We start from the raw sequence: 72,089 nt of genomic DNA on the forward strand, positions 1-72,089 counted from the left end.
CGGCCGGGCTTTCTTCTTAAACAATTTAATTTCCAAATTATCTAAAATATCGGTATCGAAACTACCATTTTGGGGCCATTTTAAAACACCGTCTTTCCTAGTGTAGTGGATCCACACTTCGTTATATGCAATGGGGCCTACACCATGTTTTACATAGAGCTCATAAGTTGGAGTTCCAACCGGAGGAACCGGACATGATTCCTCTAGCTGGAAATCTTTTCCACAACCCAAACAGAATAATCTACCAAATATTCCAGAACCAGGCATCTTCGCTCACTAGTCTAGATCCAAACGTCAAAGGATTATCGATTACGATAGTCTCGTGAATATACGAGTCCTCTGGCTTTGGCGTTTGCAAACTCCAAATTACCAATTCAAACGATCCCGAAGGATACCAAAACAAATGGGAGACGCTCCACTTATACTTAACTGAATATTGCTGATCGATGGCGTCACCAGAAGACTCTCTCGATTGTTTCGCTCTCTCAAAACTCGTCAAGGGTCCAAAACAGGTCGATTAATCAGGGCAGCAGTCCTTCGTAGCCGTCGGGACGCGGAGAACCTCGCAGAAAAGACTTTCGGACCACGTCGACATGCAGGGGTCGATGAAGTGGCGGCCTTCCTCCGGAATTTCCACACGAAGCTCCTCACGAACCTCTGGCTTGGACTGGTACCGCTGAAATCGTCCCGAGTTGGGCGCCAAACTGAAGTACTGGGTATTTTAGACCCAGCGGTGCAGGGGCACACACCCTATGACTTCTGGGTTCACCCTGTTCCAGACCTACAGAAACACAGAGTCTTCTGGGTGAAGTCAAAGATTCATTTATTGGCTGCAGACCAATTACAGGTATCCTAGAAGTACAACAGCGTGTATGTTCTCAGGAGACTGCTGAAAATCATAGGAATGGACTTCATCTTAAATACCCTTTTTCTTGCCTCAAGCATACATTCCTAGGTTTATGATATGGCCATTACAAGTATACATTACAAACGAAAAAGCAGAGTCATGATGACCATCCCACATTCCAGTTCGGCCAGCCCACAATGATTTACACAGTAAGGTTCAGATCCCACATCGGATGTCAATAGACCCCCCCAATAAACATGAGCATCTCCGGTTTTGGGAAACAAGTCATAAAGCAGGAACAAGCAGGTGTGAAAGAGATTAGCCGGAGGTTTGTGTAGAATGAAAGGGTTTTATGAAGGGTCAAGCCCTGATGCTAATCACAGGTGGACGGAGGAAGGGGAGCTCGTGAGACCGGTTTGACCTGGGGCAGCAGAGCCAGCTGCCCAGGTCACAGAGAAGTCAGAGGAGAAGCCCATGTACTGTGAGGCCCGTATTTACTCTATTATAGCCTATGTGAGGGCAATGACAAGATGGCCACTGCTTCCAAAATGGAACCCGCGTAGTGAAGCAGAATAACGTGTACACAGTGCATTCATAGCTAGAACGATATATAAAGCACTCGTACATGCCGCATTTACCATTTGCGGTTTGCTAATACCAAGATAGACAGGGGTAGGGCCCTGTTCCCTACGCGGTCACAAAGATTAAAGTACGACACTTCAGTTGATTTAGAGCTTGGATGCAGGTATAGTCAAACCACTCTCTACATTGCCTATTTGTTTCCCTAAAAGGTGCAGTTAGAATTCCATCAATAATAGTATTAATTTTGATAAAATTAGCTATCAACCCATTGGAGCTAACAACATCGTTAAAGCAATAAAAAATCTCCACACCACAATTTAGAACAATTTCATGCAAAAAGTTTTGGGCTTCCACTCCCTCCCATTTAGTACTGGCCCGTTAGGTCTAAATAGGGCAATATTAGTTATGGTACTTGGATGGACTATGCCTTTTGTTCCCCAGAAGGGAACTATCATTATAATACAGTTGTGATCGCTCAGTGCTAGCTGGACAACCCGTGGAGAAGAACACATATAGCTAGCACTAGATGAAAATAACATATGATCGATGAGAGATGCAGCATGCCTACCTATAAAAGTTGGTGTTAAGTCACCATTATTATCACGAGCACACAGTAACAATTCTAAATCATACTTGGCAATCATGGAGTCAGGGCTCCTCAATAATCAGTGTGTGGGACATTAATATAATCATTACCCTTTTCATTCTTAACCCCACATACTTGAGTAGCCGACAAAGGGCATATTTGAATATTAAAATCCCCGACCCAAATAAGTATGATGTTGTTATTAATAGCACTTAAAAATGTATCAAGCCCTTGGTCCAGCTCTAGTACAATACTACTGCGGGTTCAGTCAAACCCATTATTATAATAATTAACCACAACCACATCTCTGGCCTTTTTACAATGTAACCACACGATTTGAGACTGCACTCCTATTTTGACAACCCTCTTTACAATTACCGGTAATTTGTTTGAGACAAGGATCAGGACCCCCCTTTCACTCTTCCAGCAGGAGATGATACTGCCTGTAACCAGTGTGAGGAGAATCGTTAAAAAATATAGATAGGGTCAATGCACCAGGTTTCTTGTAAGTAAATCATGTCTAGTTCATTGATAAAATCTTGCCATTCCAAAGAATCCTGTTTACGTATTAGACCAGCAATATTCCAAGTTGCAATTTTATATCCATTTTCTACTTCAATCCCTGAGTTAACAGTAGAGGACTCACACTCACTTTCCTTATTCTCATTTTGGTTAAAAATAGCTACGGGGTTGCTCCCGATATTTGCAGGGGTGCACTCGATATTTGTGGAGTCAGTTCCCGAATCTTTATCAGGAGAGTCAATGGCGTCTAGATACACTCCACCATGGTCAACTTTCCCATCTTTAGCTGTAAATATCTTAGCACTGAGGGGCTAGTTGACTACATGTTAATCATTATCTTGCAGGGTACTCAGGGCTTGATATCTGTTAGAGACCGGCAATACATATTGAGGATGGATTTAGAAGTCTGGGGTCATACGTAGATGACCAGACCCATACTCCTTGTATTGGGTCAACCTTAGATGCCTAAAGAAGAAACCAAGAGGTTGAGATGACATATTCTGGTCGAACTGAATCGGTGGGATTGCTCTATCTAGGGTATTCATTGCTTGGATTTCTAAAATTAATAATTATAAAGCCTCCTTTGAGATTCTTCTGTAAGGGGCCAATCCAGCTGACTCTTCGTGTTAATAGTATATGGTCAGCTCCTGCCACCAGGTACCCACAATTCCTATCTAGCTAATGTGCCACTCTATTCTTTAGAGTGTCATGGGTTTCCTTCTAGCCTGGCTGCAAGGGGGGGGACATTAACTAGGACTGCCCCATAAGGCAGCATTCTGGTGGCAAATTAATAGAAACATCAACTCCTGCCTCGGATGCAACATTATTTCTCATCTGGGTATATTTTACAGGGGGTTGGTCCAGATCAGGTCTGTTCCTTTGAGCTTGCTGGTCTTGATTTGTCGGGGCATTCTGTCTTACAGTAATATTTGCCTACTCAGTTCCCCCGTATTTATGCCCTACAATTAGTGGATCTTTGGAACCCCCTGCAAGTTCTCTACTTGTCACCTTGTTTATTACCTTGTCTGAGGGAACAGTTACTTGTGACAATGGCTTGAGTGCTCCCCCCTTATGACATCCTTCTTCTTCTTCTCGAGGTTAGTACTGATGTTCCTAAGTGAGCCACTAATCTTGGCCATTTCACAGGAGACTTTATCAAGTTTTTTTACGGATCGGATTTAGCAAATCCTCTATTTTAGATACTACAGCGGCTACTATTTGTGCTGTTTGCATAATTAAGGAGGTGTCTGGATCAGTCATGCTCTTACTGGCTGGGTCTAAGGGCCTCTGAATGGGTTCTTTTTTGCCTTTATTGCCTCCCGCCATTACATGATTCTTCTTGCACCCTCTCTTCCTCTTTGGGGGTCGGTGGTTCATCAGATGTACGAGTCAGTTTGTGTAATGGGCTCTAGCTCTGTTGCACTTTGGGAGACCCCAGAAGCAACATGGATCTCTATAAGATTTACTTCCTCCAATTGCCGTTCCCTTCTGGTACTAGCCCGCTAACATCACCTATTTGCCCTCCAATCAAAACACCTGGTCCCAATGACATCAAATTACAGAGAAAGACGAGGTCCTACTGTTTACTCGTCATGCTACATTTATTTTGAGAATCATTGATAATTTGAGACTGAAATTCTACGAAATAAGACCACCACCTAGTCCTGCTCAATTTGAGGCATTAAATACTTAGGAATAAGGGTGGGCGTAATGTGCGTTAGGGACCTACGCGGAGAGGCACGGAGATGAAACCAATCTCCGCACTCTCCGCATAGTTCCCTTACGCACATCCCGCCTCCCACCCCCCTCCTGTCGAGGAATGCTCATGCGCGGGCTCCTGCGCATGCGCAGTTCCCAGAAGAAGATGCGCTGGAGAAGGATCAAAGCCCGGGTACGCCGCCGATAAGGTAAGGTTACTCTAAACAATTGTTTTTCTAATGTATTTAAGGTAGGCGGGAGGCAGGCGGACACTTCCGTTATATCCGGAGTGTGCGGAGATTCGCTCTTTTTCTCCGCCTATTATTGCGGAAGGTGGAAGGGCAAATCTCCACACATTCCGTGGACGGAACGGAGTTGTCCGCCCACCCTTACTTAGGAACACATAGCTCACCAGAAAGAGAAAAAAATATATCAGGGAAGATATAGAAGAATCATAGATTAGTATGCATAAGCTAGGTGGCATGCACAGCAGAAAGTATAGTGAGCAGATGCTATACAGGGAACAAGAATGTATCCTTTGATACCTGTCGAAGGAGAGATTAGAGGAAAACAAAAAGAGAAAGAAAGAGTGATGCTGTATCAGAAGGAGAAAGTAGTGACGTAGATGATGATCTTTAAATTACTTGTTGATGAATCATCCACCACCATACAATGAATCTCAGAGTGAGAGGTTGACAAACAGAAATATACTTGAAATTCCAAATGTCCCTGTAATACTTGAAATACCAAAAGAGACTGCAATTGTTTCTCCTGTAAGGGGGGATGGGGGGTGATAGAAATAACAGCTTCATTGCACCCATATGATTTGAAGGCACCAGCTCCTTTAACCATTCCTCTCTTGCATGAGTTCCTGACCCCCTGTTAAACTAATAAACAAATGAAAATGCCCTTTGATCAAAATCTTTAACTTCGATTGTTACCCGATTGTTGTTTAAGCACCCTGTGCTTTAAACAAATGCAGCTTTTTTACAAAATCTTTTCAGTGTTGGGCTGCTACTGCCGACATGTCTGAAAATATAGGACAATGAGGTATGTCTGCTGTTGAAAACTGTTTCTTCTCAATGGTCTTGGCTATATGTACTCTTTAACATGATAGTCAGCTAAATTCACCGATTTGGAATTGGTTGTGCCGTATCCAATGAGCCTGTGTAATGGTCTAACCGTCTGAGTGTTGCGGCAGAACATGAGTCTTAATAAAAGAGTCCATGCATTGAAGGAACTGAGAGTCCTCAGAACAATCCGGAACTCCAACTATCCAAAGATTAGAGCACCGTGAGTGCTTTTCTAACTTTTCAATGTTAAATTCCAACGACGATTTTTGCTTTTTGAACTGGCTGACTTCCTCCTGCTTTGAGCTGACTTGATCCTCTAATTGGGATTCTCTGGATTCGGATTCCTGAAGCCTTTCTAGAATGTGCAATATAGCTTCTTCAATTTTGTATATACTTTGATGAAACGTTGTGATTTCTTAGCCTGAGAAGCTTTGAAGTCTCTGATTTCATCCAAGATGTTCTGATAAACAAGCATTGTTCTGATATCACACTGTGCTGAGACCCTTACATCCTCCTAGGCATTTTGGTGATACGCCTCCTTAGACTGAGATGGTACTACAGTCTGGAGCTGCCATTGCAAATTTACCTCAGAGCTAGGATCCAAGCTTAAAGACTGGGGTTCCTGATAATCTATGACCTTCGACTGGAATGACTACGAGGATGAGGCTACTGCTAGGGCCTTGGAACTGCTGGTGCACGAATATCAGAGGGCTGAGATGAACACGCAGGGCCCGATTCACAGAACTAACTTAAGACAAAATCCTAAACTTACTACCATTTTCGTATTCACAGAAGGCACTTACTCATTTTGGTATTCACAGAAGACACTTACTCACTTCGGTATTCACAGAAGTTAGGAGTCCTAAGTTTAGGACTCCTAAATGCCTTCTGTGAATACCGAAAGTCTTACAATTAGGATTTTTCTCAGTTTAGGAGTCCTAAAGTTAGGACTCCTAACTTTACTACTACTAAACTCAGAAAAATCCTAATTTTAAGGCTTTCGGTATTCACAGAAGGCATTTAGGAGTCCTAAAGTTAGGAGTCCTAAGTTTACTACTACTAAATTGAGAAAAATCCTAATTTTAAGACTTTCGGTATTCAGAGAAGGCATTTAGGAGTCCTAAAGTTAGGAGTCCTAACTATACTACTACTAAACTGAGAAAAATCCTAATTTTAAGACTTTCGGTATTCACAGAAGGCATTTAGGAGTCCTAAACTTAGGACTCCTAACTTCTGTGAATAGCGAAATGAGTAAGTGCCTTCTGTGAATACCAAAATGAGTAAGTGCCTTCTGTGAATACCAAAATGGTAGAAAGTTTAGGATTTTGTCTTAAGTTAGTTCTGTGAATCGGGCCCTAAGTGATCTGATGATGCAACTTTTCCTTTTACAAACAAAGGATACTCTTTTGTTGTAATTTGCTTCATATTAGCATCTTTAGTGCCAACCATCAGTGTATAATTTTTATTGTTGTTCTCATTATTCTTATTCACCTTGTTGCTCTCGTTCTCATGTTTTCAGCTTGCAGGCCTGTGTGGGAGTTTGAGACTGGCACAACACCTTCTGCTCACAGCTCCTGTGGGACATCTACAGCCCCCAATTCTCCTTCCTCATAGGCAGTAATCAGATCTTCTTCTGAACTTAGTGGCTTGCTGCCATCACTGACCCCTGACCAAACTGCAATCTGCTCTCACAGGTGTAGATTTCACTTGTGCAGCACGTTTTTTGTTCTCAGGGCCAACAGTGAGGCAGAGTATAAACTTTCAATAGGATTGGCAGCTTTAAGGTGTTTCCCCATGTTTATGACAGCCTTCACTCTCTTTCCTCAGTTGAATTGTCATAGCAAGCGTCTCCAGGATACTAAAGTTAGTTGAGGAGGACTTGGGCCTGATATTTGGGGAAAACCTGCCCAGTAACCTACAAACAGGTGGATTGCAAGTGCCTAATAGAACAGTCAAAGCACTTACCCTCAACGTGAAGCCTGGCAGCTTTCCCAGTGCAAAATGAACTATTGATGGAAAGAATGCAGAACAATGTCATACATTCACCCCAGTACAGAGATCTGGGCCTAAATCCATCGTTTTTTGCTCACTATGCCATACCAGTTTGGACCCAGCCATATGCAAATCAGTTTTGACCCTGTGCCCAATGGGAACAGTCTTGCCCGAACTGCCAAGCTAGGTCCTCCCTGGACTGGAAACAAGCATCCTAGGACCGGTTTCGGGGTTTCACCCCTCTTCAGCCAGGTCAGCTTGATTCCAGTGGCATGGAGAGCACGGGACTGACGTCTGAGCATACCCGTCCCACTCGGGGTGACAAATGCAAAAAGAACTATTGAAGGACAGAATGCAGAACAATGTCATACATTCACCCCAATACAGAGATCTGGGCCTAAATCCATCGTTTTTTTGCTCACCATGCCATTCCAGTTTGGACCCAACCATATGCAAATCAGTCTTGATCCTGTGCCCAATGGGAACAGTCCAGCCCGAACTGCCAAGCCAGGTCCTCCCTGGACTGGAAACAAGCATCCTAGGACCGGTAACAGGGTTTCACCCCTCTTCAGCCAGGATAGCTTGATTCCAGTGGCATGGAGAGCACGGGACTCACGTCTGAGCATACCCGTCCCACTCGGGGTGACAAATGCAAAAGAACTATTGATGGACAGAATGCAGAACAATGTCATACATTCACCCCAGTACAGAGATCTGAGCCTAAATCCATCGTTTTTTTGCTCACCATGCCATTCCAGTTTGGACCCAGCCATATGCAAATCAGTCTTGACCCTGTGCCCAATGGGAACAGTCCAACCCGAACTGCCAAGCCAGGTCCTCCCTGGACTGGAAACAAGCATCCAAGGACTGGTTTCGGGGTTTTCACCCCTCTTCAGCCAGGATAGCTTGATTCCAGTGGCATGGAGAGCCCGGGACTCACGTCTGAGCATACTCGTCCCACTCGGGGTGACAAATGTAAAAAGAACTATTGATGGAAAGAATGCAGAACAATGTCATACATTCACCCCAGTACAGAGATCTGGGCCTAAATCCATCGTTTTTTGCTCACTATGCCATACCAGTTTGGACCCAGCCATATGCAAATCAGTTTTGACCCTGTGCCCAATGGGAACAGTCCTGCCCGAACTGCCAAGCTAGGTCCTCCCTGGACTGGAAACAAGCATCCTAGGACCGGTTTCGGGGTTTCACCCCTCTTCAGCCAGGTCAGCTTGATTCCAGTGGCATGGAGAGCACGGGACTCACGTCTGAGCATACCCGTCCCACTCGGGGTGACAAATGCAAAAAGAACTATTGAAGGACAGAATGCAGAACAATGTCATACATTCACCCCAATACAGAGATCTGGGCCTAAATCCATCGTTTTTTTGCTCACCATGCCATTCCAGTTTGGACCCAACCATATGCAAATCAGTCTTGATCCTGTGCCCAATGGGAACAGTCCAGCCCGAACTGCCAAGCCAGGTCCTCCCTGGACTGGAAACAAGCATCCTAGGACCGGTAACAGGGTTTCACCCCTCTTCAGCCAGGATAGCTTGATTCCAGTGGCATGGAGAGCACGGGACTCACGTCTGAGCATACCCGTCCCACTCGGGGTGACAAATGCAAAAGAACTATTGATGGACAGAATGCAGAACAATGTCATACATTCACCCCAGTACAGAGATCTGAGCCTAAATCCATCGTTTTTTTGCTCACCATGCCATTCCAGTTTGGACCCAGCCATATGCAAATCAGTCTTGACCCTGTGCCCAATGGGAACAGTCCAACCCGAACTGCCAAGCCAGGTCCTCCCTGGACTGGAAACAAGCATCCAAGGACTGGTTTCGGGGTTTTCACCCCTCTTCAGCCAGGATAGCTTGATTCCAGTGGCATGGAGAGCCCGGGACTCACGTCTGAGCATACTCGTCCCACTCGGGGTGACAAATGTAAAAAGAACTATTGATGGAAAGAATGCAGAACAATGTCATACATTCACCCCAGTACAGAGATCTGGGCCTAACTCCATCGTTTTTTGCTCACTATGCCATACCAGTTTGGACCCAGCCATATGCAAATCAGTTTTGACCCTGTGCCCAATGGGAACAGTCCTGCCCGAACTGCCAAGCTAGGTCCTCCCTGGACTGGAAACAAGCATCCTAGGACCGGTTTCGGGGTTTCACCCCTCTTCAGCCAGGTCAGCTTGATTCCAGTGGCATGGAGAGCACGGGACTCACGTCTGAGCATACCCGTCCCACTCGGGGTGACAAATGCAAAAAGAACTATTGAAGGACAGAATGCAGAACAATGTCATACATTCACCCCAATACAGAGATCTGGGCCTAAATCCATCGTTTTTTTGCTCACCATGCCATTCCAGTTTGGACCCAACCATATGCAAATCAGTCTTGATCCTGTGCCCAATGGGAACAGTCCAGCCCGAACTGCCAAGCCAGGTCCTCCTTGGACTGGAAACAAGCATCCTAGGACCGGTAACAGGGTTTCACCCCTCTTCAGCCAGGATAGCTTGATTCCAGTGGCATGGAGAGCACGGGACTCACGTCTGAGCATACCCGTCCCACTCGGGGTGACAAATGCAAAAGAACTATTGATGGACAGAATGCAGAACAATGTCATACATTCACCCCAGTATAGAGATCTGAGCCTAAATCCATCGTTTTTTTGCTCACCATGCCATTCCAGTTTGGACCCAGCCATATGCAAATCAGTCTTGACCCCGTGCCCAATGGGAACAGTCCAACCCGAACTGCCAAGCCAGGTCCTCCCTGGACTGGAAACAAGCATCCAAGGACTGGTTTCGGGGTTTTCACCCCTCTTCAGCCAGGATAGCTTGATTCCAGTGGCATGGAGAGCCCGGGACTCACGTCTGAGCAAACTCGTCCCACTCGGGGTGACAAATGTAAAAAGAACTATTGATGGACAGAATGCAGAACAATGTTATACATTCACCCCATGTTTTGATTTGTTTTGTTTTGTTCTGCATTCCGTCCATCAATTGTGTGTCTTTTGCTTTCTCGCCCTAAGTGCGCCAGGTATGCCCAGACGTGGGTCCTGGGCTCACTGTGCCACTGGAATCAAGCTATCCTGGCTGAAGAGGGGTGAAACCCCGAAACCGGTCCTAGGATTCTTGTTTCCGGTCCTAAGTGGACCTGGCTTGGCATGTCGGGCTGGACTGTTCCCATGAGGCACAGGGTGAAGACGATTTGCATATGGCCAACTCTAAACTGGGGTGGCATGGTGAGCAAAAGAATGATGGATTTAACCCAGATCTCTTGACTGGGGGTGAATGTTTTGATTTGTTCTGCATTCCGTCCATCAATTGTGTGTCTTTTGCTTTCCCAGTGCTCCAGACTCCTTGCGGGATCCATGCTGAGCGATACTGCTATGCTGCGAGAAGTTGTACCCTTATAAAGATCTTTGCTGCTGTCTGCAGGCCACTTCACGCCACAGAGCAGTGCTTCATTTGCTCTGCATCAGCCGATTTACATAGTTTTTTGTTCAGCCGTGCAGTCAACAGCTCTTTGCTGCTGCAGTGCCCATCACACAGTATTTCAGCATTTGGAAGTGGGTGCGATGAGGGGGGAGCAATGGATCATGTGGGATCTGTATGCCTTGCCAGATGATTTTAACCCAATTGTGAATTGGTCCTACAGACACCTACAAGATTCAAATAACTGGCATCTCCATTCCTCAGTCTTCCAGAATATTTCTTATAAGTGGGGTCCATTCACAATAGATCTCTTTGTATCAGGTTTGAACATTCCTCTCCTATTTGTTAGAGTTGGATACCCAATCTGCAAGCTATGGTCGCTGATCATTTTCTCAATCATTGGTCCCAATCTATCAATTATGTCTTTCCTCCCTTTATCATGATCTCCTGAGTGCTTGCACAGGTTGGCCAAAAGAGAGCCCCAATAGTGCTTTGAACTCAATTCTAGCAAACTCAGTTTTGGTTCCCTACCATTCTTGAACTGTCTTCTGATTTCCCCATTCCAAGTCCATCTTTTCCCAGTTTACTTCTCAGTTCACAAGGACACCTTCACAAAATGAGTCTAGATACGTCCCTATTTCTAGTTGCTGGCCCAGAGCACCAGGAACAACTAAGGCCTATCAAACAGCCCGCCCGGTATGGTGTAGCTGATGTGTGGATAGGGGTTCTGATATCTTTTCAGTAACTGTAGTCATCATAGTGATTATTCTTTGGCCTCCTTAGCTTCTCAAGAGAAAAGTTATTGAACCGAAAACACAAATTGATCAACTATTTCTGCAGGACATTTAGGTGTTGATGGAAAATCCATCAGAGAACATCCTCTCGTTTACCATAATTTAAAGGCTGTAAGATTTGCTAATCTTCCTACACAGATATATAATTAAATGTGGGATGTGGACATGGTAATGAGTTTGTTAGTTTTTTGGCTGTATAAAGTGACATTATATTTGAAATTCTTGTCTTAAAAACGTAACTGTTCTACTATGTTTGATATTGTTCAGTATAATATCTTCTGGTGTTTGTTCTACTGTTCATAAAAGAATTAAAACTAATCTTATGGCTCTCCAATATCCATATTTTCCTCTCCAATCGAAATTCTGCTTGAAAGTATATACTCAAATGACAAGTGATCTGAAAACGCCCTTGTCAATACAGTTCCTAATTTCTTTCAGGAGACCACGTAATCCAATGACTTCTCTACCTTTAGCTCATTGGGTCGGAGGTTTTTTTCTACAGCAGACTAGAACTTTTAGGCTGGAACTAGCCTAGACAACATTTGAAGATGTGCAGATTGGTCTGTTTCTACATTTAGAACGTTTTATTATAAAACTGTTCCTCATTTTGCTAATTCTGTGGTCCCAATACTTCAAGCAAGCATTATAGGAGATTCTGTTCTTGTAATAAAATGTAGGCTTTCTTGGTTCTTTGTGTAAGGAAAGTCTTGATTTTATTAAAGACATTGAGGTGAGTATTTACCAGCTACTGTTGTTCACTATTAATATACTTAATTTCTTCTTATCTCTAGCATGATCAAGAACAACTTCTACATCTATCTAATCACATCCAAGAGGGATATAGATTCTGCTTGGATTATTCAGCAGCCACCTTCCTTTTGGGAACTGCAAGTGTATTGTCCATGTGTTAGCTTCTATCAATTCACACCAGCAATGCCCTGTTTTATTAGATCATTCTTGATAATGTATTACTTTGTTGTGATTCTTCAGTATTATACCATTTATCGTTCCTATTTTTCATTATGCTTGAAATCCTACTCGCACAACAAGGAGGACTTATTGCTCTCAGAACTTTACTGTATGCCTATAAGTTATGCTTCATTGTGACTTTACATATTCTTCTTTCACGCTGAATCATGGGATTTGTAGTTTGTTATATATTGCCCGCTATGTTTATAAAGCAGGAACAGAAAGCATAATGCTTGCCTTAGTCTTCTTAATATAATTACGACTCTCCATTGAAAAAAAGACAATGATATCAACATTGTATCCCTCTGTGGACTAAGGGGGCTGTGATTATAACTTTGCTGCATAATAATTATAAGACGGGTGCTTATTTTATTCTATGGGTGGCCACTGTGCTAACTCTGTTTATTGTGGCCGTTCTTGTTTACCATAGAAGCAGGCTCGTTCTTTTTTATGCAAGTGTAATCTCAAGTAAATCTCAAATATTGGGTCATGCGCATTTCATATAGAAAATGTCACATGAACAACCATCCAATACAAGCTCCTCACACACACCTACAAAGCCCTCCACAACGCCGGACTGGCATACCTGAACCACCACCTCTCATTCCACGTACCCACCGGACACCTCCTCTCCACCGAAATGGCCATTGCCATCGTCCCTCGGATCTGCAAGACCAGGACAGGAGGAAGGTCCTTCGCCCACCTCACCGCCAAAACCTGGAACACCCTGCCCCTGCACCACAGTCTATCCCCGTCACTGACCCTATTCAGGAAGGATCTCAAGACCTGGCTCTTCGACTGAACCTCAACACCCATCAGTACCTGCACCTCCTTCCCCCCCCCCCCCCCAGTGCCCTGACACCCTCACAGGTGAGTAGTCACGCTTAACAAACACTGATTGATTGATTGAATACATTGAGTAAGTGACTTTTATACCCAACGGCATAATTTGCATACAGGTTCCTTGATGATACCTGTCAGTTACATTGAGCTGGGATACCTGGAGTACGATGTATAAGCAGAAACAACCTAATACATCCAACAAGCATCTTACATGACTTTTGTACTTTAGGGCATACAAGTACAATTTTCACAAAGACAACCACCTAAGCATAACTACGTATGAAAAAATGTTACACAATCCCGCTCAACTCTAAAGAGATTGATATTGCATTAAGAACAACATGAAATTATCATTCTGCTGTGTGGTGTCCAAGTCATCCCTAATCACTACCAGCAAGCATTCATATCCAGTGCTACCATGTTGACTGAAGTAAAAGACAGGAAAGACCTACATGTAGTACCAATTAAAGTTCCAATTTTAGGAGAAACACAAACCAAAATGCAGGCTGTCTAGCTTCTCTGGTGCCTCAGACTATTGTTTATGTTGGTGTCACCACACCTACACAAGCACAGCGACATAAAAATAAAAGCAAAAACAGGCTGCGACATGTAGGTTTGTCCAAGCTGAATGACCCAACCCTCAACCTTATCAACAGCTAGGCAGATACCACGCAAGCATGGGCGTCCGCAGGGAGGGGCAAGGAGGGGCGCTTGCCCCCTCCTGGATCACCCGGCCCACGCTGTAAAGAACCGCGCATAAGGTCAATGACAGCCCCCCACAGTGTTGCCTGTCTGCAGCAGGCCCTGTTTGATGAGCAGGAAAACGGCTGCTGTTCGGCCTGATCAACAGAGAAGGTCCGGGCCTGCCTGCACCCCCAGCTCAAAGTAAGTCATAAACTCTCCTGTTTTCTGTCTCTGTCTAGCTCCTCACTTGCTGAAAACTGTGACTCGTCTGCAAGAACTGCCTCTTACCCTCTCTTTCCTCTCATTTGCTTCATTCGCTCCCCTGTGAAATCGATCTAAAAAGGAAGCAATGTTTGTTTTTGGGACTGTCTTTTTCTGACATTTTCTAATCCAAAGTGCAGCATCGGAATGGACATTAGCACGATCTATGTGCACCCACTACAGCAGACACTTCTTATTTATAAAAATACCTGCCCGCTGGACACCTATATAGGGATTCCGCTTTGAGAAGGTACTCTCAGAGCAGAGGTGTGCTATGTATGTGGCAGTCACACCTGCTTCATAGAATACTCTCTACAGCACTCTCTCCCGTACACCATACGATATGTAAATATTTTGCTTTAATGGCACTTAGGTGAATCTTTTTGATCTATGTGGGTGTTTTAACCGGAGTCCTTGGAACAAGCAGCGCTTGCATTGTAAAAGGACGGAGTCCGGCTCTGAATGTGCCTCGGTCCCACACAGAGCAGCACCACAGTGGCCAGGTGCACTTGGGGACGTGAAGGCTTCGGAGCCAATACACCTAGACATCCCCATAGTCACGGGAGGCTGGAGACCTAGCACCCTGGCTTTCACCCTTACCCCCTGGTGGTCGGGGCTACAGTAATGCGTATTTTAAGCCGTGGCACGGACGGGCCTTCGAGGCTGGGGCGTGGTGCACTGAGGGGGTGGGCACCTGACCTCGGCTCTCGTCCGTTGGGGCTGTGTGTGAGGGCCAGATCCAAGAGAGGGAAGGAGCGCCCAGGAAGGGGCCTACTCAGAGCTCCAGCCAGCTAATGCCCTGGTACTGAGAGGGGACAGACACCTGTGTGAGGAACGCTTCCACCTCAGGGGGTAGGAGGCCTGGAAAGTGTGGGCTCTGAGCTCCTACCACAGTCCTGAACCAGAGGGTCTGGAGGGGGTGGGGGTTGAGTAAGGGGAGACAGAAGCCCGTGGCACCCCCTGTAGATGGTGCAGTGTGTGTGACAGGCATTCCAACCTCAGAGGACAGGAGGCCAGGATGAGGCCTGCTCAGAGCAGCTTCAGCAACAAACAGACCTGGACAGGAGGGGGTGACGGGGATAGGGGGCACCTGCCCCTAGCACCCTTAGGAGATGATGCGTGTGAGACCTGGACCAACTTGAGAACAGGAAAAGCAAGGAAAGGGCCAACCAAAAGTACTAACTATAGCGCTGTGCACAAACAGGGCCTTGCAACCAAAGGTGTGTGGGAGAAAAGTTCACCCCGTAGTATGGAGCAGTCGCCGGCCACTTAAGGGCACAGGGCCAGCCCCTGCTCCACCTGACTCCAACAGTGCCCCGTGGAGGGAAAAAAAATATACCACACTGTCTGGGGAAGTTTGAACGCATTTGAGTATGTCAGGACATTATACTTGATAGGCCGCCACCACTATCACGTCCTGGTAGGATCCATCCATGCCACCTGCCTGCCTCCCTCTAAGCTCCCATCCACCTGTCTGCCTCTACCCTCCCATCCACCTGCCTCCTCTAAGCTCCCATCCACCTGCCTCTGTAACCTACTATCCACCTGCCTTTCTCCCATCCACCTGCCTGCGTCTAAGCTCCCATCCTGCTGCCTCCTCTAAGCTCCCACCACCTACCTCTAACCTGCTATCCACCTGCCTGTCTCCCATTCACCTGCCTCTTCTAACCTCCCACCCACTTGCCTGCCTTTAACCTACTATCCACCTGCCTGCAAACTCCCATCCACCTGCCTTTCTCCCATCCACCCTTTTACTATTTCCACACCACTCTCGACTCTGATGACCAACCCGCTGTTATTTTGTTTTTATTTATTTTATTTATTTAAATGTGCGCTGCATACACACGACTGTGCATGGACTGTTTGTTAGGTGCGATGCTCTATTGCCTCAGCCTCTTTGTATAAGTTTATTGTTATTTTAAAGGGAATTTATTGAGCGCACGTACACCCAAGGTCTCTTGGCGCCGAATTGGAAACTACCCAGAAGCAGTCTCTGTGGCTCTTTGCACACACCCGGATAGACATGAGTGCACATGGTGTACATATTACACAGAATATCTATAGATGAAGAATACTTGTGGAGCTCAGCAGTGCCATCGAAGTCGCCTGTCTGTCACGTGGACAGGAATGACATAGGAAGTGCAGCGAGCTTGGAAAATAGCAAGGGTGCATTCAGAGCTACATGGCTCCTCCTGCGCCCCAGTGTTTCTTGTGCCCCACCTGGCACACATCATGTCAGAGGATGGTGATGACTTTAACATTTCCCCCCCCCACCCCCTGGAAAAATTTCTGCGGACGCCCATGCACGCAAGTGCCCCACACAACAGAAGGTGATGTCAGGGTCATGGGGGCCATTGAAGAGCATGGCGTGGCCGGGGAGCTCCCTGTTTCTGTAATTTAAAGGAGATGTTGTAGTTAATTATTTGTAGCAGGAAGCCTTTGCAGTATGGGAATTTTTATGGGAAATGACTCACCTTCCATGCTCCTGGGAAGTACTGTTGTCGTTTTATTGTACTGGCATAGCAACCTGTTTGCTTTATTTAATAATGAAATATATCATGTCTATTGCAGACCCTTTCGTTGTGTGAATGAGCAGCAATAGCCTATAAAAAGAACAGATACTTTGAAAACTGGTATTGCTGTAATGGGCCGGTTTATTATAGAATTGCTTTGCTGCTTTTTTTTTCACCCAAATGCCGTATCAATTTTCAGTTAATGCTCATTGGGCCTGATCGAAATCGATCATTTGCGTTGCAGTTTTTCAGATGACCGTTTTTACAGAGCTCGGAGATCAGAAAAGCTAATTCCCGAAATAATGTTTTATGTGAGAGGTTCCCAGTGCTAACACACACAAACACGTGCTGCCCTTGCTCTGTGCAGTCACTGCAGGCATTAGAGTTGTGGGAGGGGCGGAGCAGTAACCGATTATGTTACTAAGAGCCACATAGCAATTTGCATCTCAAAGGTATAATGGGTAATTACAGGATTGTGCTCTCCCTTTGTGCGTCAGCCATACCGGTTACATGATGAACACAATGGAAAGACACCTAGCCTTTTCCACGTGCATTTAAATAGAAAGTACACCTGCAGTAGGAAGGCTGCATGAGAGGCTAATGTTTCTGCGCGAGGACATGAAATGGCCCTCATGGCGAGCCTCGTTGCTATTCAGTAGAATTCCTGGGTTGTTAACATTATAAATTATCGTGAGTCACAGTCTTAACCCCTTTACTGCTAGGCCTCCCCCTCCCATGCTAAGCCTTTTTTTGGCTATTTGGGGAAGTTCACGCTTAGGCCCCCCGTACCTTTTTGTCCACATCTGGTATCCACGCCAAATTTGCACCCTTTTCTTCCAATATCAGGAGGAGTCTAAAGGTACCTAGAATTTGAAGATTCCCCTAGACGGGGCCAAGAAATTGGCCAAAATACAGCTAATTTGGTTTTTTTCAGAAAAATGTGAAAAAAGTGCTATAGAAGAAAGCGTCTGTTTTTTACCCTGCAAAAGGTATCAACAAAGGGTTTGTGGTGCTAAAATCACCAGCTTCCCAGCTTTCAGGAACAGGCAGACTTTTGTCAGAACCAAAATATTCTACACAGTTTTTACATTTTACTGGGACATAGCATATTTTTCCTAATTTTTGTGCTTTCAACCTCCTTCCAGTTAGTGATTGAAATGGGTGTAAAAGCAATAATGGATCCTGGAAAACTATATATTTCTGAAAAGTAGACAAAATTATAAATTCAGCAAGAGGTAATTTGTGTAGATCCTTCAAGGTTTTTTTAATAGAAACTAACAGTTGAAAATAAAAAAATATTGAATTGAGTTGGAAGAAACAGCCATTTGTGCCAATGTTTTCATCTGTAACTTCCTTCCTCTATGTATGGCAGATTTTTTAAAGCTAGATACCATTACGTTTGCTGGACCCTTCTGGCTGCGGGAATATTATATAGGACTTGTAGGTTCACCAAGACCCGAGGAACCCAGAACCCATAACTGAGCTGCATCCTCCTTTGGTTTATTGATCGTTTACCGGCTATATAGCAATTATTTTAGCAAAATATAAAGAGGGAAAAATAGGCATCAAGGACACCTATTTTTGTCAAAATGAGAACAAAATATAGAGTTTAGAAGCAGTGGTTATTTTCACATCTCCGAAAATGTGGGTACCCATACAAGCATGTAAATTAGAGGAAATTTTTCAAAATGGCTTCTTGTTACACATTGCCCTAAATTTGGAAGGCATAAATGCAAAGAAAGTCAATTGCCAATAACACTTGTTCTACTATCCTGTGTTCCCCAAAGTCTCCTGATAAAAATTGTACCTCATTTTTGTGGGTATGCCAAAAACACAACATGGACACATCACATGTTTCCTATGAAAACTGACCCTTTTTTACAATGTGCCCAGCTGTAGATTTTAGATCCTAGCTCAGATGGCACCTAGGGAAACCTAGCAAACCTATACATTTTTTAAAACTAAACACCTAGGGGAATCTAGGATGGGGTGACGTGTGTGGCTCTCATTAGGCTCTGTAACTTAGAATCCCTTGCAAACCTCAAACGTTGTCAAAAAACAAATTTTCCTCACATTTCTGTGATGGAAAGTTCTGGAATCTGTGGGAAGCCGCTAACTTCCACCCACCCAGCATTCCCCCAAATCTCCAGAGAAAAATGGTACCTCACTTGTGTGTGTAGGCCTAGTGCTCTAGACAGGAAACAGCCCAAAACTTAACGTGGACACATCACATTTTTCCACAGAAAACTGACCCTTTTTTTGCAATGTTCCTAGTTGCAGATTTGGGGCCCTAGGTCAGCCGGCACCTAGGGAAACATAGCAAACCTATACATTTTTGAAAACTAGACACTCCTGGAAATCCAGGATGGGGTGACCTGTGTGGCTCTCACTAGGTTCTCTTACCCAGAATCCTTTGCAAACCTCAAACTTTGTCAAAAATAAAAAAAAACAACATTTTTCTCACATTTCTGTGATGGAAAGTTCTGGAATCTGCGGGAGCCACAAACTTCCACCCACCCAGCATTCCCCAAAGTCTCCTTATAAAAATAGTACCTCACTTGTGTGGGTAGGCCTAGTACTTGCGACAGGAAACAGCCCAAACTCAACTAGGACACATCACATTTTTCCAGTGAAAACTGACCCTTTTTTCCTATTGTGCCTAGCTGTTGATTTTGGACCTTAGCTCTGCCAGTGCTGGAGCGGGTAAAATATTTTGTTTTAATATACCCAATCCATTTATATAAGTCCCTATTAAAATAATTAAATGATTAACTTTAATGATTAACTGTGTACTGTGATGAACTAATCAACCTTATTAATCAAGAGAATATACGTGGGAATGCACCAGCATGGCTAAAATAATAAGTGAACTAAGTTTGTATGCATATTAAAACGATAAATGTTGCTTAGGCATGTGTTAATGTGAATTGCGCTTAAATAAACCTGCATTTATGGCTTTAAATGTTGCTTATGGCTAGATAAATACATACACATAAGGGTATTAGTAAGGGAATAACACTGTTTAATTAATTTCTATGTATTAATTACGTTTCTTGTGTTTCTTTATTAAAGTGGACCATTTTTGGCCTACTAAAAGATGGCTGCCGACTGAATCCTTACTAAAGTACATGACTTCATTATTTGAGAAATGGAGAAAAGGCCTGACCTGATTTCTTCGTGTCCTCACCCTGAACCTATGAACCAGGACCATGAAGAATACTCTGGGCGAGATGCCAATGTCCCTGAACACGGATGAAATGTTGCCATCTGAGAACCAAAAGCCACCTATTGACAATAGACTGTTACTTTCCTGACCTGGGAACAGCCTTTCCTATGCGCTTAGTTTATACATCATCCGTGTGTGAATTTCTTCAAATGTTTCTTAAAATTTGAGACGAGGCTGAATTCAGCCAACCAGCGGCCTGGAAATAAAGAAAATTATACTGTAATATGTAAATTTTAGTATAAATATTAGTAGTCCAGAGAGGGAAATTAGGTTACCACCCAAAGAGCTTGAGACGCACCCTGATCGACGCTACTCTATGCGGCACTCCATGCTGACAGCAGAGGACGGGACGGTAGAACTTTGATGAATTTCTGAAGACCAGTTTCTGACTTAGAGCACGACAATTAGCCAGAATAGGTCATTATGACAAAAGATAATTTTGCATTGTTAGGATTTAACCTGCAAATTTAATTAGATAAAGAAAAATCATTGTTTGAAGAACTGTGTCGGGTGGTTATTTCCTTGTAATGTCTTATTGATTTAAAGAGAGTTAAAGTGTTTTACATCAAATTCTAACAACTAAATGATCCGATTGACCTCCGGATGGAGGAAATGTTAGGGTTAATTAAAGATGTGGTTTCCTCTATCCAAGTAAAGACACTGCAGTTAGGGATAATTTGAAAAATCCCTCTGGTAGGCATGGATAGCTTGATGTGAATGAATGTTGGTGTTATGGGCCCCACCAGCGTGTGATGTGTGTATGTGCGTGTGACTGTGAAATCATCCTGTCCGTGGAAGTAAGGGGAGATTTTGTGTTCTGAATTGCACCAGTATTTCTGGTAGCAAGAGACGGTTTTTATTGATTAGGATTGATGATTTGCGTATATATATATAGCCACTAGTATTTCTGATAGTTAGAGAAGGTTTTATGTTTGGTTTGATGATTTTGGCATGTATATAGCTTATCGATTATTGATTGGTATTGATATATGTACTAACATTATATGTTGAAGTCGTATTGAGTTTATGTTGTCTGTACGGCTTCCGGGAGGTAGGAAGTTGGGAATTGATGACAGTTCCGTAGTAGAGCAGAGGTAAGTGCTGCTCTCGGGTAAGACGGAATTGTGGTTGCCCGTAGGTACACGGGAGAAACGTGTGACAATTGAAGTTGCACAGCACATTGTCTGGGTTCGACTAGGTAGCATCGCCGTGTGTTGCCATTAGTGATGTTTTCTGTGTGAGAAAAGCGTGAATGATAGTGAAGGGTTACCTGTGAAATTTTGGTCTTAGGTACCAGGAAACCAATTGGCATACCGATAACGCTTATCACTGAAAAGGTAGCAGGTATTCTCTGAACTTGTTAGAAGGACAGAGTAGAGGTAAGTGCTGCTTTGTTAACGTGTGTTATAATTCTGTAGTAGGACAGACTGCTCGCTGTTCTCGGGAAAGACAGGATTCTGTATGAATGAACTATATATATTTTTCTTGCGTGAAAGTGTGTGAATGAAATAGCATTCGGGTTAATTGCGGAACTCTGGTTTTATTTCTCAGGAGCATTGCGTTTCCAACTATGTGCCTTAATTCCGGAGAGAACAGTTAATTGAAGCTTGATAGAAGTGTGAAGTAGAGGAACGTGCTATTTTGCCAACGGACGTAATAATTCTGTAGTAGAGCAGAGGTAAGCGCTGCTCTCGGGAAAACAGGATTCTCGTGGGAAAGGTCTTTTTGCTATTCTGTGGTTAGCGGAGCAGACAATGGAGATGTTTGTACGTTGTAACTAACAAGTACTGTAAATTTGAAACAAAGTCTATCGCGTAGTTTTGTAAAGGAGGGGTAGACTGAGGACAGGAGTCAGGATCAGAAGTTGCTGCAGCGACTGTTGACGTCAGGAGGACCGCGCTGTGATTGGACAGCTAGTCAGTGACGTAGACGCTCCAGGATTGATGCGTTAGTGTGAGTCGCGCAGGGATTGGAAATTGTGACAGCGACGTAGACGTTCCAGGATTGGTGCGTGAGTAAGAGTCGCGCTATTATTGGATTAGAGATCGTACAGTGGTAGGAAAGACCGAAGAATTTACTAAAGACAGGAAAATGTATTATCATTCACCCGAGAAAAAGAAAAAGTCAGTGTTTAGTAAGATGAGAAACTGGTTTATAAAGGACAAGGAGATTGTGACTAGGGAAGGACAGTTACTCCCGCCAGCAAAGACCCCCGCATCCTTCATGGTTGCGAAATACGGGTATCATACCTGTATCTGGTTAGACAATTGGGCAAAGTATACAAAGGAAGATGGAGTTCTAGCATTTCCAGGGGATGGGTCATTTAATTTGGCAATATTAAGGAACTTGCGGGAGAGGATGATGAATTTAGATCCACGACCTAGGCCTACACAGTTTGAGGCATTGACAGAGTGGGAAGATGAGATGCATGAGCGGGAAAAACAAAGAAATGGCAATAGGTATCGCTACATGTTTGGGCGACCAAACGACCGTGAAACTCATAGTGATCGAATGAGAAGATGGCGAGACGCTAGTATGACTGAAGGATTATTTCCCGTTAGAACAAAAGGAGAAAGTGGAATAAGGAAATGCCTAGAAAAGAGAAATCATGTAGAAACCCGGAGGTATGGGGCTAATTAAACTGATGATGATGTTCTAGATGATATGTTTTACAAGAGCCCACCTCCGTACAGACAGGAACCAGAAACGCCAACCTCAGGCACGCCAGTGAGGGAGACTCTGAGAATCATTAAAACAGAAGTTATGACCCCAGAGGTGAAAAGAAGAAATTCACTTAAAGAAAAGGGAAATAGGGTCGAGAACGAAAATTCTAGAGAACTAGCAGAAACCACATTAGAATTGACAGAGAAAATAAGGGAATTGACGAAAAATCTAGAAGCAGTTACAGTTCCTGTGACCATAGGTCCTGTTATGCCTATTTTTGAGAAGCAGAAAAACAGTGAGCACGGACTAACAGTCCCATATGTGAATAAAGAACAAGCAGAACAGCCCATGATGGGAACAAAAGAGAGTTCCTGGGGACATACTATGGGTAGAAGTGAAATACATATGTCAAAGAACCCGTTCAATTGTTCTGATACTGCCGAGAGAAGCAGAAGGGTAGAAGGATCCATATTAGAACCACAGAGACTGACAGAACCAGGGAATGCAGAGAAGTCAGTGAGCATAACTACTGAAGAATTGAATGTCTGGCTAAAAAGTTTGCAGGATAAAGAAAAAGAATCTAATAATATTGATGTGGCCAAGTTGAGAATGGTGTTGGAAGAATTAATTGTAGGGACAATCCCCACAGAAAATCTGAAAAATTACCAAGATGAGGAGTTATTATTCTTATGTAATAGTGTCACTTGGAGAGCAAAAAATTTACACGACAGATTAGCAGAGATGGCCAGTGAAATGGGAATAGACATGGACAAGGTAAAAGCTTTACAGAAGCCATACCGAGTGGATTTCACAGAAAAAGACATTGAGAATCTGAATGCTGCAGGAAGGATAGGGCAGATTAGGGACATAATCACAGTATTAAGGAAATGGGGATATATGGACAAATGGAGGAGCAGGTGGTATAGGAAGCGGGATGACACCTCAGACAGAACATTTCCAGCATTTCCTGTGAGAGAGAAGGAGAAGGTGGTGATGGAGTTCCCTATGAGAGAGATTCCAGGAGGGGGATATGTACATGTCCCATGGACCAGACAGGACATTTTGTCATTTACCAATGATTTCCCTCGATTGCGGGAAAAGCCCGTTGAGTGGTATAGACAGGTAGACAGATTTGTGAAATTGTCCAAAGTGCTGTGGATTGATCTGAATAGTCTGTTTGATATAATAGTGCCAGCAGATTTTTGGGCTGAATGTAAGATAGTCATAGATTGGCCCACCAAAGAGTACCCAAGAGATCCCAAAACGAGAGCCCCAGACCCAGAGGTAATGAAGAAATATGAGCAGGTCATGGCATTCTTGAAAAATAAAGTGCCCCCCAAAGAAACAGACTGGGTTAAAATAGATCGAACACATCAAGAAGCAAAGGAGTCAGTCCACGCCTATTATGAAAGGTTAATCCTAGCCTTCAAGCAGTTCAGTGGGGATGACAGTCTGGGAGAGAAAGACCTGAGTCATTTTGTGTACCGATTTGTGTATGGTCTGCGCCCCGAGATCGGGGACATGATCAAGCAGCACACCGTGGACTGGCAGAGTAAGAAAATAGATGAGATCCTGAGGCATGCAAAATACTTTAGTGATGAGATCGAAGCCAAGCAGCGAAAACTAAAGGAAAAGGCAATGTGGGCTCAAGTGAAAGTAGCAGAGAGACAGGAAGCTCAGCTGGTTGAACAGGCTAATAATCCAGGCATGAAACCAAGATTTGGTCCAGGAAAAGGGAAAGGTAATATAGAAGAGGCAAAGAAAAAATTCCCCTGTCACAATTGCGGAAGATTTGGACACTGGAAATCCGAGTGTAAATATCCACCAGGTACTAATGATGAAAATCCGTCATTAAATCCACAGGTGCAGTGTGAGGGGAGTGGCCCACCGCAGTCACAGCAGAAGGCTGTTAATCAACAGAATCAGGTGCCAAAACCGCCCTTACCACAGAGCCGGAGTATACAGAAGTATAGCAAAGAGACGGGATTCTACAATGAAGAACAGGTAAACAAACCGCAACGCGCCACGCTGTATCACAGTATCTGCTGCAAAATGACGAAAGTGAGCCAGAAGAGTTTTATTGACGGTGCCGAAAAGAGGAAGCAAAGTGCGTACTTGGCGCATCTCTAGAAATAGATCAGACAGGACCATTTGTGGATGGGAAAGTTAATGATGAAAACATCACTTTTCTGGTAGACACTGGAGCTACACGATCCACTGTCAGATCAGCAGATGTTAGAAATCTTCCTCTTTCGGATGAAACAATCCAAGTTTTAGGTGTGTCCAACACCCAGATTAAAACGTACCTTACTGATCCTGTAAAGGTTAGAATAGGGAAATTTTCAGACATGCACCGATTTGTGGTGTGTGACACCAGTCCTGTGAATTTACTAGGAAGGGATTTATTGTGCAAGATGAATTGCACTATATTCTGTACACCAGACGGAATAGCCTTTGAAACACCAGATGAGGATGTTCTGTATAAAATTACCATTGCTAACCGAGAGTGTGAGGTTGCTGGAACCTATGCAGTATTCAATCCAGATGAATTGCCCCCAGAATTGAAACAGACAGTGAAAGCAGCAGTTTGGGATTTCACTGGAGAAGATGTAGGTCTGAGGAGAAATGTAGATCCAGTGAGAATTGCGGTAAAAGAAGGAGCTGTTTATCCAAATATTCCACAATACAGACTGACCCCTGAAATAATAGCAGGCGTAACCCCATTGATTGAGAAAATGACCCAGCAAGGAGTGCTGAGGGAGATAATGAGCAGTCCATGTAATTCGCCTATCATGGGACTGAAAAAGCCAAGTGGGAAATTCAGGATTGTGCAAGATTTGAGAAAGGTTAACAAGATTGTCGTCTCATGTTGTCCAATTGTTCCGAATCCCTCAGTAATCTTGTATCAGATCCCACATGATGCAGAATGGTACACAGTAATCGATTTATGTCATGCTTTCTTTTCAATTCCATTGCATCATGACAGCCAGCCACTTTTTGCCTTCAGGTTCGGAAACCGTATTTTGGCATGGTGCCGAATCCCACAGGGGTACACAGAGAGCCCCTCCATTTTTAATCAGTTGTTAAAGAAATCCCTGGAGAGTCTTACTATGCCTGAAAGTTCAGTTTTAGTGCAGTATATTGACGACCTATTGGTAGCGTCAAAAACACGTGAGGCCTGTGAAACAGACACCATTGCCTTGTTAAATCATCTGGCAGATGGAGGACTGAAGGTATCTCCAAACAAACTGCAGTACTGTAAAAAGGAAGTGACATACTTGGGTCATAATATCGAAAAAGGCCTGAGGAAAGTAACCATAGATAGAATCAGAATCATTAGAGGAATGAGAGCTCCAATGACCCAGAGAGAGGTGAGAATGTTTTTAGGAATGGTTGGCTACTGTCGTCAGTGGATCAGTAATTTTTCCCTGATTGCCAAACCATTGGTGAAGTTGACAAAAAGCGAGGTTAAAGACCCCCTTGAACTGAACAAAGAAGAACTGGCAGCATTCAAACAGCTGAAGAACAGTCTATGTGAAGCCCCTGCTCTGGGTATGCCAGATTATGAAAAATAATTTGAGCTATACTGTAGTGAGCGAAACGGATGCGCACTTCCAGTGTTAATACAGAAACATGGAAGACAAAGGAGACCAGTGGCATATTTCTCGTCAATGCTAGACCCAGTGGCAATAGGGTTGCCAGGATGTCTGAAAGCAGTAGCAGCTACATGCCGAAGCCTATAACAGAGTGAGGGAATCGTGATGGGGTATCCAGTGAGGGTGTTTGTACCCCATAGTGTGGCGATCCTTTTAACAAGGAGTCGAACACAGTTCATGTCACATAGTCGGCTGACTAAGTATGAAAAAGTCATTCTAGGTGCAAACAATGTGAGTCTGGAAAGATGTGTGAATGTGAATCCAGCTACACTTTTGCCTGATGCAGAGAGAGTGGAGATAAGGGAAGAGGCTGATCATGATTGTTTGGATGTACTTGACTATTGCACAAAACCTCGTCCTGACATAAAGGATCTACCACTGCCAGAGAGTGATCATGTGTTTTTTGTGGATGGATCCTGTTTGAGAACGGATGAAGGAGTGTTGAGTGCAGCCTATGCAGTATGCACAGTTTCAGCAGTTATAGAGGCATCACCCTTGAAAGGAGTAAGATCCGCTGAAGTAGCAGAAATAGTGGCAATAACCAAAGCATGCAAGATTGGGAGGAATGCGAGAGTGACTGTGATGACTGATAGCCAGTATGGCTTTGGAGTTGTCCACGATTTCGGCCAACTATGGCTGCAAAGAGGTTTCCTGACCTCAAGTGGAACTCCCATAAGAAATGCAGAAGGGGTTGGGAAATTGCTTGAGGCAATACAAATGCCCAAAGAACTGGCTGTGGTAAAATGTGCTGCTCATGGACAAGGGAGTGATTACATCACTACCGGGAACAGATTTGCAAACGACATGGCTCAGTATTGTGCCCGAAATAAATATTCCATAAATCGGTCCAAAGAAAAGGAAATGTCTTCTTGCTCCATAATGTTTACTAACGTTGTGGGAACATGGGATGAAGTGAGGCAATTACAGGATGAAGCAGTGGATGAGGAAATGAGACAGTGGGTGAAAGCAGGATGTGCACCCAGGGAAAAGGATCATGTGTGGGTCTATAGAAATGGAAGACCAGTAATGCCTGATAGCATGATGTCAACCATGGCACGGATGTATCATGGCCAAGGACATTTGGGAAGGGATGGCATGATAAGGGCCTTTAAGCAGACCTGGTATAATCCAAAATTCAGGTTGATAGCAGAAAGTCTCTGTCAGAGATGCCTGACATGTCAGCAGTACAATCCTGGAAGAAAAACGGTGGTGAATCTGGGTACCATAGGCCTGGAGGGAGGACCTTTCACCAGGATGCAAGTAGATTTCATTGAGATGCCCCCTTACAACAAACTGAGGTATGTTTTGGTGGTAGTTGGTCTGTTCTCTAGGTGGGTGGAGGCATACCCAAACCAGAAGAAATGATGGAATCACAGTGGCTAAGCTATTGTTGAGGGAATTCATCCCAAGGTACGGGTTTCCAATAACCATAGAATCAGACAGAGGTGGACATTTCTACAATGAGATCATGAAATTGATTTGTGAAGCATTGGGTGTACAACAAAAACTGCATTGTGCCTACCGACCAGAGGCTTCTGGCTGGTGTGGTTGAGCAAATGAATGGTACCATCAAAAATAGAATTGGCAAAATGTGTTTAGCCACAGGTTTGAAATGGTCAGATGTCTTGCCTCTGGTATTGATGACCATTAGGTCTACTCCAGACAGAACCACACCATATCAGGGCGACTTAAATTTGTAATGTCTGTCTTATTGTTAATTTCAGTTTCCCCTGACGAAGGGCCCATCGAGGCCCGAAATGCATTGGGTTAATAAACTGCTTCTGATGAAATACAGCGCTTGTACGTGTTCTGAATTAGAGGTTCGGATGGCCCATTTTGAACATGAGAAACTTAAGGAAAATGCTTTCCTTGCATGAAGGTTTTGACGAGTTCCAAGAGTCAAAGAATGAAGAGTGTTTTTGGAGTAAATAGGAGTAAAGTTTGAACTAATATACAAGATAATGCTTAACGCAGTACTGGCAGTGCCACTGGATACGGGGTGGGAAGTCGCCCTGATATGGTGTGGTTATGTTTCAACGTGCAGTTTGGGCTAAGCACGTCACCAGTGAAAATGCACGCCACAGTGATTCTACGACAAATAAGGAGGAAGTTACACATAATCTATGGTGTGCAATCCATTCTCAAATGTGATGTCTACTCCAGACAGAACCACAGGTTTGAATCCACACGAGATCATCATGGGACGCGCCATGAGACATGTGTTTGTACCAGTCAACAAGCTGATGACTATAACTGATGACATGATTTTGGATTACTGTAAAGGCCTGGCTGACGCAGTTCATTCTGTGTTTCACCAGGTTGGAGCGGATGCCACCACACTTGAAAAGAAACCAGCCCATGATTTGAGCCCAGGGGACTGGGTGAGGATAAAAGTCCACAGAAGAACAAATTGCCTGGTTCCAAGGTGGGGAAGGCCAAGACAGGTCATTTTGACCACAACCACTGCTGTAAAGTGTGCAGGACTGAAAAACTGGATACATGCAAGTCACACTTTGAGAGTTCCAAATCCAGCAGACGGCATTGGAAAAGAATACTTTGACGAATCAGAATCAAGTGATGAGTCAAGCAATGAGAATATAAATTCAAAAGAAAATCCTGAAAGGAGGGAGACGGAGCCAAGACTGGTTCAAACCCCCAGAGAAGAAATACTGAGGAAAAGATTGCAGATTTCAGACGATTCAGATTCTGGAGGTGAACCGAACGCCAATGGTGAGCACGGAAAGAAGAAAAAAAAAGGAAAGAATGTTCAGTCAGAAGTAACGTTCACACCAAATGAGAAAGTAGGAGAAATTCCACCTGAAACAATATTGGAAGAAGAGGAAGGGACAGTCACAGAGAAAGAGGGACAGATTGCGGAACAACGCCGAGGAGGTGAAGGGACAAGTAATCAGCAGGGAAATTACGTGCAGGAGACCAGAGGAGGGAAAGAAGTAGGGCCATCACCAGAGGTGGAAAAGGAGATTACTGAGACAGAAAAACCAAACGAGACAGAATCTGAAGACAGTGAAACTGAAATACCAGAAGGTCGAGTTCTGAGAAAGAGAACTTGGATCGAGGAAAGAACTGGCAAAGACGGCAAAGCAAGAAGGAATGCCAAAGGAGACATTTGGCCAAACAAGATCAAGAAACTAAGATATAGATTGACACGAGCTAAACCCTCAGAGGCTGAACAAGTGAATGAAGTAACCAGTCAACATCCAGAGAAAGAGGGAGAAACAGAAGTGTCAGAAGCAAGCAAACGTGCAAGAAAACCAAATCAGAGATATAAGTCACCTGAATGGACGTACGTGGCACTACCTGAACAAGGAGAAGAGGCAGCTAGTCAAGGAAATCCAGAGGAGACTTGGCTGAAACTGATAAAAGAAGAAGAAACAGGGGAGATCCTGAGAGTTATCTTATCCGACATTGGAGAAGAAGCGGAAGATCAGGAAATCCTGCATGTGGATGACGAGAAGGAAGTGAAAAATGACGAAAAGCCAAGCTGAGTAATTTGGATAGATCCTTGTAGAAATACACAGGATTAAATAAGAAAATCAAAATATTTGGACAACCTGATAAGTTTTAGCTCTTAAAGCTATAAGAGGCAGAGTAGAAGAGGCTAAGTCAAAAGACACGGTTAGATCTAACAAGATGGCTAACATAGATGATAACCAGAGTAGATGTACCTTCATGAGAAGATGGTGCAAGGTATGTTGTTGTTGTACAGGACTATTAATGCTTCTTTGGAGCGTACTCGCTCTCTTGATCTCATTCAAAGTAACCTTAGATACACTAGCAGGACATACTGAGAATATGACTAACATAGTGAAAGGCTCACAAAAAGTAATACCAGTTAGAACTAGCACTGAGCATGTGCATCAAGATAGGTCTATAACTGATTTTTCTAGCAATGTGTTTTCAAAATTATTGTATGAATATGTAAAAACAATGGACGTAAGGGATTGCTATGTCTGCATGCAATTACCTGCCTCTGTTTCAGAAGGGGTGACTTATCATCACCTCCCAGCAACTTATGGGATAACATGTAGCGTTTTAACTAGTATATTTTATCAAGTAGGAAAATTAGAATATAATATGTCTAATATAGATAATATTCTTGGACGATTGCCCATGAATAAGAAATTAAATCCAGCTAAAGAGTGCTAATGTGTTAGGAGAATTTTTTATAGAAACTAAAGGACTAACTCTAGAATACATTTTTAAGAACAATTTAACTTGCAGTTTGAAACCAGAAGAGAAAACATTCTTGAATATGGTTGAGGAGAGGAGGTTGAAAACACACAAGAATGCAGAAGGACATAAAGAAGGGGAAAACATTTGGACAATAGATGGGAACAAAGAAATGAAAGGTGATGTTAAACCAACAATTGCTATAGACTCACCACAGAAAGGAAAATAATGTATCACGAGAGAAAGATCCCAATATGATTATATATACATAGGGACAAGTGAGTGTCATGATACATATTTCATTGCATCTGGATGGGGATTTAGAGGTGGAGAAGACCCAGTCTTTCCTGGATTGTATTATATTTGTAGGAACAAGGCTTATTACCGGTTGCCTGACCATTGGTATGGCACATGTTATGTAGGCCTGGTCTTTCCAAAGATCTTTCACTTGGATAGAGTAGAAAACAGTCAACCAAATAACCTACTAATGCGTAGCAGAAGAGAAACTTGGTTAGAAATTGTAGGTGATATTTTTGGAGCCTTGATACCAGCAGAGGGAATATCTTTGAATGCAAATAATATTCGAAAGCTGTCCACCATAGTGGATCGTTTGTCAACAAGCACAGCTGGAGGATTTCTATTGGTAAACACTGAATTGGTTGCCATGCGTGCTATGATTATGCAAAATCGACTTGCCCTTGATATCTTATTGGCAAAAGAGGGTGGAGTCTGTGGAATGCTGAAGGTTCAACATTGTTGCACTTACATTCCTGGCGAAAGCAGAGACCTACAAATATATATAAAGAATATTACAGAATTGCATGATGAAATAAAACCACTGGAGGTTGAAAGTATCTGGACTAAAATTAGCAATAAGATGGCTGCTTTAAAAGCTTTCTTGGGAAAATTAGGTAGTACTATAATAGGGAAAATATTATTCCCATTAACCTGTGTGATTTTTGTATTACTATTACTTAGACTAGGATGTATGTGTTGTAGATATAGGAGAAATAAAAAGAAAGTCAAGCGAGAAATTTACAAAAAGAGGGAAAGGAAACCAGAAAAAGATCTCAATGAAATAGAAATGGAAGAATGGAAAGAGAAAATATATGACAAAACAAAGCAAGAAGATGAAAGGGAAACAGAATTTTAATTGAGCAAAAAGACATTTCAAATTTCTGTGAAGGGGAAAAATTTGAAATGTTTGTGGGTTGGTGGTGATAAAATCACCAAAGGGGGGATTGGTGGAGTGGGTAAAATATTTTGTTTTAATATACCCAATCCATTTATATAAGTCCTTATTAAAATAATTAATTGATTAACTTTAATGATTAACTGTGTACTGTGATGAACTAATCAACCTTATTAATCAAGAGAATATACGTGGGAATGCACCAGCATGGCTAAAATAATAAGTGAACTAAGTTTGTATGCATATTAAAACGATAAATGTTGCTTAGGCATGTGTTAATGTGAATTGCGCTTAAATAAACCTGCATTTATGGCTTTAAATGTTGCTTATGGCTAGATAAATACATACACATAAGGGTATTAGTAAGGGAATAACACTGTTTAATTCATTTCTATGTATTAATTACGTTTCTTGTGTTTCTTTATTAAAGTTGACCATTTTTGGCCTACTAAAAGATGGCTGCCGACTGAATCCTTACTAAAGTACATGACTTCATTATTTGAGAAATGGAAAAAAGGCCTGAACTGATTTCTTCGTGTCCTCACCCTGAACCTATGAACCAGGACCATGAAGAATACTCTGGGCGAGATGCCAATGTCCCTGAACACGGATGAAATGTTGCCATCTGAGAACCAAAAGCCACCTATTGACAATAGACTGTTACTTTCCTGACCTGGGAACAGCCTTTCCCATGCGCTTAGTTTATACATCATCCGTATGTGAATTTCTTCAAATGTTTCTTAAAGTTTGAGACGAGGCTGAATTCAGCCAACCAGAGGCCTGGAAATAAAGAAAATTATACTGTAATATGTAAATTTTAGTATAAATATTAGTAGTCCAGAGAGGGAAATTAGGTTACCACCTAAACAGCTTGAGACGCACCCTGATCAACGCTACTCTATGTGGCACTCCATGCTGACAGCTGAGGACGGGACGGTAGAACTTTGATGAATTTCTGAGGACCAGTTTCTGACTTAGAGCACGACAATTAGCCAGAATAGGTAATTATGATAAAAGATAATTTTGCGTTGTTAGGATTTAACCTGCAAATTTAATTAGATAAAGAAAAATCATTGTTTGAAGAACTGTGTCGGGTGGTTATTTCCTTGTAATGTCTTATTGATTTAAAGAGAGTTAAAGTGTTTTACATCAAATTCTAACAACTAAATGATCCGATTGACCTCCGGATGGAGGAACTGTTAGGGTTAATTAAAGATGTGGTTTCCTCTATCCAAGTGAAGACACTGCAGTTCGGGATAATTTGAAAAATCCCTCTGGTAGGCACGGATAGCTTGATGTGAATGAATGTTGGTGTTATGGGCCCCACCAGCGTGTGATGTGTGTATGTGCGTGTGACTGTGAAATCATCCTGTCCGTGGAAGTAAGGGGAGATTTTGTGTTCTGAACTGCACCACCAGCACCTAAGAAAACCTAGAAAACCTATGCATTTTTGAAAACTAGACACCCAGGGAATCCATGGTGAGGTGACTTCTGTGTCTCTCCCAGGTTCTGTTACCCAGAATCCCTTGCAAACCTCAACTTTGCCAAAAAACACATTTTCCTAATATTTCTGTGATGGAAAGTTCTGGAATCTGTGGGGAGCCACAAACCTCCATCCACCCAGCATTGCTCCAAGTCTCCCAATACAAATGATACATCACTTGTGTTGGTGGGCCAAGTACCTGGGGCAAGGAAGGGCCCAAAACGTTTTGTGGAGATATCAAAATTACCTATCACAAAATGACCTGGTTTTGCAATGGGGTCACTTGCGTGTTTGGTCCTAGACGTGGCGACCATCTTGGAAAACCTACCTAACACAAACATTTCTGAAAACTAGACAGCTGGGGGAGTCCAAGGAGGTATGGCTTGTGTGGAGCCCCAAAAGTTTTCCTACCCAGAATCCCCTGCAAACCTTAATTGTAGCTGAAAAAATCTAATTTTAATCCACAGCACGTTTTGGGCCCTTTTGTGCCACGGGTACTTGGCCCACCCACACAAGTGAGGTACCTCTTTTATCGGGAGACCTGGAAGAATGCTGAGTGGCAGGAAATTTGTGTCCGCCCGGTGATCCCACAACTTTTCCACTCAGCTACATTTTAGGTTTGCAGGGGATTCTGGGTAGGAAAACGTATGGGGGATCCATGCAAGCCATACCTCCCGCGACCTCAAAATTATCAGCGCCAGTAGGGGCGAGCATTACCCAAGGGGCCATCCTGAAACATAAATATTTACATATCCCTAGATTCTATCCCCCCCACCTGTGGGCAGGTGAGCCTTCAAATAGGGCTGATCTGCTGAAAACGAGGCAGTGTATAAAAAAACAAATTTGAGGAGGATCCTTGCCCAAGGGATCGCCTCACGCACAAACATTATAAATCCATGGTACTAGTGGTATTTTTTGATCCGAGGACAGATGGGCCTCATTATCAGCCCAATCGGCCCCCAGGGGGAGCAGAAAACGGCCGATACAAAATGCTCCCATTTGGAAACGACCCTTGCCCAACGGGTTGGTTCCATTCACAAAAAAAGAATCCCAAGTGGGTTTTCTCCCCCCCACCCGAGGCGGATGGGCCTTCAAAAGGGACTGATCCACCCCAGGGGGGGGGGGGAGGGCAAAACACAGGCACTAGTATAAAAAAGAATTATTTATTTATTTTAGGCAACTTGTGAAGCTCTTGAGGGCAATCCTTGCCTAAGGGATCACCCCCATGCACTTTTAAAAAAAATCCCTGGGTCTAGTGGGGTTTTCTGCCCCCCCAATCCCCGGGGGCAGACAGGCCAAAAAAATGAGCCGCTCTGTCCCGGGGCGGGGGCTGCAGAAAACAGTAGACATAAAATAGCCCCCTTGGAAGCGACTCTTGCCCAAGGGGTCACTTCCATTTCCAAAAATTAAAATCCCTGGTGCCTAGTGGAGGCATTCCTGCAGCACGATCACAACTCCATGCAGCAGGAATGCCCTGCAGAGAGACATTAGGAGAGTAAAAACTCTTTCCTCATCCCCAATGCCTCTGTGCATGGAGGAACCCCTACCTTTCTTTTCCGATGCCTTGAAGCAAATAGCGCATCCAGGAGCTCCTGATGACAATGGCGCGCACCGTGCCTGCTGACAGCATGGGATTGCTGAGGGCAGGGGGCTCAGGGTGGCAGTGGAAACTCTTCCGCTGCAATCCCTGTTTGGGAGGGTAGATGGGCTGCCCAATGGGGAGAGCGCCAGCGCTTGCCCCATGGGTGGGTGCAATGACTGAACGGTTCCGTCATGAGAACACGCCCGCCGTGGCTCATGACGGAATTATAATGAGAAGATGCTTTGTTTAGTAATCAAATAAGTGCTGTGTATTCAATTTTTGTTTCTGTGAAACACAATGCGGGAAAAATCCTCTCATCTGAAATTGCTTTAGTGACAACTGGGGTTTGGGAATGTGAAAGCGGATTTCCGAATTATTGGCCATAATGTAATCAGGGCCATATGGCTACACCAGCGTTCAAGCTAGATGCTAACAAGCCAGTGGGAGGCAGTTGTACTGTACTGGGCTGGACCCCAATGAGATGGGCAGAGCCCGGGGGCATGTGGCACATCACAAAAAGACATGACACTGGAATACTTCTGGGCACTACCTGTTCGTTTTCTCTGGCTGTCAGATTCATTCTGACAGTGGTGTGTTTTGGATAAAGAGGCTGTAGCCTCAATACTCCATATTCATTTTGTTTTCTTATTGACCTGTGACACTTTGTGACAGATGAAGTTGGTTCACATAGCCAGCGTTGTGATGGGCCACGGATAGCGGTCAAAAGCGCTTCTAGAAATGTCAGCAAGTTTCTTGATCAGCGGGGTTTCCTTTTGATCTAGTCCTTTGTAGAATTCATCATTGAGTGTGGAGAGATGGTCATCCAACATCTCAACACCTAGGTCTCTGTGGAGGTCTGCTGTTCTTGTGAAGCAAGGAGTGAATGCTGCAATCCGTAAGGCGTAGTGCATAAATGTATGCAGAGTCTTCTGATACTTCGGCTGGCAACTTCTACACACTGGTGAATCATATGTCATTGTTGATTGAATGATTGTGCACACCTTTCTCTGTATAGGCATAGACTTGGTCCTCAGAAGTGGGTATAATGCAGCCAGAGTGGTTGCAGCAGGGTGTCCTTCTTTTGATTCCTGAGGCTGCGCCTGGCCTCAACGTATATGTGGTGTCAGGCACAGCTGAGGCACTGCTCAACACTAGAACAGTACATCCTTTCTCACATTAGTTTACATCCCCACTTTTACTTCCTAAACAGCCACACATCTGTCCTGCTCCAGTAGCATAGCTGACAAAGTCTCACAGCCTCGGGATGGGTCAGAGATGAGATCACTGGAGACAGTGCTGGCTGCTTCTGTCCAGTTTTCAGGTACAGACCCACCTGACTCCTGCGTGACTCTTCGGTCCACCATATTCAAGAGTTTGGATATGAGTAACAAAGTCAGGATAGATGACAAAACTAAGCCTCCTCTCCTTTTTCTTGTCTTTTCTATATTACAGAAAATCGTCTGGAAAAAAAAACCAAGAAAAAAAGGCAGGTGACAGCATTAGGCCTCACACATTTGCATTGAGTGCTTGCACCAAAACAGGCAGGGACATTGACGAGACAGCCCTGACGAAGGCCCCAGACCCGGTTGGGCTCTTAGCGAGGGCTGAAACATGTTGGCAGTAAAACGAGGGTACAATTAAACAATTGTCTTTCAATAGAACCCTCAATATTCATGGTTTTATTCATTCCCCAGGTAACCATTTAATAAAATTAAAATTTGGGGTATACCTTCAGGTATTTTTAACATATCACTTTTCGGGGTCCCTGCATATCTAGTTTTGCTTTACCCATTTCCAACTATGGTTGAGTCTGCCCTGGTAGTATCATCTTACCAGAGTGTGGATAGACACCAATGATGAAGCATGTCACAATAAGTGAGTGAGGCGTCTACTCCAAAATATTTGGATATCCCATCAGAAGTAAAAATCAAGCAGAGAGTCCACCTGACATCCTGTTATGAGAGGGAACTGGATATAATTCCAGGAAACCCCTGTTTAATCAGTTGCCTGTGTGATTGAAATGTTCGGAACTGGGAGAGTGCAACTAATTTCACTTTTTCTCGCTCTCCAGTAGTGATTTCAACAGCATGCATTCAGTAACTGATGGAGACAAGAGGGTTTGTATACCTAAGGATTTGGTGCCCAGTTTTGTGGTGGGAATGACATTGATAAGTGGTTTTCTGCTTATGAGGCTGCACTCAAAGTACATAGGGTTCCTGAGGAGCGATTGGGGGGTGTGGTATAGGAAAACACATGCCGTCACTTGGAAGGGACACATTTCTAATATCAGAGGTATGGTACCACACAAAGTATACCCCCATGAAGACCATTTTGATTGCCAAATTTGGACTGACTCATGAAAAGTATCACCAAAGATTATTGGACATCCAGAAGCTCCCCAATCAATCCTGGGTAAATGTTGTTGATTACTCCTGTAAGGCACTGAATGGCTGGGTGAGAGGCAGCAAGGTTAGTGATTTCAATATGTTGTACCATTTGGACATGAGAGAGCACATGCTCAGTATATTTTTCCTGAGTTACATCATCACATAGTTGACAGTTTACTTGCCGACCACAGGAAATTTGCAGAGGAGACCAACCTCTAGTCTAGCACCAGTGTGTCCTAAAAGGTATCGGGGGGCACCCAGACATGTATTCAACAGAAGAAAGAGAGGGGGGATTCAAAAACAAGGAGTTCTCAAAAGCTCCCAACATAATTCCCAAGGGAGTAGTGGTAACCCATCCCAGTCTGATCCTAAGAAGAAGTATAGGCAGTGGGTCACTGGAGCTAGCATGACAACTGTCAAGTGTCAGCTGGTGTCTGCAGAGCAGGTCCTACTGAACACATTCCCCTAGTGATAGTCACCGACAATCGCGAGAGCCATCTACAAGTGGCTCTGGTTCCCTTTGAGTGAGGGGAGTTCTGAGGTTGTCTGAAAGTTGCTGTGAGCCCTGCCATGCCTGTTGATTGTTTGCTAGGCAACAACCAGGAGCACACTAGCTGGAGGGAGGTAGAGCTCATGTCTCACTTAGAGACGATGGGATTGTCTAAGTGGGTCTGTATGACCACACGAAGCATGGCTGTCCGGAAAGGGAGTCAAGGACATTTGGAGCCTGGAACAATGGCCCAGACAGCTGCCGAGGAGAGGGACAAAGTATACAGGAGTCTGGCCCCTGATGTTCCCCATGGTGGAGGTTGACAGGGTCCCTGAGGAGAAGGCTTCCGAGGAAACCGCAGAAGACCTTGCCACCCTAGGTGACCTACCTGAGCTTGCCAGCTGGTAGGTTGAAGGTGGGCTCACCTGGGAGGAATTCTGGCAACCATAGAAAGACTGTCCCACTATTGAGGGCTTGAGTTGCCATGTCTCAGCCTTTGCAGCAGGCGAACCATCTGGGGATCACCTAATCTACTTGGAGAACAATCTCCTTTATAATGAGCCTAAGGTTCCTGGTGCCGGAGCAGCCCTTGTGCTGGTGGTCCCAAAGTGTTACCAAACCTTCCTACTGGATCTGGCTCACAATATACCCCTGTCAGGACATTTAAGGCAAGACAAGACCTTTCACAGGCTTGTCTCCCACTACTATTGACCCTGAATGATGACAGCCTCAGATGTATTCTGCAGGTCCTGCCCTACCTGCCAGGCCAGTGGGAAATCAGGGAAAAAGCACAAAGCTCCCCATATCCCATTACCAGTCGTTGCCACCCCCTTTGAAAGGGGGAGCATCAACATCATTGGACCCTTTGACTCCAAGACAGCCTCAGGCAACAGCTTTGCTCTCATCTTTGTGGACGATGCCACCTGGTACCCAGAAGCCATCCATCTGAGGTCAGTGACTGCACCTGTGGTGGCTAGTGTTCTGATGGGGATCTTTACCTGTGCTGGGTTCTCCTAGGGGGTAGAGTCTGACAGAGGCCCTAACTTCATGTCCACGTACATGAAGTCATTGTGAGATGATTGTGTACGCAGTTTAAACTGCCATTTTGACATGTCTAGTTAACCTACATGCCAGGCCGAAACTTTTCCTTTTTATTACACATAAGTCACCCCCTAAGGTAGGCCCTAGGCAGCCCTATGAGCAAGGTGCAGTGTATTTAAGAACATGTACTTTTGAAGTTTACATGTCCTGGTAGTAAAAAACTGCTATCTTGTTTTTTCACTTCTACAAGGCCTCCCTCTCCGATAGGTTAACACTGAGATTGCCTTAAAACATTTGTAAGTGTAATTTCCAATTGGGAAAAGATGGATATTTGGAGTTTGGTATCTCTGGACTCACAATTTATATTCACAACTTATGGTGAAGTCGGATTTAAAACTGTAAGCCTGAAAATGCCATTTTTAGAAAGTTGACATTTTCTTACTTTAACTATTCTATGCATCTGCCTGTCTCTGAATGCATGTCTGGGTTGGGTGACAGCGGTGCAATACCTCTAGACAGTCACACAGAGGGAGCTGGGGTGCAACACTCTCATCCCAATGGCCTATCACTAGGTTGATGGGCCTACCTGAGTTAGATTGGCAGGTAGGAGCTGACTCTTTCACCTGAATAGGGCTGTGCCTAGCCTCACACAAAGAGCTGCATACGCCCCCCCCCCCGTAGTGAGTCTGGACCCAGGGCAGGAAAGGCAGGGACCTTGTGATCTTGACAGGCCTCTTTGGAGTCTCCCCACTTCAAGGGCACAACTGGGTATAAGTACTGGACCACTGACACCACCAAATCAGAACTTTGCTGGAACCAAGGACTTTCTGCCAGGAAGAAAAGCTGATGTGCTGCAGGAGGGACTGCCACTTTGCTAACTGCTTTGCTGTCTGCTGATTGATGTGCTGTAGGAAGGACTACCACTTTGCTGTTTTGGCCTGCTGTCTGCTGCTTTTTGCCTGGGAGTGAGAAGGACTGGTCCTCTGTACATCATTGAACCCAAGTTTCTGCAAGTGAATAATATAGTGTCAAATCTCAAAACATTCCTCATGGGGCAGGCTCTCCCGGCTAAGGTGAGAGCTAATACTATAATATTCACTGCACTCTAGAATCTCACCCCGTAATGCTTTGCTGGGCCTTTGGTTGGCATTGTATTTTTGCCCATAACTTTGCTTGGGGTGGTCCTAGGGGGATGGGGCCACCACCGAATCGCTCAGCATAATCTGCTCTTTTTGTTCAAGGCATCTACTAGGTCCTCCCCCTAGGTTCGGGGGGACCCCAAAAATCATCACCTCTTTCATTGCCTGAAATTTTTTAATGCTCACGTTTGTGAATTGGTTATATGCTTTTTAGCATGTAATGGTAAAGTTGTTTTATTGAAGGGTTGTGGGTGCATTAGCTAACTCCGCTATGTGGCAGAGTTGGAGTAATGTGTATTTAACAAATCTCCGCGAGCTTTGCTAGCAGAGTGGAGTTCATTGCCCATGGTTAAGCCCGGATCAAGCTACTTTGGTTCAGTAAACCAAGTGGGTCCCTGTATATGGCCCGTGCTCCACCCCAACTTTTCCCTGGTTCAACACCGTCAGATATCCCATTTAAGCACTTATTGTTTCTTTACCTATTCATATCTCAACTTTTACTTGTGGGATGTTTGTTGTTTTGGTCTTGTTTTATTTGGTGTGAGTCTTTTGTGGTGGTTTTACAGTGTTACTATTTGAAGTGTTGCACAAATACTATCGATATTGTCCCATAAGTTAAGCCTGACTGCTCTGTGCCAAGCTACCAGAGGGTGAGCACAGGATAATTTAGGGTGTGTTGTGACTTACTCTGACTAGGATTGTGGTTCCTGCTTGTACAGGGTGCATACCACATTTCTAACACTGCTCCTTAAAGTATTGTCAAATCAAATCAATCAAATCAAAAGGAGCTTTATTCGATTTTAGTCATATAAAATCACAAAAGCGAACAGATAAAATTTTTTTTTTTTTAATCCTGAAATACAAATGTACACAATTCCAGAATTCATTCATTTACAAGTGGACTTAATCCAAGCAGGTTATTATGAGAAATAAAACAGTCCTACAGAATTTAGTACATTCTAATGGACTTTAAGACGTTGTTAAAATGTGTTGCATTTTCTTTCTCTTAATATACTTTTAAAAACAACAGGCATAACTCCAATGCAGTAATCACTATCTAATAGCTGTACATGTAGGAAGACAGGTCGAAATTGTCTCCATCCCCCCAATCTTAAAAAGGGCAGGATCCATCTGGATCTTTCCTTAGCATACAGTTTGTAAAATAGAATCCCATGAATAGTTGTTTGTGGGGAGAGATCGTCGCAGGGACATGGACCTAATTCTCTGGACCAATCATTAATCTCAGGGTAGCTAATTAGTCGGTGGAAGGTCCCGAACCTAAAACGTGTTAAGACATACCTGTCATGCCCCCCTGGACAGTGAAAAGATATGGTTGGATAGCGTATGTTATTACAGTCAATTGATGTTGGACAACCGCAGGTTTATTCATCTCCATTACAAGTCTGTTTGTCTCAAGATGTGTCATACAGATTACTTTAAACTCCTTCTGACAAATAGCATTTTATAACTCGGGGTGGAATAATACTGTGGACGCCTGCGGTCATGAATACAATTCTTTATGTGCTTTAACCAAGTAATCTTTGTAGCATGATGTAACTTCATAGAATCCCTTATTATTTCTTGGTTTAGGCCTGTGCTACTGGAGGTCCAGATTCTGTGCCAAAGTAGCACAGGCTGTACCTTAATAACATCTGATATGTATGAAGTCCCTAACTCACTGTGGCAGTTAAAAACAGGGGAGATAGCAAGTACAGCTAAAATAAATCTTTGGATTCCACCCATGTTCTCCAGGAAGATTACAAGCAGGCCTACTCCTCCATAATACCCATTGAAGCGTATTCCCACGTCCATGGATATAGGCTCTTTCAATCAGCTTTTGGCCAGCCTAAAATCTGGCTCCCCAGGAGATTTACTCCCCATTTCTGTGCTGAAGCAACTTGAGTCGTCTTCTCTTATGATAATTATGGAGCTCCTTAATGCCTCCTTACAGGAGTTACTAGTCCCGCCTGAAAGGAAGCACACCATGGTTATCCCGCTTTTAAAGAAGGCCAATGCTGACCCTTCTCAGCCTTCTAACTTGCGACCAATCTCACTACTTCTGGCACTTTCCAAAATTTGGGAAAAACATATAAATTCACAATTATCTTCCTTTATCAATCAATCAATCAATCAATCAATCAATCAAGTAATTTGTAAAGCACACTACATACCCGTGAGGGTTTCAAGGCGCTGGGGGGGCGAGGGGATGTGCTGCTGGGATCTCTGACATATTATCGACAGACACATTATCGAACTACACAAATATCGCATCAAATATATCCCGCGCGGTGGTGAAAGTTCTGAGCGCGGGCGGGGCCATGACGGAACGGTTCCGTCATAAGCACAGCCCAACCGACGTGCATGACGGAACCGTTCCGTCATAAGCGTCGAAGGGGTTAAAAAACTACACTAATATCGACACTACAATATCGTAATACAATTATATCGATCACACAAAAATCGCACACATAAATATCGCAATACTAAATATCGACATGAGTAAATAAATATGACACATGTCACAAATATCGATAACCAAAATATAGACATCAATAATATAGTTTTTTTTTAAATATATCGACAATTCTAATACTAATAAAACCAATACTTTAAACAACATAAAGACAATATTTTCCTAAAACATACATTTTCAAATGAGATTCTACTTAAACATAAACATAACATTTATAGCGATCTCAATATTTAACAACATAATAAAAAAACACTGAAATAATTATCACATTGGCATTTCGAACACATTTAAAAAAAATTACTACACATTATAAACAATCTTTTTATATATAATGATTTAAAAATCTCCTCCTTTAAAACTAAATATACTCTTACTTAGCATTTTCCATAAAAGGAAACCAATTAACTAAAAAAAATTCAAACCATCCAATAGAAAGGCCACATACAGAAAACAACCAATAACATTCAAGAAACAATTTAAAACCACTATATAAACCAATTAAAACAAGTCTTCTACTGTGCCTTAAACCAAAGCATTGAACGAAGAAGAAACTCTGCTAAACAGAAGAAACCTACATCCTACTACTATTCTAAAAACGTAAGTAAATATTCTTTTCTAACTAAACTGCCAAATTAAACTAAAACACTAATTTATCTTTACTCAAATAAATAACTAACTTATATATTCCATCTCTTTATGTTTCCACTACAGATATTACTCCAAACAGCTAAAGAAAATATTGAAGATTGCCAGAAAAGACTCACTATAAAGTAAGTATACTATCAAAATACTTTATAAAATATTAATTAAATCCTACTCAAACCCCAAAACATCCTAAACCCCTAAACAAATCCATGTTCTCTTTTTTAAGTTTTAAAAAACCTGTATAAATTAACAGCTATAGTCTATACCACTGGGCATGAGGGAAGGCTCTGTTTGCTTAGGGAGAGGTTGGGCTACTGCATCTTATTTATTAGGGAGGAGGGGCACATAGTAAGAGGGGTAAGGGACGGGGGTACATTGACATGTGGTGGGGGGGGGGTAGAGAACTGAGTGGAAAGGTTGTTCCTTCTCCTGAATAATTGGTCTTGATGATAAATGTGTGGTACTTCCGGGACAGGTGAAGGGGGGGGAATGTTTTTTGAGTTGTTGATTTGTAAAACAATACAATATGTTTCAACAAAAAAAATATAGTCTATACCAAACAGCAATACCACCCCACTTAAAAAACTAAACCAACCAAAACATTATATGTTCTTTAACTTTCAGAGACTACATCAACTAAACAGCATTTCCTCTACAAACATCTTCATTCAAATACAACCAAAAACACTTGGTAAGTATATATAAAAAAAATGCTTTTTTGCTATTTTCATTTAAATATATAAAGTACTAATGCATATATTTTCATATACATTTTTTCCAGATTTCTAACACATCACGATGACAGAAGAAGCCCAATTTATAACTTCGCAGAAAGGAAAATTCCTATTGTGTTACATGGGTTACACATACACCTAAGAAAAGCAGACAGACCGAAAAGTGAACTGGAAGTGTACTAAATATTATTCTAACAAATGCTACGGACGAGCAACAACAAGAGAAACAACTGTACTATATACAAGAGAGCATAACCATCCACCCAATCTCTCTGAAATAGAAGTCAGATCAACCCTTGAAAATATCAAAGAATTAAGCACTGGTTCACAAACTGCTACAAGTGTAATCCTAAAAGAACTATTACCTAGAGTGCCCAAAGAAGCAAGAGGCCAATTACCATCAATTGCTTCTATAAAAAGAACTATTGCTAGGACCAAAAAAGCAACCACGACAACTATACCATCCCCTAAAACTTTTCAAGAGATCATCATTCCACCAGAATTAACTATCACCCACAATAATGAACCTTTTATTTTTTTTGATAACAAAAGCACAGAAAAAAGAATAATAATGTTTGCTACTGCAAACAATATAACTAAACTGCAACAATGCCAAACATGGATGATGGATGGCACCTTTACAATATGCCCAAAACCATTCTACCAGCTTTACACAATACACGGTCAATATCACAACACTTCCATACCTTTAATTTATGCACTATTACCTAACAAACAAAACACAACATATAATGAAATGCTAGGAAAACTAAAACAAGAATCAAATGATTTTTACCCTCAAAGAATTATCATAGACTTTGAGCAAGCCATGATAAATTGCATTCTAAAACTGTACCCCCATACAGCTATCCAAGGATGTTATTTCCATCTAAACCAATGTATATGGAGACATTTACAAAAATCTTCACTAAGGTGCCGATCACGATCCGGTAAAAAATTTCCCCGTATGACTCATATCCGGTCTTTTTTACCGTACGAATCGTACAAGTGCCGTACGAACTGGCAATCACGATTCGCATGGTAAAAAGTCCATACGAACCGCATCGGGAATCATTCCCCACACGTCCTCGGGTCGGAAAATGTGTCCGACATGTCCTCGGACGATTTACCGTACAAACGTGAAAAGTCAAGTCCGACCGAGGAATCACGATCCCACCCGTGCGTCCGAACTCACAACCGTATGGTAAAAACACTGTCCGCACCGAACTCCCATTGCAACCATGGAGATATGTGCCCGCATACGCGCCAAACACTCCCCCCAGCACCCATACGTTCGAGTCGTACCCACGTTCAATGTACACCCCCCCTGGATGTACACCCGTGTACGTGTCGAACCCCCACCCGTGTATGTACACCCCAGTACGTTCGAGTCCTACCCCCACCCCTGTACGTGTCGTACCACCGTCTAAGTACACCCCAGTACGTTCGAGACGTACCCCCACCCCTGTACGTGTCGTTCCATCGTGTACCCACACCCCAGTACGTTCGAGTCCTACCCCCACCCCTGTACGTGTCGTACCACCGTCTAAGTACACCCCAGTACGTACGAGTCATACCCCCACCCCTGTACGTGTCGTACCACCGTGTACCCACACCCCAGTACGTTCGAGTCCTACCCCCACCCCTGTACGTGTCATACCCCCGTGTACCTACACCCCAGTACGTTCGAGTCGTACCCCCACCCCTGTACGTGTCATACCCCCGTGTACCTACACCCCAGTACGTTCGAGTCCTACCCCCACCCCTGTACGTGTCGTACCATCGTGTACCCACACCCCAGTACGTTCGAGTCCTACCCCCACCCCTGTACGTGTCGTACCACCGTGTACCCACACCCCAGTACGTTCGAGTCCTACCCCAACCCCTGTACGTGTCGTACCACCGTCTAAGTACACCCCAGTACGTACGAGTCGTACCCCCACCCCTGTACGTGTCGTACCACCGTGTACCCACACCCCAGTACATTCGAGTCCTACCCCCACCCCTGTACGTGTCATACCCCCGTGTACCTACACCCCAGTACGTTTGAGTCGTACCCCCACCCCTGTACGTGTCATACCCCCATGTACCTACACCCCAGTACGTTCGAGTCCTACCCCCACCCCTGTACGTGTCGTACCATCGTGTACCCACACCCCAGTACGTTCGAGTCCTACCCCCACCCCTGTACGTGTCGTACCACCGTCTAAGTACACCCCAGTACGTTCGAGTCGTACCCCTACCCCTGTACGTGTCATACCACCGTGTACCTACACCCCAGTACGTTCGAGTCCTACCCCCACCCCTGTACGTGTCGTACCACCGTCTAAGTACACCCCAGTACGTTCGAGTCGTACCCCCACCCCTGTACGTGTCGTACCATCGTGTACCCACACCCCAGTATGTTCGAGTCCTACCCCCACCCCTGTACGTGTCGTACCACCATCTAAGTACACCCCAGTACGTTCGAGTCGTACCCCCACCCCTGTACGTGTCGTACCATCGTGTACCCACACCCCAGTACGTTCGAGTCCTACCCCCACCCCTGTACGTGTCGTACCATCGTGTACCCACACCCCAGTACGTTCGAGTCCTACCCCCACCCCTGTACATGTCGTACCACCGTCTAAGTACACCCCAGTACGTTCGAGTCGTACCCCCACCCCTGTACGTGTCATACCATCGTGTACCCACACCCCAGTACGTTCGAGTCCTACCCCCACCCCTGTACGTGTCGTACCATCGTGTACCCACACCCCAGTACGTTCGAGTCCTACCCCCACCCCAGTATGTGTCGTACCACCGTCTAAGTACACCCCAGTACGTTCGAGTCGTACCCCCACCCCTGTACGTGTCATACCACCGTGTACCCACACCCCAGTACGTTCGAGTCCTACCCCCACCCCTGTACGTGTCATACCCCTGTGTACCTACACCCCAGTACGTTCGAGTTCTACCCCCACCCCTGTACGTGTCGTACCATCGTGTACCCACACCCCAGTACGTTCGAGTCCTACCCCCACCCCTGTACGTGTCGTACCACCATCTAAGTACACCCCAGTACGTTCAAGTCGTACCCCCACCCCTGTACGTGTCATACCATCGTGTACCCACACCCCAGTACGTTCGAGTCCTACCCCCACCCCTGTAAGTGTCATACCACCGTCAATGTACACCCCAGTACGTTCCGGTCCTACCCCCAACACAACCTCCTAAGTACGGAGCGCACCCCAGGCCCCAACATCACAACCACATGTACGAGTCGTACCAACCCACACACAAGGACATCACCGTACAACCAAATGGCCCATGTACACACCGTACACACGCTCAAAACGCACGTACACAACCAGGACAAAACAAAACAACACAAGAATACACCATACGAATGGCACAAAGCCACTAAACATGGCCAACAAACACTACAAAAACACCTTCACTGACCTGCAACTGCCAAAGACAAACAGAGGCCCAAAACACCACCACTACTTATAACACACCCACCTAAACTTCAAACACTGCCACACCCACCCATGGACCAATAAAAAGGGCCCACACACACAAACCATGAGCCTTTGCAACAGACTCACTGCTGCCAGACACCACAGCACCATACTACAAGCTTCACCACACCTTACACTTGCACACCTTCACACAACCACCTTCACAAACACACCCTCATCACATTCACACACACACACCCACAACCATCCACACACCCCCCCAACATCCACACACCCCCCCCACCATCCACACCCACACCCCTCACCATGCCCACTACCAAGAATCCAAAGTTCAGTAACCGAGAGTTGGAGGTCCTTGTTGATGAAATCCTCAGAGTCGAGCCACAGATCTTTGGAACATTGGTCAGAAACACCAGCCTGGCAGCAAAAACAGCCATGTGGCAGACCATCGTCGATGCTGTGAATGCTGTTGCGGACACCAGAAGGACCAGGCAGGAATGCCAGAACAGGTGGTATGATCTGCGGAGGAGGGTCCGAGCCAAGAGGCAGGAGGAACACGACCAGGCCAACGCCACAGGAGGAGGGCCCTCCCGCAGACCCGTACACTACCAGCCCTGGGAGGAGAGGGTGATGGCCATACTGCCGGTGGAGGCAGTCGAAGGATTAGAGGGACTCCGAGACCCGGGTGAGTACACAAACAACGCACCTCACATGGGGGGAACGGCATCCACAACCAAAATCACTAACAGGCACGCAACCACCACAAGCCATCGCATGACTCAACCACACTCCATGAGCACGCACATGCCACTGCTGCCACCATGCCCCATGCACCCAGCTGGACAATGTCAAGTCACAGGCCACAGAAGACACCAACACATGACACGGTAACCCGGATGGCGGGAGGCTGGGCCCCAAAAATCACATAGTGCAACTCCGAAGCAGACAACAATGCCCTCTGCCCATATGGCCTAGGTCACAGCCAGACAAACAGTGTGTCCCAACACAGGAATGACTTGCCGGCAAATGGCGGACGCCTTGCATCAACACATGGGGGTGAAGGCACTGTTTTGCACATGACAGCAGCTAATGAACAGCCAACATTGTGAAAGAGTGGCAGCACACACCACCACAGCAGCAGCGCACAGACACACATCACACCCAATGGGTGCCTGGAGATCAGAAACAAACTCACATCAACAAGCCAAGGGCCACTCAAAGATCTGCTAACAGTGTGTGCCCAGGAAGCTGGGCTGAGGTGACAGAGGGTGACACACGGAGGGAGGGAGAGGGGGACACAGAGGGAGGGAGAGGGGGACAGAGAGGGAGGAAGAGGGGGACAGAGAGGGAGGGAGAGGGGGACAGAGAGGGAGGGAGACGGACAGAGGGAGGAGGCTGACACACGGAGGGAGGGAGAGGGGGACACAGAGGGAGGGAGAGGGGGACAGAGAGGGAGGGAGAGGGGGACAGAGAGGGAAGGAGAGGGGGACAGAGAGGGAGGGAGACGGACAGAGGGAGGAGGCTGACACACGGAGGGAGGGAGAGGGGGACACAGAGGGAGCGAGACACAGGGAGAGCAAATCAGCCGTGTGGCGTGTGCAAATGTCTGCTCGTCAGCAGGTAGACTGCGTGCATGTAGACAAGGGTGGCCAGTCCCAGAACCCCCCCTCTTCACCATGGCAAAACACAGGGCCATGTCACAACCTTTTCACGAGCACAACGACAGCTACCTGGATCATATAAGTGTGTGGATCCACTCCATGTGCACATGTACAGTGCTACACGGAAGGCGCCAATGCATGGCTCGCCACACCTGCCCACTCCACTGCTGACTGCAGTCACACTTGACGCAGCAAGTAAGACCGTGCCACACATAGTGAAAAGGGCAAAAGTGGTGCACAAGGGACACACCCATGCACAAGTGCACTGTGAGTGGAATGCAAGACAGATCCCAATTCCAAGAGGAAAAGTGCCAACTTTGACACTGATGAAACATGGATGTTGCATGGACCAAAATTAACATTGTCTCTCTCACACACAGGTCAACGTCGTGGTGCACCCCCCAACACTGGGGGGGAAGACTCACAGGACCCGGATCTGCAGGAGCCCGATCCCACCGGCAGCGACCACTCTCACCACTCTGTGGACGACCCCGACCGACCTGGCCCCTCTGGTGTCCAAGCACCTGCAGCACCTGCGTCAGGTACAACTGTGCCAACCACCACCCCCACTCCTGCCACATCCCAGGAGACACCCAGGATCCCTGCCCCAACACCACAATGCAGCCAGGCTCGCCAGGAGGGACACGGTGTCCCGGGCACCCAGGAGGAGGCAGGCGACAACGCCAATGCCACCCCTCAGGGGTCCCGGAGACCCGATGTGCCCACAAGGGCAGGCCAGGCGCAAGTGGGCAGGGGTGGTGGGAGTGGAGGACGGCGGAGGCGCGAGCCTGACCAGTTGGCTGGGGATCCGGTATTTTCCCATGTCCGTAACATCCTGGACTCATACCGGCAGGACACCACGGGCATGGCCCAGGTTGTGTCCGTCCTCGAGGGGATCAAGGCCCAGCAGGCCCAGCAACATGCGGAGCTACATGCCTGTCTACTGGTACACCAACGGAGGATGGAGGACAGACAGGCTGAGCAAGTGACGGCATTCCAGGGGATTCACGCTACACTCCGTCGGATGGCCGACAACATGGCCGACCCTCCCTGTGCCAGAAGGCGGAGAACATCACCACCCACAGGGAGGGATCAGGAGGAGGAGGAGGAAACATCCGAAGGAGCATCCCAGACGTCGTCACGGCCTGCTGCTGAGGTTCCCCGCAGGAGGGCGGGTCGTCCAAGGAAAGGACCGTGAGGGTCGGTGCTACATCACCATCTCCCAGGACACCTGGCCTGGCACCTGGCCCACTGGAGCAACAGCATCACAGCATCAAGAGACATTCTCTGCCACATGGCCCTGCTGGTCACTGGCTGACCAATGTTGACAAAGACTGTGGCATGGACTCTGAGGATTTCCAATGGCAAGGACACCAACTCCCCTACTGAACTTTGGATTCCAAAATCCCGGAAAGCCCCTCACTTTGTCCCCCCCCCCCCAATAATAAATCACACTATGAAGAGTAGATGCCTGCTGGTAGCATTATTACCTGACATGTGTCTTGTAAAGTCAAAACATGCCTGAGTCATCTTTTGTCTTCAACCATCCACACCCTGGGGCCTGAGTCTGGCACAGGACACATGGGTCACAGTGTATTAGGCAAGACAGACATGGAGCACCATACACACCCGTGATGGGCACAACCAGCTGAGGGGGTTGCCGAACAACCGTGCTGACACACACATTGAGTACACCAACAGTCATGCGCAGAGGTCAGGGATCCAGTCCAGTGTCCTGGGGGGCACCCAGGTATGTGTAGACAGGTGGCAGAACCATGTCCTGCAAGCTTGAGTCCGGTGGATGCAGAGAATGGGGGCCTGGCCAACGTTGGATGCATGGGGATGGCACATGTCACAATACCCACACAGTCATGGACATCATGCCCAATACACAGTCTCAGCCCACACACACAGCTTGCATCTTGCCACTCGACACATTGACACATAGCCACAATCAGGGAATACCATGCCAGACATGCAGGATGCACCGTGGCAACACACCAGCATTGACTGAGAAGAGGCACCTTGGAGGCATACGGACACCTTTATTAGTCATGTATTCGGGATTGCAGAGGCAACTCGAAGTACACATGAACACATCATGTGGAGTAACATGTGGGTCCAACACTGGCACCCCCCTTCTGCAGCACAAATGCGTGTTCGCCATGGAACTGGCACACAAGCGTCGGCTAACAGCTAAATACCCACAGCTGCACACTGAGAGCCTGCCATACACCATAGATCCGCTGATGTCGAAGTCCCACACCATGTCAAGCCAATGCTAACCGTATGTGGCCGAGGGCAGTGTCACACACATTGATGCCATCATCACAATCTCCTATCCCATCACTGATGACTGTCAACCAGGCAGACCATCTATTCAGGTGTACACAGCTGCATGTCGTGTCCCATGGGGATGCGACATGGCTGCAGAGGAACCAAACATCGACAGGGGCAGTGTGCATACATCGTGAACAACTGCCACACCCAATACACCCCAGATGCATCCCTTACCCCATGGAGACTTCCAAACGTGTCCGTGCCTGTAACGCTGAGTCAGCCCACGATGTCATGTCCATGAGGAATAGCAGTGCCACAACAATGCAAGCAGCAGACGGCATGCGCAGGTACCTGGGGAAGAGAGACACACAAGAAGTCAGCCACAAAAAGCACAGCCACTTGCATGTGCATTTACTCGACACATGTATGGATGACAACATGCTAGGTCACAATTATGACTGGGGAAGTACAACCATCACTGGCACCATCACTCCAGTGACACACCCACACACACCTCTGACTCACGTGCCATACATGCAGGTGGAGACACACATCACAACGCATGCCACACGGGGACCAATGCGTGCACACTCAGACACTGGTACTCACCACTAAGCAAAGAAGTCGCGTATGAGCCGAGTCCGGATGTCCTCTTCCGGCTCCACATCCTCCACATCACTAGCCCCATTGCCAAGCCCTTCGTCCTCCACGGGTGGATGGTCCTCGTCATGTTGATCCAGGATGAGTGGCACAGCTCTTTCAACTGCCATGTTGTGCAGCATGCAGCAGACCATGAAGATCTTGCAGACCTTCGCCGGGGCATATGGGAGTGCGCCGCCGGTCTTGTGGAGGCACCTGAATCGGCTCTTCAGCATGCCAAACGTCCTCTCTATCACTCGCCTTGTCCGGCCATGGGCGGTGTTGTAGCGGAGCTGGGCCGGCGTGATGGGGTTGCGGAGAGGTGTCAGCAGCCAAGGCATGTTGGGATAGCCAGCGTCCCCTACATGGGAAGCACATGGTCATCGTTAGAAGTGGTGAAGCGGTCGTGCTGGTAGGCTATACAGAATACAGGACAGACAGACTGTACCCACCAACAACACATGCCCGTTCGTTGCGCAGCTGCATCATCATATCAGGCATCCCGCTACGCCTCATGATGTATGCATCGTGTGCTGATCCTGGAAAATGAGCACAGACATGTGAAATCACCATGTTGGACTGACACACCACAAGGGCATTGATGGAGTGGTAGTGCTTTCGATTGCGGTACGCCACCTCCCGTGCGTGTGGTGGTACCAAAGCTACATGTGTCCCATCTATGGACCCCATGACATGGGGCATCCCTCCCAGGGCATAGAATCCACGCTTGACCTCAGTCATCTGTTCAGGGGTTGGGAACTTGATGAAGTCATCCAGGTGAATCAACATGGCCTCTAAGAAATCATGCAGCACACGGCAGAACATGCTCTGGGACATGCCACCAACATTAGCTATGGTATTTTGAAAGGTACCCGTGGCAAGAAAATGTAGGCCAGCCATTACCTTCAGCTGGGGTGTCAGTGCCGTAGGATACCTGTGCTGCGGTTGCAGGTGTGGTGCCAGTCTCGCCGTCAACTCCAGAATCAACGGTTGGGTGAAGCGGTAGAGCCGGATGCTGTCATTCTCCTGCATGCCAGCCAAGTCTGGAATTCTTCGGGCAAGAGGCGGCGCTCTGCAGTAATTTGGAAGTGACAAGGAAGAGTGAGTGCACTACGACAACAAATCATGAGTACTGAGCACATGTTAATCTGTCAATACACACATGCTACATAGGGAGTCATGTATGTGCTACATGGCCAGGACACGTATGGATGCAAGGTGACACTCCTACCAAGACCCAGCTACACATGGAGATTGAGAACCTCCCCATGCCACGCCATGGGAATAGCTGTGTCCCAGTGCAAGTGACCAGCCAGACGCAACACAGGAGTGACATACGCCCACACATCAGCAGCAGTAGGATGCCGATTGCAGAGACTGGTAGCGGAACACTGGAGCCACAGGTCACATGACATTACACTAGGACAGCCCACACACCTTGCCATGAAGGTGCACATGTCATGACTCACCACACATTCCTTGTGAGGATGCTGACATGTCCTTGTCACGCTACTCCATGTCCCATGCATACATGTGCACCTCACATCCGATACCACATGTGGCATGGTGTGCGGAACAGTGTGCAATGACAATCTACACACAGACACATGTTGGTTGCTGCAACGGCTGCAGCTTTTGAGGGTGCTCCAACACCAACCTGATGGGAAGCCCCCACACATACATGACATAATCACATTGTGCACCGTGGGTAGTGACAAGTCAGGTGTCATAACCCCTGTACCGGGCATCAGGGGACACTTCCGTGTGTTGGTGTCCGTGCCATGCCAGTGACGCTCACCCCAAGTGCGCAGTACGACATGCACACATGTCAAAGGAGTCAAGGGCATGCCTGGCACACATAGCACCATCACACAGTACATCTGTACACATCTCATCATACATCTGGTGCCTTCTCGACTCAGGAGTAATGTTCCACATCACAGGCCGTCACACCTGTGCCCCACACATGTAGTGATGCACAGACGATGCCTTGATGTCAATTAATGGACAAGTATGTCCATCCATGGACAAGTATGTCCGCCCTATCCCTACCTGTGTGCCGCCTGTCACCACTGTGATGTGTGAAAACCGCTGTACTGCTGCCAAGAGGGCCTGTGTATGTTCCCATATCACTATGGGAGTGCTGCCGTATGTGTACCCATCGTGATGGCGAGCGTACAGGCATGTGTACGGCCCGTACCACTACGAGTACGCATACGCGAGGACACCCATAGTGATAGGGAGCGTACAGGCGTGTGTACGGCACGTACCACTATGGGTGTCCCCGCGTATGCGTACTCGTAGTGGTACGGCCCGTCCACACGCCTGTACGCTCCCTATCACTATGGGTGTCCTCACGTATGCGTACTCGTAGTGATAGGGAGCGTACAGGCGTGTGTACGGCCCATACCACTATGGGTGTCCCCGCGTATGCGTACTCGTAGTGGTACGGCCCGTCCATACGCCTGTACGCTCCCTATCACTATGGGTGTCCTCACGTATGCGTACTCGTAGTGATAGGGAGCGTACAGGCGTGTGTACGGCCCGTACCACTACGAGTACGCATACGCGAGGCCACCCATAGTGATAGTGAACGTAGGCACGCGTGTACGGGCCGTTGCAATGCATTTGGGGTGCCCTAGCGCCCCGGAACGCACCGTACCTGTGTGTGAAGCTCCAAATTACATAGGGGACACATGAGGGACAAGTATTAAGGCCTACATGCATGCTGGTTGTCATGGAGACCAAGTTCAAAATTCGATTTTCTTCTGGAAGGTGAACAGCAGAAGTCAGTTGGAATTAATCTACTGTGTTGCAATGTGTTTGTGGAGCTGAATTCATGCAGGAGAATGAAACCGATAGAGTACACACAGACTGCTAGGTTTGAAGGGATTGGTGGAAACATAGGATGCAAATGTGAGTGACCAATCACTCTGTACTCCTGTGCATGAGACAGGGCAGAAGGGCACATATAAGGCAGCCAGGTCCCATGAGGGAGTACTTGCCTGCACATCTTTGAATTCGTCGACCCAGCTGCTGCTACTGATTCCCTGGAACCATGTCAAGGGCTGTGGAGAGGACACAGCCATTCACCCTGGACGAGAACATGGCATTGCTGGATGTGATCCTCCCACAGTACCCCATGCTGTATGGGCGACCAGGGTATCAGGTGAGTGCATAGGCCACTGGCACAGACTGTCCCTATGTTGTGACTGTGACTTCTGGCATTGTGTCCTGGTGTGACACACATGCCATGTACTGTAGGGGGGGTCCCAGGGGGGGGATGCCTGATGTCTCCCAGCAGTGCCCTGAGACAGGAGGGGTGGGTACAGAGTGCTCCCAGCTGTGCCCTGAGACAGGAGGGGTGTGTGCCTATCACTACCAGCAGTGCCCTGAGACAGGAGGGGTGTGTGCCTATCACTACCAGCAGTGCCCTGAGACAGGAGGGGTGTGTGCCTATCACTACCAGCAGTGCCCTGAGACAGGAGGGGTGGGTGTGGAGTCCTCACAGCAGTGCCCTGAGACAGGAGGGGTGGGTGTGGAGTCCTCACAACAGTGCCCTGAGACAGGAGGGGTGGGTGTGGAGTCCTCACAGCAGTGCCCTGAGACAGGAGGGGTGTGTGCCTATCACTACCAGCAGTGCCCTGAGACAGGAGGGGTGTGTGCCTATCACTACCAGCAGTGCCCTGAGACAGGAGGGGTGTGTGCCTATCACTACCAGCAGTGCCCTGAGACAGGAGGGGTGGATGCAGAGTCCTCACAGCAGTGCCCTGAGACAGGAGGGGTGGGTGTGGAGTCCTCACAGCAGTGCCCTGAGACAGGAGGGGTGTGTGCCTATCACTACCAGCAGTGCCCTGAGACAGGAGGGGTGGGTGTGGAGTCCTCACAGCAGTGCCCTGAGACAGGAGGGGTGGGTGTGGAGTCCTCACAGCAGTGCCCTGAGACAGGAGGGGTGGGTGTGGAGTCCTCACAGCAGTGCCCTGAGACAGGAGGGGTGTGTGCCTATCACTACCAGCAGTGCCCTGAGACAGGAGGGGTGTTTGCCTATCACTACCAGCAGTGCCCTGAGACAGGAGGGGTGGATGCAGAGTCCTCACAGCAGTGCCCTGAGACAGGAGGGGTGGGTGTGATGCACAGTGTGAGCCTTGATCATTGATTGTGACATTGCCAACATTCCACCTGTGTACCCACAATGGCACGTACTGCTTTTTCCCTCACCAGAGGATCATGTCCCTATGACAAAGGTGCAATGCGTTGGCTGCATGACATGCCTTGTTGTAACCAGCTAATTTGTTCTCATATGTCTCTCTGTGACATGTGGCTGGTGTATTGATGTGGTGTCACTTGTTCTTCCTCACAGGTAGGAGCCACTGCCAAGGAGCAGATCTGGCTGACCGCCGTCAGTGCCGTGAGGGGTGTGGATGGTCGGAGGCGGAGCCTGTCCCAGGTGAGGAAACGCTGGCAGGATGTCCGGTGCTGGACGTGGAGGATTGCACGGGTCCTGCTGGGGGACTCACCTGAGAGCCGCAAGAACCGCAGGCGCCGCCGTCTGAGCCACCTCCACAGGCGTGTGCTGCCGGTGGTCTTTCCAGACTTGGAGAGGCGCTTACAGGAGATGCAGCAGCCGGAAGGGGGTAGGTACATGTGTGTTTGTTGTGTGTCACCGGCATTTGTAAGGGCACAGTAGCATGAATTCACTGCCAGGGTTTAAAGGTGCTGTGCAGATCCAGTTTGCCCCAGTATAGCGCTGCGCCCCTGCCACCCTTCCCCTCCTTGCAATGTGTTCCCTGGTCTGTGTGTAGTCACTCCTTCACAAGGTAATGTAGGCTGGCGCTTTGTCCACGAGAACTATGCCTGTAGCATCATGTGTGGGGGTGGTGTGTAACAGGTTTTGGGACCTTGGCTGTGCCCTGTCCAGTTCACTGCATGTGGGTTCCATGTCAGTTGGCACTGATGCTGAGTCCAGACATGGGAGGTAGTCTCTCAAGTGTCATGCCTTACAGCGCGCATGTCCTATGTAGTGGCCTGTGACATGATGTGCATGAGTGTGCGATACGCATAGTGCAGGGATGGTGGCGTGTGTTGCAGTCATTACCATTCAGGAGCATGGAGTTGCGTGGCCACTACTGTCCCCTGGGGCACCTTTTCCTCAGTGTTGTATGTGTCATCACAAAACGTGGACACTCTCAGTGTCTACAGCGTAGGTTGTGCTCTGTGCCATTGTCCCCTGGCACCATGTATATAGACGTGCAATTTTGTACAGGTGTCCACTGTGCAGCCTGACCTGAATGTCCTTCTTCATACTCACAGTTGCCAGTGCCTGTGTGTCTTGTTATACTCATCTGAGGATGGGCACTGGTACCTCATTATTTGTACAGGCGCACCTTGGGTGTTTTGCGTCCAATCTTGCATTTTGCCTGCCCCTGTGTTTATCACCCAGACTATGAGATGTTGGTGCCACCTGTGTCTCAACAATTTGCCTCGTGTAGGGGGTGGTTGGGGCGGGCAAAGCCTATATGTCAAATCCTGATTTCTACTTGCTGGGTCTGGGCAGTGTGTGATGTTTGTCTGGACACACACGCAAGGTGCAGTGACCCAGTCATGTTGGGCATGTTTTCAGCATTACCTATGCAGCATGTGTCTCAAGTTCATGGATATGGTCCCTGGTCATCCGTATTTTCGCCAACGCTGTGTGGTGCAGATGCAGTGCTGGATTGTCCCCAGGGCCTGGGTGCTATGTCAGACTCTGTTTCCTGTCTTTTGCTATTGTCTCATGCTCTCCATGGTATTTCAGTGGCATGGTGGCTCAACCAACTGTGTGTTTCATGCCCTACATCGGTACCTTGTTTAGTAGATGTTAGGGATCTTCCTTTTCAGGCTATGCAATGTTACCTATGTAGATTGGACTCATGTGACAGATGTGTACAGGTGTCTGATTAATTTCTGTCTCTCCACCCTGCCCACAGCATCGTCGGGGGACACAGAGGGAGACATGGACACAGACCAGGCGGAGGGACCGAACACCAGTGCCAGCCGTGACATCGGGGCTGGCACATCGAGTGGGACAGAGGCGGAGGATAGTGCGGCCGAGGACCTGTCGACTGGCACATCAGAATACGAAGCTGACAGGTCCGAGGAGGATGTCTCCGAGTGGGCGGAGGCTGCACCAGCAGCTGACAGCGGAACAACACCTCGCACCGCCCCCTCAGTTCCCATCAGCCGCCTCCCACTTGCTCGTGTCCCTTCCCAGCGTGCCCGGTCACCGCATGTCTCCTTCATGCCAGGCACCGCACCCCCTGCCCCTGTCTCCACTGCTGCCGCCAATGCCGAGTCTGTGGACATCCAGCGGCAGCTGCAGGTTGGTCAGGCTGCGATCCTTAATGTCCTCCATGCCCACGGCCAAACCCTCACCAACATCGAGGCATACTTGGAGGGCATTCATTAATCGCAGGCTGACCAACGCAACTTGCTGAGGTCCATAGACTTCACACTGACTGCAGCAGTGGTTCTCCTGCAGCGCTACCTCCCCCCACCTACCCCTGCCCCATCCACACTTCCCACTCCCATGCCTGTCCCACGTACACCCAGACGTCGGCATGCACCCACATCAACAGACACAGGCACCACACCAGCAGGGAAGGTCCACCGCACTCCTCCTGACACGCACACACAGGGTGAGGTAGGCACACCCACTGGGTCGGGGGGCAAACGTGTGACACTCAGCCATAGTGGGAGTCCGCATTCCACCCAGTCCACTCCCTCCAAATCCCCTCCCCTCAGCTCTCCTGGCCACATCTCCCCCGAGGACTCCTTAATGGCCGCTCTGTCCCTGAGCCCCACAGTGACACCACCACGCAAGCGGTCAAGGAAGTCCTCGGTCAGGGTGGTTGATTCTCCCCCCCTGTCTCCACCCTCCCCCGGTGGCGCTGCGACCCATCCCTCTGACCCCCCCCTCCTTGGGGCCTGTGGTTCCTTCGGGTGCAGGGGACTCCCTGGAGGACCTTGCAAAGGTGTGTAGTGCCATCCTGGCCTCCGCCTTTGGCCCTGCCCCACCCCCTGTGGTGGAGTCCTCCATCCCTGCACCCACAACGCCTCCCCTTTGGCCTGATGTCCCTGCGGTGCCTGGTGCTTCCCCTCCCCATGATGCCCTCACCCCTGCGGAAGACGATGGCATGTAACTGTGCAGGCAAGGTAGGGGACACGCATCCCACTGTGTCCCCCATCCAGCTGAGACTCATTGACTGCCCTATGGGCTTTGTGAATATTGAACTGCCTGCGATCCACGGACATTGTGCTCATGCTGAATAAAGCTTAATTTTTTTTTCATTATCACACTACTGCTATGCTGGTATTGGTGTTGGTGGGGCTGCTACATGGTTTTGGGTGGTGTTTATGTGTTGGGTGTGTGGGATATGTAGTAGTGTGCTGCTCATTGGGGGGACCCTGGGATCTGTGTGCCATCACAAGGTGTTAGCTAACTTTCTTTGTTCATGTAAGCAGTTGCTGCATGGTGCAATTGTCCCAGGGTGTATTCCTTCCTCTGTGTACCTTGATATCTTCCCTGCAGGGTGTTCCCAATGTTTAGCGCAGAGCTGTGTCTACATGAGCTGTGTGTGTGACGGAGCCCTTCTACTTTGGCCATGCATGCAAGGCCATGTCTCCACCTGCAACATTCGTGGCATCCTTGGTGATCACTGTACTTGTGTGTGGAGTCTGTTGACATGAGTTCATGGGGACATGTTCCCTTGTAGGCAGTATGCATGTGTGTACTTCCAGCCTCACACACATGTGTTACACCCCTCCTGTCTCAGGGCACTGCTGGGGGGACTCCACACCCACCCCTCCTGTCTCAGGGCACTGCTGTGAGGACTCCACACCCACCCCTCCTGTCTCAGGGCACTGCTGGGAGTGATAGGCACACATCCCTTCTGTCTCAGGGCACTGCTGGTAGTGATAGGCACCCACCCCTCCAGTCTCAGGGCACTGCTGGGAGGACTCCACACCCACCCCTCCTGTCTCAGGGCACTGCTGTGAGGACTCCACACCCACCCCTCCTGTCTCAGGGCACTGCTGGGAGTGATAGGCACACACCCCTTCTGTCTCAGGGCACTGCTGGTAGTGATAGGCACACACCCCTCCTGTCTCAGGGCACTGCTGGGAGGACTCCACACCCACCCCTCCTGTCTCAGGGCACTGCTGGGAGGACTCCACACCCACCCCTCCTGTCTCAGGGCACTGCTGGGAGGACTCTGCACACACATCTCCTATTTCTGGATATGTACGCTTGGAACATACACGGTGGGGGTGCGCTCCATGCATTCGAGGTGAGGGTACGAGTCGTACTTACACTGGTGTGGTGGGGGTACGCTCCATGCATACGGGGTGAGGGTATGAGTCGTACTTACACTGGTGTGGTGGGGGTACGGTCCGTACGTCCGCGGGTGCGGGTACGAGTTGTACTTACACTGGTGGGGTGGGGGTAGGCTCCATGCATACGCGGGTGAGGGTACGAGTCGTACTTACACTGGTGTGGTGGGGGTACGGTCCGTACGTCTGCGGGTGAGGGTACGAGTCGTACTTACACTGGTGTGGTGGGGGTACGCTCCATGCATACGGGGTGAGGGTACGAGTCGTACTTACACTGGTGTGGTGGGGGTACGGTCCGTACGTCCGCGGGTGAGGGTACGAGTCGTACTTACACTGGTGTGGTGGGGGTACGCTCCATGCATACGGGGTGAGGGTACGAGTCGTACTTACACTGGTGGGGTGGGGGTACGCTCCATGCATACGGGGTGAGGGTACGAGTCGTACTTACACGGGTGGGGGTACGGTCCGTACGTCCGCGGGTGCGGGTACGAGTCGTACTTACACTGGTGGGGTGGGTGTAGGCTCCATACGTACGGGGTGAGGGTACGAGTCGTACTTACACGGGTGGGGGTACGGTCCGTACGTCCGCGGGTGCGGGTACGAGTCGTACTTACACTGGTGGGGTGGGTGTACGCTCCATACGTACGCGGGTGGGGGTAGGGTCCGTACATATCCGTCCCCACGCTATGTGATGCTTGTGCGGGCCGTACCCAGGCCTTTGCCACGTGGGTGCGATCCGTCCCGCCATTGTTGGGGTGACGTGGGTGTGGGCGTGGTACGTCTCGTACCCACGCTCTTCAGGCGTGGGTACGGGACGTACCGGTCTGGTTGTGTTGCCGGTTCGCGTGGTGACGGACTTCCGTTGTGGCGGTCGCTGGCTTAGCTGGACACGCCCCACCACCTCGTAGTGACCAGGGCATGGGTGTCAGGTATGTCCTGGGCATGTGTGGTGTGTGACTTTGGTGGGGGTTTTGTGGCCTGCCCTGGTCCTGCCACCCCCACCCTACCCCACTTTCCCCCCTCCCTTAGTTATTCTGACCTTCTGCGGCGTCTGCGTCGGAACCTGTAGAGGAGGTGGACTGCTATGAGGGCCGGGATGACACGTAGGTTCGGGTCCATGTCTGTCCGTCGCATACGGGTCCTCCTTGTTTGCGTCGTCCTGTGTGTCCGTCGCGTACTGGTCCTCCTTGATCGCGTCGTCCTGTCTGTCCGTCGCGTACTGGTTCTCCTTGTTCGCGTCGTCCTGTCTGTCCGTCGAGTACTGGTGGTCCTTGTTTGCGTCGTCCTGATTTCCCGGCAGTTTTTGGCAGCCGAAAAATATTCACCGTGCGGGATGACGTCGGTGCGAATCGTAATTTCTGGGTCGTGAATGGCTGGCTGCGAGCGTCCCGACGTCAGGTCGGCGCTTTCCCGGATCGCATTGGTAGGTTTATTTTGTTCGGTCGGGCTTTTTTACGAATCGTACGGAAATGGTGTTCCCGTGCGAATCTTAATTCCTTGTAAATTTTGACGACCGGGTACGCGTCGGACGGAGAATATGCTCCGTCCGACGGTTCGTACCCGGTTTTTACCGGATCGTGATCGGCACCTAAGTGTAGAATATGCCACTAACATAAGTTTTGCACATCAAATAAAACTTCTAACAGCCCTAGCTTATGTACCAACCACAGATGGCCATAGACGTCAGCCCAAGTTCCAAATACCTTGGTGGAATGTATATGTAAGTACACTCAACCAACAAGCCAAAACTAACAACGCCGTCGAGGGCTGGCATAATGCATTCCTAACTTCTACTGGGAGAACAACTCCAACACTACAAAAACTACTAATTGCAATACAAAAGGAACAAAGTTTCCAAGAATTAAGAATGCAACAATCTGTCCTACAATTAAAACCAAAACAATCTAGACAAACTACTCAAATGTATAATTACCTACAACAACAGGTACAGCTATACCCATCCACAAGAGGACTTGAGTACTTAAATATAATAGCTCAAACTCTCTTCTAAACCCTTTCCTAAATATTAACCCACAATTCTACTAAAACAACTATCACAACATAAATAAACAACTTTATTATATCACATATTTAATTATCTGGTCTAAAATATATAAATCAATTACATCGACATATATTTAGACAACATAATTAAACAAACCAAGTACACAACAACAATATTAAATATATAAAGTTTTGCCACCAACATTTAAATATTTAAATGAACTTACCTGTGTAGTTGCTCCAATGGGATAATAACATTCCTTCCAAATAAATGCAGGTAGTTCAAAATCCATAGGTATCCAAAATAAAATCCAAATAAAATGTAAAAATACAACTGTGTATCGAAAACAACGTGAACGCCAAAAAACGACTATCCATTAACCATAAAAATCCCGAAAAATATTAAAAAGGTAAATAACCACTCCTGGAAACCCGAACAATAAAGGAAATGTAAAATAAAGATTAGTAAACACAACTAATACACACTTCCTTTAAAAAAAATAAGGTGTTTGAAACCGACGAAAATATCTTCTCCGTAAAACCTACAAAAGAGAAACAAACATTCCCACCCACACACAAACACACATAAGGCACCTAAAAACATCACTACTAACGTTATTCAAACACTATAAAACTTTAACACACCGAAATAACTAAACACTAACAAAGCCACAAACACGGAACACAACGTAAATTATAAAACCGTATACAAACTATTACTAACACCCTAACTTCTAAAACATCAATCCATACACACTTATTACAACCTTACTACTTCCACAAAACACTTAAAACTATTTAATAATAAAGAAAATAACTCTTACCTTCTCAAACGCGAAACAGCTCCCGACCGCGACCTGGATTCTACCAAAATAACCCAAAACAACAGCGAGCGGTTACAAAATAAAAGACCCAAACAAACATAACAACTAAAACAATACCAATAAATGCCCTAACTATTTATTTAACATTAAACATTACTTGAAAAATTAGTAAAACATTAGAATAAAATACTCAAAAAGAATACCTATTTTTTTTATCTATGTGAAAATTATTTAACGTATAATAATAAATATAATAAATAAAATATTTTTATTAATATAATAATAAAACTGTATATATTACCAAAATAAATTGATCAACATGATATAATTAATATATTGTATCTACAACATACCAAAAAAATATAAAAATATACATATTCTAAAATGTAAACAATTTCAATATTAATTATGTAATATAAATATTAATAATTAAAATATATTAATCATGTATTTCAAAACATACAATTTCTTATAAATTCAAATAAATTCAAAAAATTTTGAGAGTACACAATATAAATTTAAAAATATTAAACAGCTATAAAAATCATATTTTTTTATTTTTAAATATTTTGTGTGTTCATATATTCATGTCCAAAATATACATTAAACAAATATATATCCATTATAAAAAAATTATGACTATAATCCAAATGTTAAATATTAATTATTTTATTACATGTTTATTTCAATGATTTAATTATTAGAATATGCGTAATAATAAACAATATTTTCTCTCTAATGAATATACATTCCAACAACAATAAAACAAATCTTATTTTCCTTTCTACTATTTTATTAAAAAAATTTAACTGTTCCTAATCAACTCTATATTTAATTCTAATATTTGCTATTTACCAAACTTAATTAACATACTACTCCCACTACAGACTGAACTTAATTAATTTACTATTCTCACTCCAACCTATATTAAATTATAGTAGGTGCTGGACACTGAACTAAATTAATTTACTATTGCCACTCCAGTCTATATTTAATTAAGATAAGTGCTGGACACTGAACTTAATTAATTTACTGTTCTCACTCCAACCTATATTAAATTAGGGTAGGTGCTGGACACTAAACTAAAATAATTTACTATTCCCACTCCAGTCTATATTAAATTAAGATAAGTGCTGGACACTGAACTTAATAAATGTACTATTCTCACTCCAACCTATATTTAATTAGAGTATGTGCTGGACACTGAACTGAATTAATTTACTATTCCCACTCCAGTCTATATTAAATTAAGATAAGTGCTGGACACTGAACTAAATTAATTTACTATTCCCACTCCAGTCTATATTTAATTAAGATAAGTGCTGGACACTGAACTTAATTAATTTACTATTCTCACTCCAACCTATATTACATTAGAGTAGGTGCTGCACACTGAACTTAATTAATTAACTATTCCCACTCCAGTCTATATTTAATTAAGATAACTGCTGGACACTGAACTTAATTAATTTACTATTCTCACTCCAACCTATATTAAATTAGGGTAGGTGCTGAACACTGAACTAAAATAATTTACTAATCCCACTCCAGTCTATATTAAATTAAGATAAGTGCTGGACACTGAACTTAATAAATTTACTATTCTCACTCCAACCTATATTTAATTAGAGTATGTGCTGGACACTGAACTGAATTAATTTACTATTCCCACTCCAGTCTATATTTAATTAAGATAAGTGCTGGACACTGAACTTAATTAATTTACTATTCTCACTCCAACCTAAATTACATTAGAGTAGGTGCTGGACACTGAACTTAATTAATTAACTATTCCCACTCCAGTCTATATTTAATTAAGATAAGTTCTGGACACTAAACTTAATTAATTTACTATTCTCACTCCAACCTATATTACATTAGAGTAGGTGCTGGACACTGAACTTAATTAATTTACTGTTCTCACTCCAACCTATATTAAATTAGGGTAGGTGCTGGACACTAAACTAAAATAATTTACTATTCCCACTCCAGTCTATATTAAATTAAGATAAGTGCTGGACACTGAACTTAATAAATGTACTATTCTCACTCCAACCTATATTTAATTAGAGTATGTGCTGGACACTGAACTGAATTAATTTACTATTCCCACTCCAGTCTATATTAAATTAAGATAAGTGCTGGACACTGAACTAAATTAATTTACTATTCCCACTCCAGTCTATATTTAATTAAGATAAGTGCTGGACACTGAACTTAATTAATTTACTATTCTCACTCCAACCTATATTACATTAGAGTAGGTGCTGCACACTGAACTTAATTAATTAACTATTCCCACTCCAGTCTATATTTAATTAAGATAACTGCTGGACACTGAACTTAATTAATTTACTATTCTCACTCCAACCTATATTAAATTAGGGTAGGTGCTGAACACTGAACTAAAATAATTTACTAATCCCACTCCAGTCTATATTAAATTAAGATAAGTGCTGGACACTGAACGTAATAAATTTACTATTCTCACTCCAAACTATATTTAATTAGAGTATGGGCTGGACACTGAACTGAATTAATTTACTATTCCCACTCCAGTCTATATTTAATTAAGATAAGTGCTGGACACTGAACTTAATTAATTTACTATTCTCACTCCAACCTATATTACATTAGAGTAGGTGCTGGACACTGAACTTAATTAATTAACTATTCCCACTCCAGTCTATATTTAATTAAGATAAGTTCTGGACACTAAACTTAATTAATTTACTATTCTCACTCCAACCTTTATTACATTAGAGTAGGTGCTGGACACTGAACTTAATTAATTAACTATTCCCACTCCAGTCTATATTTAATTAAAATAAGTGCTGGACACTGAACTTAATTAATTGACTATTCTCACTCCAACCTATATTAAATTAGGGTAGGTGCTGGACACTGAACTAAAATAATTTACTATTCCCACTCCAGTCTATATTAAATTAAAGTAAATGCTGGACACTGAACTTAATAAATTTACTATTCTCACTCCAACCTATATTTAATTAGAGTATGTGCTGGACACTGAACTGAATTAATTTACTATTCCCACTCCAGTCTATATTTAATTAAGATAAGTGCTGGACACTGAACTAAATTAATTTACTATTCCCACTCCAGTCTATATTTAATTAAGATAAGTGCTGGACACTGAACTTAATTAATTTACTATTCTCACTCCAACCTATATTACATTAGAGTAGGTGCTGCACACTGAACTTAATTAATTAACTATTCCCACTCCAGTCTATATTTAATTAAGATAACTGCTGGACACTGAACTTAATTAATTTACTATTCTCACTCCAACCTATATTAAATTAGGGTAGGTGCTGAACACTGAACTAAAATAATTTAGTAATCCCACTCCAGTCTATATTAAATTAAGATAAGTGCTGGACACTGAACTTAATAAATTTACTATTCTCACTCCAACCTATATTTAATTAGAGTATGTGCTGGACACTGAACTGAATTAATTTACTATTCCCACTCCAGTCTATATTTAATTAAGATAAGTGCTGGACACTGAACTTAATTAATTTACTATTCTCACTCCAACCTATATTACATTAGAGTAGGTGCTGGACACTGAACTTAATTAATTAACTATTCCCACTCCAGTCTATATTTAATTAAGATAAGTGCTGGACACTAAACTTAATTAATTTACTATTCTCACTCCAACCTATATTACATTAGAGTAGGTGCTGGACACTGAACTTAATTAATTAACTATTCCCACTCCAGTCTATATTTAATTAAGATAAGTGCTGGACACTGAACTTAATTAATTTACTATTCTCACTCCAACCTATATTTAATTAGAGTATGTGCTGGACACTGAACTGAATTAATTTACTATTCCCACTCCAGTCTATATTTAATTAAGATGAGTGCTGGACACTGAACTAAATTAATGTACTATTCCCACTCCAGTCTATATTTAATTAAGATAAGTGCTGGACACTGAACTTAATTAATTTACTATTCTCACTCCAACCTATATTACATTAGAGTAGGTGCTGGACACTGAACTTAATTAATTAACTATTCCCACTCCAGTCTATATTTAATTAAGATAACTGCTGGACACGGAACTTAATTAATGTACTATTCCCACTCCAGTCTATATTAAATTTAGATAAGTGCTGGACACTGAACTTAATAAATTTACTATTCTCACTCCAACCTATATTTAATTAGAGTATGTGCTGGACACTGAACTGAATTAATTTACTATTCCCACTCCAGTCTATATTTTATTAAGATAAGTGCTGGACACTGAACTTAATTAATTTACTATTCTCACTCCAACCTATATTACATTAGAGTAGGTGCTGGACACTGAACTTAATTAATTAACTATTCCCACTCCAGTCTATATTTAATTAAGATAAGTGCTGGACACTGAACTTAATTAATTTACTATTCTCACTCCAACCTATATTACATTAGAGTAGGTGCTGGACACTGAACTTAATTAATTAACTATTCCCACTCCAGTCTATATTTAATTAAGATAAGTGCTGGACACTGAACTTAATTAATTTACTATTCTCACTCCAACCTATATTAAATTAGGGTAGGTGCTGAACACTGAACTAAAATAATTTACTAATCCCACTCCAGTCTATATTAAATTAAGATAAGTGCTGGACACTGAACTTAATAAATTTACTATTCCCACTCCAGTCTATATTTAATTAAGATAAGTGCTGGACACTGAACTTAATAAATTTACTATTCTCACTCCAACCTATATTACATTAGAGTAGGTGCTGGACACTGAACTTAATTAATTAACTATTCCCACTCCAGTCTATATTTAATTAAGATAAGTGCTGGACACTGAACTTAATTATTTACTATTCTAACTCCAACCTATATTACATTAGAGTAGGTGCTGGACACTGAACTTAATTAATTAACTATTCCCACTCCAGTCTATATTTAATTAAGATAAGTGCTGGACACTGAACTTAATTAATTTACTATTCTCACTCCAACCTATATTTTATTAGAGTTTGTGCTGGACACAGAACTTAATTAATTTGCTATTCCCACTCCAATCTATATTTAATTAAGATAAGTGCTGGACACTGAACTTAATTAATGTACTATTCTCACTCCAACCTATATTAAATTAGAGTAGGTGCTGGACACTGAACTTAATTAATTTACTATTCCCACTCCAGTCTATATTTAATTAAGATTAGTGCTGGACACTGAACTTAATAAATTTACTATTCTCACTCCAACCTATATTACATTAGAGTAGGTGCTGGACACTGAACTTAATTAATTAACTATTCCCACTCCAGTCTATATTTAATTAAGATAAGTGCTGGACACTGAACTTAATTAATTTACTATTCTCACTCCAACCTATATTACATTAGAGTAGGTGCTGGACACTGAACTTAATTAATTAACTATTCCCACTCCAGTCTATATTTAATTAAGATAAGTGCTGGACACTGAACTTAATTAATTTACTATTCTCACTCCAACCTATATTTTATTAGAGTATGTGCTGGACACAGAACTTAATTAATTTACTATTCCCACTCCAATCTATATTTAATTAAGATAAGTGCTGGACACTGAACTTAATTAATGTACTATTCTCACTCCAACCTATATTAAATTACAGTAGGTGCTGGACACTGAACTTAAGTAATTTACTATTCCCACTCCAGTCTATATTTAATTAAGATAAGTGCTGGACACTGAACTTAATTAATTTACTATTCTCACTCCAACCTATATTAAATTAGGGTAGGTGCTGGACACTGAACTAAATTAATTTACTATTCCCACTCCAGTCTATATTAAATTAAAATAAGTGCTGGAGACTGAACTTAATTAATGTCCTATTCTCACTCCAACCTATATTTAATTATAGTATGTGCTGGACACTGAACTGAATTAATTTACTATTCCCACTCCAGTCTATATTTAATTAAGATAAGTGCTGGACACTGAACTTAATTAAGTTACTATTCTCACTCCAAACTATATTAAATTACAGTAGGTGCTGGACAATGAACTGAATACATTTACTATTCCCACTCCAGTCTATATTTAATTAAGATAAGTGCTGGACACTGAACTTAATTAATTTACTATTCTGACTCAAATCTATATTTAATTATGGGATTTGTAAAATTCTAAATTATATGTAAATTTTCTAAATAATTATTTTTTTAAATAAAAAAATATATAAACATTTTTATTTAACTTCCCACCCTTATCCCCTATAACCCAACATTCCGCTCCTAAAATTATTTGTAAAATTCAAAATTTAATTTACAATTTCTAAATAATTTTTATAAAAGATTAACAAATATATAAACATTTTTAAAACACTTCCCACCCATATCCCCTATATCCCGCTCCTAAAATTATTTGTAAAACTCGAAATTTAATTTACAATTTCTAAATAAATTTTTACAAAATTTAAACAATATATAAACATTTTTAAAACACTTCCCACCCTTATCCCCTATAAACCAACATCCCGCTCCTAAAAATATTTGTAAAATTCGAAATTTAATTTACAATTTCTAAATAATTTTAATAAAAAATTCACAAATATATAAACATTTTTAAAACACTTCCCACAGTTATCCCCTATAAACCAACATCCCACTCCTAAAAATATTTGTAAAAATCTAAATTTAATTTAAAATTTCTAAATAATTTTTTTTTTAATTTAAACAATATATAAACATTTTTAAAACACTTCCCACCCTTATCCCCTATAAACCAACATCCCACTCCTAAAAATATTTGTAAAATTCTAAATTTAATTTACAATTTCTAAATAATTTTTTTTTTTAATTAACAAATATATAAACATTTTTAAAACACTTCCCACCCTTATCCCCTATAAACCAACATCCCGCTCCTAAAATTATTTGTAAAATTCTAAATTTAATTTACAATTTCTAAATTATTTTTGTTTTAAATTAAACAATATATAAACATTTTTAAAACACTTCCCACCCTTATCCCCTATAAACCAACATCCCGCTCCTAAAATTATTTGTAAAATTCTAAATTTAATTTACAATTTCTAATTTATTTTTGTTTTAAATTAAACAATATATAAACATTTTTAAAACACTTCCCACCCTTATCCCCTATAAACCAACATCCCGCTCCTAAAATTAATTATACATTTCACATTTTAAATTAAATTTACTAATTAAATTTTACGATATATTAAAAAAATAAATTTACTTTTTTAAAACACTCCCCACCCTTATCCCCTATAACCCAACATCCCGCCCCTAAAACAATATACATTTTTCTCATATTATACACATTTTAACTATTTATACAAACAACTTCAAAATATTTACTAAACACACAATAACGATATTTTCACATGTCGATATTATTACTAACGATATTACTTACATCGACATATAAGTAAAAAAAAAAAACGATATTTTTCACATCGATATTATCTATTTCGATATTTTGTACATTCGATATTTTTGACTCGATATTTATGTCCCTCGATATTAAAAAGTCGATATATAGACTGCTCACTGTGCTGCTGCTATTGGTTGAAGAGCCAGGTCTTGAGTTGTCTCCTGAAGGTCAGCAGTTCTTCGGTTTGTCGTAGGTAGAGGGGGAGGGTGTTCCAAGTCCTGGCGGCGCGGTGGGAGAAGGATCTGCCTCCGGAAGTTGTTCTACGGATGCGCGGGACCGTGGCCAGGGCATGGTCAGCAGAGCGGAGTTTCCTGTTGGGTGCGTAGAAGGAGAGTCGATCGTTAAGATAGGCTGGTCCGGTCTTGTGGAGTGCCTTGTGTGCGTGGATCAGGAGCTTGAAGGAGATTCTCCTGTCGACGGGGAGCCACTGCAGGTTCCTCAGGTGGGGGGTAATGTGGTCGCGGCGCGGGACGTCAAGGATCAGGCGTGCAGAGGCGTTCTGGATTCTCTGCAGTCTGTTGATGAGTTTGGACGGTGCTCCGGCGTAGAGGGCATTTCCGAAGTCGAGTCTGCTGCTGATTAGGGCCTGGGTGACTGTTTTCCTTGTGTTTGTCGGGATCCATCTGTAGATCTTGCGGAGCATGCGGAGGGTGTTTAAGCAGGTGGAGGAGACTGCGTTGACTTGTTTGGTCATGGTAAGTTTTGAGTTGAGGATGACTTCCAGGTTGCGTGCATGGTCGGTGGGGGCCGAGGGGGTCCCCAGTGATGTGGGCCACCAGGAGTCGTCCCAAGCAGAGGGGTTGGGCCCGAGGATGAGGATCTCCGTCTTGTCTGTGTTCAGTTTAAGGCGGCTATCCTCCATCCAGTCGGGGACGGCCTTCATTCCCTGGTGGAGGTTGGATTTGGCGGTGGGAGGGTCCTCGGTGAGGGAGAGGATCAGCTGAGTGTCATCAGCATAGGAGATTATGTTGAGGTCGTGCTGTCGGGCGATACGTGCTAGTCGTGCCATGTAGACGTTGAACAGCGTTGGGCTGAGGGAGGATCCTTCAGAGACGCCGCAGATGATCTTGGAGGCATCGGACTGAAACGGGGGAAGACAGACTCTCTGAGTTCTGCCGGAGAGAAAGGAGGGGGTCCAGTCCAAGGCTTTCTCCCAGATCCCTGCGTCTTGGAGTCGCGTGCGAAGTGTGTTGTGGCAGGAGGTGTCGAAGGTGGCGAAGAGATCCAGGAGGATGAGGGCCGCCGTCTTGCCGTTGTCTAGAAGGGTCCTGATGTCGTCTGTGGCGGCGATGAGGGCGGTCTCGGTGCTGTGGTTGCTGCGGAATCCTGATTGGGACGGGTCCAGGATGTTGTTGTTTTCGAGGTGACGGGTGAGCTGGGTGTTGACTATCTTCTCGATGACCTTTGCTGGGAAAGGAAGCAGGGAGATGGGTCGGAAGTTCTTGAGGTCGCTCGGGTCCGCCTTAGGTTTCTTCAGTAGTGCGTTATTCTCGGCATGCTTCCAGTTCTTAGGGAAGGTGGCGGTCTCGAAGGAGAGGTTGATGATTTTGTGCAGGTGGGGTGCGATGGAGTTGCTGACTTTGTTGAAGATGTGGTGCGGGAGAGGGGCGGACGGGGATCCGGAGTGGATTGTGCCTATGGTCTTGATTGTCTCCTCGATGCTCACATTGGCCCAGGTTGTCA

The sequence above is a fragment of the Triturus cristatus genome, chromosome 4_2 (assembly GCF_964204655.1).
Source record: "Triturus cristatus chromosome 4_2, aTriCri1.1, whole genome shotgun sequence".
NCBI lineage: Eukaryota > Metazoa > Chordata > Amphibia > Caudata > Salamandridae > Triturus > Triturus cristatus.